Source organism: Peromyscus maniculatus, chromosome 4 (assembly GCF_049852395.1).
Source record: "Peromyscus maniculatus bairdii isolate BWxNUB_F1_BW_parent chromosome 4, HU_Pman_BW_mat_3.1, whole genome shotgun sequence".
Classification (NCBI taxonomy): domain Eukaryota; kingdom Metazoa; phylum Chordata; class Mammalia; order Rodentia; family Cricetidae; genus Peromyscus; species Peromyscus maniculatus.
The window spans coordinates 34875874-34947962 of record NC_134855.1 but is presented as its reverse complement, the minus strand read 5'-3'; the positions used below and the strand labels follow the sequence as shown (position 1 = coordinate 34947962).

Genomic DNA, 72089 nt, shown 5'->3' with positions numbered 1-72089 from the left:
AATCCCTCTCCTCTCTCATTGATTGGATTCCCGGAGCTCAGCCTGGTGCCTGGCCGTGGATCTCTGCATCTGCCTCCATCAGTCACTGGACAAAGGCTCTATGATGACGGTTAGGGTATTCACTAGACCAGTCACCAGAGTAGACCAGTCCAGGCACCTTCTAGACCACTGCTAGCACTCCCAGATGGGGTCATCCTTGTGGATTCCTGAGAGCCTCCCCAGCACCCTGCCTCTTCCTATTTCCATGATGTCCTCATCTGTCATGGTATCTTTCTCCCTGCTCTCCCACTCTGTCCCTGTTCCAGCTCGACCCTCTCATTTCCCTATGTTCTCATCCCCCACTCCTCGCCTTCCACCCCGCCTCCCATTCAGCTCAAGTAGATCTCATCCACTTCTCCTTTGCTGGGCCATTCATGTGTCCCTCCTAGGGTCTTTTCCTGTTAGCTAGCCTCTCTGGAGCTGTGGGTTCAGCATAACATTTTATTGATTCTTTAGGAATTTCACATCATACACCCTGATCACATTCATTTCCCAATCCTTCCATATCTGCCCCTCTCCTATGACATCCCTCCCAAAAAGTAAAAATAAAAATAAGAAAAAAACTCCCAAGTCCAATTTGTGTTATCTACATACTTAACGAATGTGGTCAAACTCTCAGTGGCCTGTCCCTTTAATAGAACTGAGTCCTTCCCCTCCCACATCACCACCAGAAGCTACACTTCAGCATCACCATCATATCATAATTTTTAAGAGTTCTCTTCAATGGCTTCCTGTCTAAGTTGTTACTTTTTTTAGAGGGGGTTGGGGTGGGAGTAGGAGTTGCCACAGAAGCCTTCCATACCCCCACTACCCCCAGCCAACTGTGGGGCTGGAGTCATTGATCTGAGTTATATATAAAGGATGACTCCTTTTCCTGATTGTATCTTGCAATTGAATAAATAGTGAAGTTAATTCTGAAGCATCAGGGATAAATTCTGCCATCTCAATATGTAATACCACTCTTTCATCATACTGAGAGTCAGTTACTATGTTGAGAGGTTCTGAAAAATCCATTAATAACAACAGAATAGCATACAATTCTGATTTTTGAACTGAATTATAAGGACTTTGAACTACTTTACTTAATTTTTCTGATTTGTAACCTGCCTTTCCTTGTTTGTTGGCATCTGTACAAACTCCAGATATGGGTTTTTTGCCGTACAATTTGAGGCAAGATCCAATCAGCTCTCTTTATAAGATCAATTCTATCGCTTTTGGGATATTTGCTGTTAATTTCTCCCAAAAAATTACTGCAAGCTCTTTGCCAAGGTTCACTTTCTGTCCATAATTTTTCAATATCCTCCTTAGTTAAAGGTATGACAATTTCTGCTGGGTCTATTCCTGTAATTGACGAAGTCTCAATTTTCCTTTCCAAATCAAGTCAGAGGTTTTTTCCACATAAGTTTTTAACTTTTTATTTGGTTTATTTGGTAAAAATATCCATTCCAATATAATATCTTCCCTCTGTATTAATATTCCAGTAGGAGAACGCCTAGAAGGTAAAATAACTAAAATGCAATCCAGCTTTGGATCAATATGATCCATGTGTCCTTCATGTACTTTCTTTTCTACCAAGGCCAATTCTTTCTCAGCTTTAGGTGATATAGCTAGAGTTTTCCTGCCTTGCCCACAGTCAGGACAAATCTTTGTCACCCGCCAGTCCCACAGCCGCTCAGACCCAACCAAGTAAACATAGAGACTTATATTGCTTACAAACTGTATGGCCGTGGCAGGCTTCTTGCTAACTGTTCTTTTATCTTAAATTAATCCATTTCTATAAATCTATACCTTGCCACGTGGCTGGTGGCTTACCGGCATCTTCACATGCTGCTGGTCATGGCGGCGGCTGCAGTGTCTCCCCTCTCAGCCTTCCGCTTCCCAGAATTCTCCTCTCTCCTTGTCCCACCTACTTCCTGCCTGGTTACTGGCCATCAGTGTTTTATTTATTGACCAATCAGAGCAATTTGACATACAGACCGTCCCACAGCAAGGTGATAATTCTCTTGGACTATTTAAGTCCTTGTCACCTTCTAAGGTTTTGAACAAATTATTCAGTTCATCATTTTTTACCCCAACAATAGTTCGTAGATGAGAAATGTCTCCAAATAATCTTTGTAAGTCATTAAGTAGCCTCTTTGCTCTTCACAGTCAGCAGGAGCATGGATCACGGGCCTCTACACAGTTTCTGGTGACAACAGAGACCATGAACAAGGCCCCTGCTGCAGTAGAACCATAAACCTAGCTACCTGCAGCAGCACAGTCCACGAACATCAACATTGTTTCACACTTCAGCACAGACCCCAGACATCTTCATGGTCTTTGGTGGTAACAAGACCCACAGATATCAACACAGATCGTGGCTGCAGCAGGACAATTGACTCAGTTGGGGCCCTCGGTGGCAGCAGAGACCTGGACATCACCATGGCCTCAGCTGGTAGCACAGGACACTCACATCAATCTGGCTCAAGGACATCAACACGGTTTCATGCTTACAGCACAGATTATGGACATCCACATGGCCCTCAGTAGCAACACAGGTCACAGAAATCAACATAGACCCTGGCGTCGGCAGGGCCCTGGGCCCAGACATGTCCCTAGGCCCTAACACACTTGTAAAGTAGAAAGATGAGATGTTTTAAGGAACTGTAATAGACAGAATCATGGCTCCCAAAAGATGTCCATAGACAAGTATTTATAATTTCTGAATATGCTGCTTTACATGGTACAGGGGACCTAAGGAGTGAAGATAGGATAAGAAATCTGCTGTCTTAAAACTTGGAAATTATTTGAGATTTCCAGTGGGTCCAGTGTAATCCTTAGGATCTTTCTATGTGGTTCAGAGAAACAGTAAAAGAGCCAGAAGATTGGCGTTGTGAGGAAAATTTTAACTTGCTATTCCCGCCTTTGAAGATGGAGGAAGAAGGTCATAGGTCAAGTCACATGGGTAGCCCCTAGCAACTGAAAGGATCAAGGGATGGACTCTTCTAAGAGACTGCATAAGGACCAGATCCCTCCCAAAACATTAATTGTAGCTCAGTGGGACCGAACTGGAGTTCTAGTACATACTTCAAGGACATCTTTTTACAAGACACATGTGAAAAAGTATATTAGTAGTATTGAGCTCAAAGTAGGCAAGTATGGAAGATGTAGTCAGTATGGCTGCTACTATGCACTCATTAAATTGCAATCTCCTTTCCTAGTGTCTCCCTGTAATTCTCAGGGATAGTTTTGCCCATGCACTGTCACTATGTACTGCTGTATTGGGCAATCAGGCCACAGCTTACAAACAATTTCAGACAGCATTTAACAGATTTCTGCATCAGATGTGGGTAAAACAGAATTTCACAGCTTAGAGTGAAAACCAGAGAAAGCAGAAGTGAAAGGTGAAATGGGAGAAAATTCAAGCAGAGCAAAGGATACCTATGGGAAGAAGACCAAAAACAAACAAACAACAACAACAACAACAACAACAAAAAACTCATCATACCACAAAGTGGTTATTTCATTCGGCACTGTTTATTTGATGCATAAGACAGGTTTGTAAGTAGGCACTCAGTTATCCCTATCTTTACCATGAGGCCATTGAGACAATTGGTGTAACCAAGTTACACAAGAATTAATGGCAGAGTTGATAGACACTAATTGTTTACTGATGGAGGGGAAGTTGTATTCTTCAGTGGTGTAGTCAGGGTTAAGTTGTCCTTGTCCAGGTAAATAACACTTACCCATGATCATTCAAGCAAGGCTAATTAAATGCTGTGCTCTCTCTCTCTAAGTCATGAATGTAGGCAAGGGAGTTGGAAAAAGACAGGGCATGTCAGGAGGGAGAGGGGAATAAATGAGGACAGTGGGGGGAAATGTTTATGGCACCACTGTACTATTGGCGTATGTTGCAGACAGATCACTGTGTGGCTTGCAGGATTCGTGGCTGGGTGAGAATGATGATTACTTTTTTCCTCCGGTAGGATGTATGGCACCATTCAGCATTATGAATACTGACCAGTAGGAGTGATGCTTCCAGTTAAATTGCAGCTAGATATCTTCATGTTCCTATGGCATAAGTATGCTGTATCTTCAGCAATATGATCTTACTGTCACGTTGTGGAGGGTAATCCATAGCATTGGTAATAGCCCAAGATCTTTGAGGGAGGGTCTACATGACCTCACTGGCCAACAACTAAAAAGCTATTTTTGGTACTGGGGGTTTTATTTAGGAGCATATGATATGATACCCAGTTGGGGTATTGTCCTCCCATTATATGGTAACTCCATTTATGTATGTATATATTTTAGAAAGCTCCTATAGTAGTAATTTTCCACATGGCTTTTTTAAAAACAGCTTTTAAAATATCCTTCCCATATTCTTTCCTCCACCCTATCCTCTCATCCCCTATCCCTTTATCCCTCCCTTTTTAAATTTTGCTTTTATCCCTGTATAACATTATATCATATTTTCCCTTCCTTGGGAGATCCTCTCCTCCCTCTGTCCCTTCTGATTATCTTATCTCTGTGGCCATTTTGAATGAAACACATATCTAAAACATAAAAGCTAGCATGCACATGTAAAAGAAACGATGCAATGTCTCTCTTTGGGCCTGGGTTACCTCACTCAGGATGACTGTTTCCTAGCTCCATGCATTTACCTACACACTAAGTGGTTCTCTTGTTGTGCACTGACAAAGACCAGAGTTCATATTCCTGAATTCACACAACCAGCTGCGACTCCTGTGCACTTCTGTGGCGTCGGCTCCCGTGGGAGTGGAGATAGGAGGATTGTTGTGCTTTGCTGCTCTTCAGCCTAGCCAAGGAAATGTCAGTCCTAGATTCAGAAAGAGGACCCTGCATCAGTGCAGGCAGAGAGTGATAAGGGGCACTCTCCTCTGGCCTTTGCAAATGTCCACAGGTGTATGCACTGGTATGTATACACGTACATTCATATAGACACACTCAGACAGACAGAAAGCCACACACACACACACACACACATACACCTGTCTTTTACACAGTATATTTATTTTCACTTGGTGTCATTCCTAAAGCGTTTATATTTTCTCCTGTGCTATATACTTTAAGAAATCATGTATAATCTTTCATCTGTCCATGTCTGCTCTACTGGTTTCCATTTCTTTGCCCACTTTTCTTTTTAGTGAAGCAACTTTGTTATGAGTGACTTCAGGTCTTGAGTGAATTTCTCATAGTTCTTGACACATGTGTTTAATAGCTCCCTTAAAGAATTTTTCTAGTAAACTCAGAATCTGAAGCTGCACAAGGATGGTTTGTACTGAAAAGTCGGTTTCCTACATTAGTCCTGGTCTATTTGTCTCTAGTGCTTTCCATTACTTTTAAAGTTTAAAGCTAAACACTCAGGGTAGCATAGCACGAGAATTCTTGAACTCAGACTTCTCTCCCCTTGATCTGGAGGACTTGCACTGGCTTTCTTTTTATTATTTTTTTTTTTTCAAGGCATGATTTCTCTGTGTAGCCCTGGCTGTCCTGGAACTCACTCTGTAGAGCAGGCTGGCCTTGAACTCATAGAGATCCACCTGTCTCTGCCTCCCAAGTGCTGGGATTAAAGGTGTGAGTCACTACCTCATGACTATTTGTATTCTTTTCACATTGGAGCTATTTTTATTCTTTTAACATTGGCTTTGTTTCCTTTCCTGGGCTACTCTTGTTAAGTCTTTATTTAGTACACGGATGCTGAACTCTGAGCTCAATTAAATTTGTGGTTAGGTAGTTATTTGTCAGTGATTTTCTTGGATGCCTTAGGATAAATAATCCTCTGTTCTGACTGACAGTCCCTTGCCTGCTTTAGGTTTGGCCTCTCATTCCATACCGTCACCAATCAACACAAGCTAGAGACCACAACTGTAGATGGCTAATCTTCGCTAGGCTGTGGCATCCACATAAAATATCAAGTGCTGGTATTACCTGACACTTTGCTTTCAGATGTGGTTAAAGATTACCAGAATGTGAGCAAAGCTGATGTCCTCCCTAGCGGGATGGACCTCATCCAATCAGTTGAAGACTGTGACGGGAGGGGAGGAGACTGAGATTTTCTTAATGGAACAAATTTTCCTACAGATTGAAGTGGAAGTTGCCACATCAGCTCTGCTTCATGTGCTTACCTTGCACAATTAGCATGCAAAACTATAATTTAAAAGCCACCACAATTGTGTGAGACTCTCCATGTTTACAGTCCATTCTAAATAATCTCTATGTATTCGTGCTATTGACCTTGTTTCACTGGAAAACCCTAAACAACACAGTGATCTTCTCATACTCTTTTGGAGTCTGCATAACTGCACACATGTAGATGTGTACACCATTGTGACCTTGTCCATTTCTGGAATATTTTGTAGACTTTCAAAGACACCCATGGACTGCTCACTCTCCAGATCTTCCTGAATGTGTTGGCCAAGTTCTTCTTTCCCCACCCTCTATCAGAGCTTAGGCAACTGTTGGCCACTGGCTCTTTTGAGCACACGCCCTGGGAACTGATGTCTTTTCAGAGGTCACTTTAGGTAATGCCATGATTTGTGAATGAGGATTTTCTATGGACCTTAGACAATGCGCTTGTGACTCTTCTTGGATGAGTGAGTGCTGCATTTGTTCTGCCTTCTCTAATGGCTTGAAAGACTTCTGATTTACATATCAGAAGTTGTGGTTGTGAGGCTTAATATTTTCCTGAAAAGACATTCTCTAGGCTATTGGGTTTTTGTGGAGGAAAAAAAAGTTGCTGATGTTCTCACCGCCATTCAGGCAATCCTGCCTCTATTTTTCCTTTGATAAGATTTTATTCTATTTTTAAAAAATTACTGAGTGTGAAAGTCTTTTTTTTTTTAAATTAAAGTTTTATTTTTATTTTATCTATATGAGTGTTTTGATTGCATGTGTGTCTGTGTATCATGTCATTCAGTGCCCATTGAGACCAGAAGAAAGAGCCTGATCTCCTGGAATAGGGGTAAAATGGTTAGGAGTGTCCATGTGGGTGCTGAGAACCCAACCCAAGTCTGCTAGAAAAGCAACTGGTACTCCTAACCACTGAGTCATCTCTCTAGCCCAAAGCAAAATTCTTAATTACACACGTGTATGTGTCTTCATTTTTAGAATGATTGGTGCCATCCTGAAAAGGCCCTTGCAGGTTAAGTCTCTGCCCGGTGTGATGTCTGTCAAAGGAAAGGTGTGAAATGCTGACTTTCATATTTTATTTAATTTAGTTCTTTGCTCCTTGAATACTCTAAAATGAACAAATTATTTTTTGAAATAAATTTAAAAAATTTTCCAAAAATAATAAAGTAAAATAAAAACAAACTTGCTAAATTACCTGTTTTAAATGGTTAAAAAGGAATATGTTTTTTCTGTCTCCTTGCTTTTCTTTCACATGTATATTTTCCTAAATTTAATTTTTTTTAAAGATTTATTTATTTATTATGTATACAGAAGAGGGCACCAGATCTCATTACAGATGGTTGTGAGCCACCATGTGGTTGCTGGGAATTGAACTCAGGACCTCTGGAAGAGCAGTCGGTGCTCTTAACCTCTGAGCCATCTCTCCAGCCCCATGAATTTAAATTTTATCAGTGTTTTATTTTGAAAAATAAGATAGTAGAATATATAATGGAGTTTAGTCTTATACCAGTTTCTTAGAAGAACGTTAAGTAAAAGATATCATTTCAGATAACATTTTTTGAATGCCTATTATTTACCTCATAATATAAAGGCCATTTATTTACATGTGATTTATGTAAAAATAAAGTAATTTGATATAGGGTACAGATAAAATTAAGGAAAATAGTTATTTAAAATTTATTATACTTTAGAAAAAGTAATAAAACACTTTTAGCACTTTTAAGACCCTAGGGTTTGAGGTTATTTTAAGATAATTTGTTCTTTATTTAATTATTATTTTTATATTTGCAGATCTATATATTAAGAATAACAGAAGTCTGAGAAAAGATAAATCTTTCCAGAATAGATGTATCTTCCTCCCTCCCTCCCTCCCTCCCTCCCTCCCTTTCTATCTTTTTTTTGAGACAGGCTTTCTCTGTGTAGATGTGTCTGGTTTGGGACTCAGTTCAGCCTACCTCTACCCACTCACTGACTGCTGAGATTTAAGGTGTGTACCTCCATGCCTGGCCAAAGGGGGATTCTAGAGCCAGTTCCTATAACTACAGATGTGAACAACATAGAGCTGGAAGTTTTAGCTTATCAACTTTGGTTTAATCTATGTAAGAAAAATGAAGAAATAAATAAAAATACTAGCTAAATCTGATCACGAGTTTTAATGATTTGGAATAGTAACTTATTTGTATAAAATTATAGACAATTTTATTCTACATTCTAAATAAGTAAAATAAATTGAAGTGTCTTTTTCTTATATATCTATTATGTTTTGCATATTTGTTGTGATTTACACAAGCTCTCATATAGGAAATTAGAAGATTTTGGAGTCTCTTTGAAGATGGATTCTGGCTAGACCTGAACTATACATTCTAGGAAGCTTGTGTAACTATTTTGAACTTTGATTTCTACAAAATGGCTGTAAAAATATCTCCTGATATCAATATGATGAAGACTAAATAAGATAGAATATGTAAATATTTAAAAATTAGAACTAACCAATACATATTTTCTCTTTAGAAGTAATAATTTAAATATCATAAATGATAATACTTTGATCACTTATTCATCATACTCAAAATTTGTCTGTATTTCCTATCCCATATCTATTAGCAACATCTAAGCTCCACAATACAACATGCAAAGCCCTGATACCATCTTTTATGTTATCAATACTCTATTTGTTGGGTAGGCCATGATAGAAACAGTCCATGGATTTTTTTGCCTGAGATATAAAACATTTATTTTGTTGTAGTTCTGGAGGCTGAAAATTTCATTTTTACCAAGTTGGCAGGGCTGGTTCTTGGTAAGCTTTTTTTTGGTTTGTAGATGGTCACATTTCAAGGCATTCCACATGGTCTTCCCTATGTGTATGTTGGGGGAATGAACCACATATTTCATCCTTTTTTTTTGATAAGGACAAGTGTCCTATGATGTAGGATTTACCCTTACAGGCTCACCTAACTTTACTTCCCTTTTGAAAGGTCCTATTTCCATACATAATCACTGTGGAGATTTATGTTTTAACATATAAGTTTAGGGACCTAATGCAATGTGTAAGATGTTCATATAAGGATTAGGCTCAATGGACAGTGATAGAAAACCACAAGAATGAGTAGAAATGTCTGTCTGTCTCTCATGAATGTAGGAACTTGTAGGATAGTCCTATTCGCCCCGGAGTCAGGACTCAGTCTTCTTTCTGTTGTCTCTATTCTCAATACAGAGGGACTAGGGAAGAACAATTCCAGCCAGATGGGCCAGCTCTCAGTGATAAGCATGATGGAAAAGAGAGGAAGTGTGTTTTTCTTGTCAAGATTTATTTTATGTTTAATTGTGTGTCCCCTTCTGGGTATGCACATCTATGTGCAGGTATAGCTGGAAGACAAAGGCATCGGAACCCCTGGAGCTGGAGTTACAGACTGTTGTGAGTCTCCTGATATGGGTGCTGGGAACTGAAGCTGGGTCCTCAGCAAGGGCAGTGCCAGCTTTTAGCGGTCGAGCCATCTTCAATTCCATTTGTCAAAAGCCACTTCATGAAACTTCCCATACTACTTTCAGCAATGAGCCATCGCCCCAAACATCTAGGTACATCATTATTGACAGCAGAGATTCTTTTACTGAGACCGTTGCCCTGGTACTTGTCCCTGGTAACAGGCAGCTTCAGCCCGGTTGCTTCTGTGTGTGTGCCCTCATACTGTTTTCTTTTTCTTTTCTTTTCTTTCTTTCTTTCTTTCTTTTTTTTTTTTTCAAGACAGGGTAGCTTTGCGCCTTTCCTGGAACTCACTTGGTAGTCCAGGCTGGCCTCGAACTCACAGAGATCCGCCTGGCTCTGCCTCCCGAGTGCTGGGATTAAAGGCGTGCGCCACCATCGCCCGGCCGTACTGTTTTCTTTACGTACGCAAAGCTTTAGCAAACCAGGATGTCTCCCATTTCTTCCATAGTGATGGTTTACCATGTTGATTATTGATTCTGTTATTTTTCTTTTTGGGAATGTATACTTTCACTGAAGGTGGAGTGATAGAACGTGCTCATAAACCCTTCAGAAGAGATAGAAAAACATTTCGGTTTTCTACAGAAATGGACTAGACCTCATTCTAAGAATAATCCCTGTCTGCTCCAAGCTGTCAGCTGGATGCCTGTGTTGTTATCGTTCTGCTGAGTCATTTGTATGCAGTGGATCACTGTTGGTCATGGTAATTGTAAAGTAAAAAGAACTCGCATTTCCAAAGGATGTTTTATGTGTGATTATAATTCTGTAATGCAAATTGTATCTACCCTGTTTGTTCAGATGCACATGCAGCAGCATGAACTAGAGAGGTAGTCTTACACAGCTTCTACAAACAGAAGCTTTTCACAGCGAGAACAGTTATTTGCTTTAGTCATGGGAGTCCTTAATATTTACCTTATATATTAAATATTACTAGGTATTGCTTGCCCTTTTCATCATTATTATTTTATCATTACTCCTAAGAAAATTATTTTTAAAGTTTGAAAAATTCCCTTGTTGTCATCGTTTTTTGTTTGTTTTGGAGACAGCATCTCACTGTGTGTCGGTGGTTGTTCTGGAACTTGGTATGTAGACCAGGCTGGCCTCATACTCACAGAACTCTTCCTGCCTCTGCTTCCTGAGTTTAAGTGCTTAGGTTAAAGGTATTGACCACCACACCTGGTAGTTGTCATTTGCGAATTTTTTTAAGTACATTTTCTGGACAAAGCGATAGACATTTTAAAAAGTCTTCCAGTTTTATTTTAAAACTAGCATTTATTTATTCATTCACTCACACATTCATTCATTATTTATTTATCTATTTAATTCTCTGTGTCCTTGGAGACATGTGTGCATCACAGCATGTTTCTGAGGGATAGAGGACAACTGTCTGAGTTGGTTCTTCCATTCCACTCTGTGGGTTGCAGGAACTGAACTCAAGTCATCAGGCTTGGCAGCGAATGTCCTTTCTGCAGAGACATCTCTCTGGGCCATGCTTTCAATTTAATTAAAAATCTTTCACAAAATGAATGAAAATTTTATTATTAGAAAGATAATCCTTCCTAGAATAGAGACCTTTGCCAGTTACACATGGCATCATTTCTATATCTTATTCAACTTTGTAGTGTCCAATTAAATAAACATTTCATGTGTATTTATGTGTGAGCACACACACACACACACACACACACACACACACACACACACACACACACACACAGTGTTTAGATGTAAACTTAAAAACCTCAGGTCTGAAAGGTATTATAAAAAAAAAAAGTCGTAGAAGGAAAGTAGATATTTATTCAACAAAGGACCAAAATTTAAAATACTTGCCAAACTCCTATAAATCAATGAGTAAAAGACTAAAAATGCAATAGAAAATGGCAACAATCTGACTATAAGCTATGCCATAAAAGATGTTTTCCTACTGCCATCCTTACTACTCAGCTTTCAGGAAATAAATCACATTATACCCAACAGGGTACTTAAACTTGAAAACAAACTAATACCTGATCACAGGCATTACTAGGTCATAGAATACTTAGACTGGATACACTGAAGGCAAGGATGTGAAGAGGTCTGGCTATTTTGGAAAACTCTAGGTTGGTGTTTAGGGAAGCTGAATGTCTGACACAAATAGTTCCTGTGTTAGGCAAATGGCCCAAATGCATGTGCAGACTTGCTTATCAAAGACAAATATAGAGTGTTCATTACAACAGTACTCAAAATGACACAATGAATAAGACCACCAAGGGTGCCTATTAACCATTGAATGGGTGCATGAATTATGACATATTAACAGTACATAGTATTGAGGGTGGGTGACCCTACAACTACAGGCAACATGGTGAGTAAATATCATAAATACAACATTGTATAAAAGAAGTCACACACAGAAGATAGTGTGAGTTCCATTTATAAGAAGTTTAAAAATCCTAGAAAATAACCAATGACTGGGTCTTGAAGTCAATGATGATGACCTTGTAAAACAGGGATTTGTGATAGTTAATATTTTCTTTGTTTATTTGGGTTAAAGTTAATAGTTGAACACCCAGGAGACTGGAGAGATGGCTCAGTATTGACGAGTACGTGTTGTTCTTGCAGAGGAATAGCTTTCGATTCCAGTCATCCATATGTGGGTTTATAAGCACCTGTAACTCCAGATCCAGGGGATGTGACACTCTCTTCTAACTTCCTTGGGCGTCATTCTTACATGTGATGCACATACATACATGTAGGCAAAACACTCACATAAAATAAAATGAATACATGTAATTAAAACACTAAAAATATGTGACTACAAACTATGTACAATGTAAAATAGATTTCTGATTGTTTATTATCTGCTGTGGGATGTCTTCCTGTACGCTTTGAATGTGTTTTGCTCTTATTGGATGATAAAGAAGCTGTTTTGGCCTATGGCAAGAAAGCCTACAGCCAGGTGGGAACTCCAAGAGAGATACAGAAAGAAGAGGGCCGAGTAGGGGGAGACGTGACCCAGCCACCAATGAAGATATGAAAGTATGGGTAAGCCACAAAGCCACGTGGCAAGACATAGATTAATAGGAATGTTGGGTGGGACCTGGAAACTTCTGCCTATATCCACGACATGATCAAAGAACATAATCAGGTTTAGGTTGGCCAGATTGATTCTTCATCAGAAATCAGTAATGAGCCATGTGCAGAGAACCTCTCTAGCACATCACTCCTTTACACCACTCATTGTGGACAGGAGTCTTTATGTGACTCATGAATGAGAGTAGTTGAGAATTGTTTGGCCATAGTCTTGCTAAGATTTCCCAATCTGTGTTCGTATTAAGTAGGCAGAAGCACTAATTGTGCTCACAATGAAATACTGAGCCCAAGAATTTCTAGCCTATCTTATTACACTATTCTTCATCCGTATTGTTCTCTATATATGTCTCTTTCTCTTGCTCTCTTGTTTTATCTACTGCAAGAAAACATTTCTGTTCACTTAATGGATTTCAGACCTTTTTTAAAAAATTCAGAGCCATCTGATATTTATCTTGATTTGGATGTCATTCAGAGTGTTTGCAATGAAAGAGATTTTCTATATGCCTCTCTAATACCCACTATCCGTCACTGCCACTCGGCTGGGTGCCCTTGGTTTTGTCTTCCTTTTGATGAAATGTTTCATGAAAATAATATGAGATGCATAAATGTGCATTTTAAAAAATTAATTTGGACTATTAGGTAGGGCTGTTAGATGGACATAGCAGGTTTATGTGCCTAAATAGAAGTAATAGCCTGGTGTCATTTTTGAACACGATGATTTTTATGAAATGATTAAAAAAGCGATACAGGTGGTAATTAAAGAAACCCATTTGTGATCTACATATTCATGTGAAACAAAACTCCAGAATCAAACTACTATCCAGATGGGGTCTTCAAAGCCTGACTTTGCTTCAGTGCATCTAGAGCACTCAAATATTCATGAAAACTTTTAAAATTGTTTTTAAACTGATTGCCAAAGAGACAGAGAGTACAAGGGCAAATTTGCCTTTTTGTTATTGGTGTGCCTGAAGTGACATCTTATTGGTGAGTATAGTGTGCATCTTACCCTGTTCCCAGTGTTTGTTGTTATCTATTTATACTGCTCCAGTGTAATAAAATGCTAACTTTCCTGAGCATAAACAAAGAGAAAGGTATCTACATCCAGATGACTACCCTCTCCTTTACTTCTTGGTGCTTACTTGATGCTCCCATGAGAAGTTGGACTTGTTTATTCCATCAATGTCAGTCATTTTAGAATGTACTTATGCTAGCTATATCAGAAAAATTGGCTGTGAAGAACTTCCTGCTCCTTAATAGATATGCTTTATTTAATATAAATATTGTACAACATTGGCATTAACCAAAACACTAAATTGTGTCCCCATTAGTGTATATATTTATTATGTTTTTATTAACTACAAATAATTTAAGAACAGCTATTATTATTATTATTATTATTATTGTTGTTGTTGTTAATGTGCATGTGTTCGTGTGCATGTGCATGTTTATAATAGGTTTGTGAATGAATACTCATAACTACTGCCATCTGATATTTGACAAAGAAGCAGAAATGCACACATTGGAGAAAAGGCAACATCTTCAACAAATGGTAGCAGGCAAACTGCATGTCAACATGTAGAAGAATGAATGAGACCCATATTTATCATCCTGCACAAAAATGGTCCCAAGTGGATAAAAGAACTCAATTTTAAATTTGAAATGCTAAAACTACTAGCCTAGACAGTACTGCACAAGATGTAGATGTAGAAAAGGACTTTCTGAATAGGACTCCATTTGCCCAGAAATTAAGGGCAACAATTGACTACTGGGACCTCATAAGACTAAAAAGCTTCTACATGGCTAAGGAAACATCCAATTGAGGGAAGAAGAAACACACAAAATGGGAAAGAATCTTTGCCAGCCACACATCTGACAGAGGACCAATATCCAGACTATTCAAAGAACTGAAAATTAAAAAAAGTCAAGGAAACAAATGACCCAATGAAAAATGGACCAGTGATCTAAACAGAGAGTTGCCACTAGAAGAAAGAAATATGGCTAAGAAATACCTCAAAAAATATTTGTCATTCAGCAATTGGGGGAATGAAAATTAAAACAACTTTGAGATTTCATCTTTACCCTGGAAAGAGTGGCTAAGATCAATGAAACAACTGTCAACAAATGCTGATAAGGTTATGGAGAAAGGGGAACCCTCATTCACTCTTGGTAGGAATGCAAACTGATGAAGCCATTCTGAAAATTAGTATAGAGGATCCTCAGAATACTAAAGACAAAATTATCATTTGACCTAGATATTCCACTCCTTGGCACATACCCAAAACAGTTGATATTCTACCCCATAGATGCTTGCTCAGCCATTTTCATTGCTGCCTTATGCACAACAGCTAAGAAATGGAAACAACCTAGGTGTCCTTCAGCAGATGAATGGATTATGAAAATGTGGTACATATACACAGTAAAACATTGTTCAGCTGTAAAAAAAAAATGAAATCATGAAAATTACAGACAAATTGATGTAGCTAGATAAGATTATATTGAGTGAGATAACACATATTCATAAAGATAAAGGTCATATGTTCTCTCTCATTTTAGATTCCTAGGTCCAAATCTTCTGATGTGCGTATACAACACAGAATAATGGCATAAACCAGGAAAGTATAAAGGGACCATGAGGGAGAAGACTTGAGAGGGGAACAGCAGGATACAAGTGATATTAAGTAGGAAGTGGAAAAATGGGGAGGCATCTGTAACTGGGGAGGAGGGAGGGAGGTCAATCCAGAAGGAAGAAAGAGGAGGGGCAAGTAACACCAAGGTTTGATAAAGCCTCAAGGAATGTAAGATATTTACATAAAACCATGCAGAATACATATAAGTGTACACATTTATCTATCTCCTATCTATCTATCTATCTATCTATCTATCTATCTATCTATCTATCTATCTATCATCTATCATCTATTCATGTATATATCTATGTATGTATCTATGCTTCATCTATGTATCTATGTGTGTATGTATGTATGTATATATGTATGTATGTATGTATGTATCCATCTATCTATCTTTATTACTGCCACTTTGCTAGACCAATTTTTTTTTCATTTTTCTTTATTAGGAAATTTTCTACTCACTCTACATACCACCCACAGACCCCATCTCCTCCCTCTTCCCACCCCCAGCCCTCTCTCTCAAGCCACCTCACATCCCCACATCCCCCAAATCAAAGTCTCCCATGAGGAGTCAGCAGAGCCCAGCACACTGAGCCTAGGCAGGTCCAAACCCCTTTCCACTGCACCAAGGCTGAGCAAGGCGTCACACCACAGGCACTGGATTCCTAAAAGCCTGCCTATGCACCAGGGACAGATCCTGATCCCCCTGCCTGAGTGGCCCCCAAACAGTTCAAGCCAAACAACAGTCTTCTGTATCCAGAGGGCTTAGTCCAGTCCCATGGGGGCTCCACAGCCACTAGTCTACAGTTCATGGGCTTCCACTAGCCAGCACAAATTTTTACTACATTCTAAATCTTACAATTACCCACAGATAAGAGTGGATATAAGGTACCACCCTCCTCAAAGAAGCTTCTCTTTATAGAAAAATGGAGATCATAACAGAAAATCACTACTGGATACACTGTAGAGATCGACAGGCTCTGAAGAGCCCAGATCCAGTGCACACATCTACGCTACAGCTCGTGAATCTATGATTCATAGAACATCATGGAAGAAGGGGCAAAAAGGTTGTAAAAGGCAGAATATCAGGAAGTCTTCTGTAAGACAGTCCCTCAGAGGAATGGCTGCAGAAACAAAATCTAAAAAATGTTAATGTCAATAGATATGCTAACCTAGAAGGAAAACAAAATCTCCTGGGGGTCCCATTCTCAGACAAGGAACTGTAGGCAAATAATGACCCCTGAGAGAGGGAGACAGCCTATTGCCCAATACAAAGTGGTCAGCCCTGAAACCATAGCTACACAACAGAAATGGACTCAACAGGCTGTGTTTATATATTTATGCATATATACACACACATATGTATATGGCAATAATATTTGAGGAAGAAGAGACTATCAACTTGAGTGAATGGAGGGAATAGAAGGAGTTGGAAGGAAGGGACTAAGAAGGGGATGGAAAGGGGGAAAAGTATGAGGGAAAGTGGTATAATTATATTTTAATTAAAATGTACAAAATAAAAATTTAATTTTATTAATTATTACTATTTGCATATGTATGTATGAGTGTGTGTCCATATGAGTTTTTGGGTGCATGTATTCCCTGGTGTGTAGCTCAAATCCTAATTGGTCTTATTATTAAAAACCCAGAGTTAGATATCAGGGTGAAAGCTGAAAGATCAGAGAAGCAGAGCAGCCAGCCACCAGTTCTTACCTCTACAAAATCCTCAGCCTGAAAGAGAGTGAGCTCCTGTCTCCTCCTGCCTTGGATTCCTTTCTCTGATAGCCTGTCTCCACCTCCCCAGTTCTGGGATTAAAGGTGTGAGATGCCAAGTGCTGGGATCAAAGGTGTGTGCCAATACTGCCTGGCTCTGTTACTCTTTTAGACTGGATCAATTTTGTGTAGCCCAGGGTGGCCTTAAACTCACAGAGATCCATCTGCCTCTGCCTCCTCAGTGCTGGGATTAAAGGAGTGTACCACCACTGCTTGGCCTCTAAGGCTGCCTAGTGGCTTAGCTCTGTACTCTGATTTTCAGGAAAGTTTTGTTAGATCACAAACAAAATATTACCACACTGGTGTATGTGTGGAGGTCAGAAGGCAATTTTATCTCATGAACAGGTTATCTCCTTCCACCCTGGGCTCTGAGGATGAATCTAAGTTTGCTAGGCTTGTGTGACATGCTCTTTTTCTTGCTGAATCATCATGATAATGCTAGAGGGTAAAATTAAAAACATTGAAATATGTGATCCAAATCTAAAGAATATATAAACGTATGGGAGGCATTGGCAACAGAGGGAAGTAGCATTAAAAAGACATAAACCCCAGGTGGCATTGGCACATGCCTTTAATCTTAGCACTTGGGAGGCAGAGCCAGGCAGATCTCTGTGAGTTAGAGGCCAGCCTGGTCTACAGAGTGAGATCTAGGACAGGCACCAAAACTACATGGAAAAACCCTGTTTCCAAAAACCAAAAACAAACAAACTAAAAAGTCATAAACATCTAATGTCTAAAAATGGAAAACTTGTCAGACAGTGGTGGTGCATACCATTAGTCTCAGCACTCAGGGGGCAGAGGCAGGTAGATCTATGTGAGTTAAAGGATAGCCTGGCTTACAAAGTGAGCTCAGGACAGTCAGGTGTATTCAGGGAAACCCTGTCTAGAAAAACAAACAAACAAACAACCCCCCCCCCATCACACACGAAGAAATTTGTGGGACAAATCCCACAAAAGAAATAACATGTATGGGAGAAAAGGGATATTCTGCAGATAAATAAGCCTAAAGATACACGGAGTCATTGTGAAACTTGCCTGGATGCTCATAAACCAGTGAAAACAAAAACATCACAGTGTTTTAAAGTCAATTGTAGATAGCTGAACTCAGAAATTTGATGACACTAAGGAGGTAATGTACTTTTAGGGGTTAAGTGCTTCTTTGACAGATGCAGAGACCCACAGTCAGATATCATGGAGAGAGAGAGTCTAAATTAGAGATCTTCATCAAATCCCTCCCCTCAGAGATAAGGGAATCCCACAGAAAAGGAGGCAGAAAGATTGTAAGAACCAGAAAGGATGGAGGACACCAAGACACATCTTAATCAATTAAGCAAAACATGTAAGAGTTCACAGAGACTGAAGCAGCAGGCACAGGGCCTACTTGGGTTTACACCAGGTCTACTTCATAAATATTATAGTTATGAGCTTAGTATGTTTATGGGACTCACGACTGTGAGATCCAGTGAGGAGTCTCTGACTCTTGTGCCTGCTCTTGGAACTTTTTTCCTTTTGTTGGGTTTCCCTGTCCAACTTGGATATGATAATTTTTTGCTTCATCTTATATTTTATTTTGTCACGTTTGGTTGCTATCTCTTCGAAGCAACTAAGAGAGACAGAAAGGGAGTGGATCTGGAGGGGAGGGGAGGTGGGGAGGAATGGGAGAAGAAGGAGGGAAAATTATAATCAGGATATACTGTATGAGAAATGAATCTATTTCCTTTATTTTTCTTTATTTCAATAAGAGAAAACATAAAGTAGAAAATTCCTTTCCTGTTTATGAGATAAGCTGAGGTGATTGGAGAGGATTCTCGGCAAAGCATATGACAAAAACAGCAGGAAAAAGAAGCAAAGGATCTCACAAGAGCAAAAAGGTAGTGATTTGTTCAGTATGGGCAGTGGTTCAAAGATGTTCATTGATAGCAACATTTACTTTTCAACATGTTCAAATTCAAAAGTGATGACACACATTTAAAAAAATGTACTCCCCGCTTTTTACACAGGCTCCCCTCTCTTTGTCACGACTCCTTATTGGTGGTCTCCCTTTGCTTGGACAAAACTTCTCCAACTTCATCCTTTGATTAAAAATGAAATAAAACAAACAAATAAACAAGAACAACAAAAAACAAAACGGAGGGAGAGGGAGAGGGAGGGAGGGAGAGAGAGAGGGAGGGAGGGAGAGAGAGAGAGAGAGAAAGAGAGAGAGACCCACTCATGGAGGCCTTTGCTTATTTTTGTATTTGTCCAGACTGTGCACAGGAGCCTTGGCATTGAAACTCAAGCAACCAATCAAGGTGTTTGCTAGACAAAAGGCCATCTACTTTAGAGAGAGGTTATGCTTAGTGTTCAGAGCATAAATGACTTCAGTCAATTCTATTTTTCCCCTTTCTGTTGCAAATACCCAACTCTGAAATGTCACAAGGAGATTTTTGCTCTTCTCTTCTCATGCTACCTGATAGTACCAAAAACAAAAAGACATAGTGTGGTTGTTTAACTAGATTGTCTTCCATTTATGTTTGACTACAAACAGCTTCCTAGGATTGAGCTGTGACTGACAACTGTTAGGAATTGGTGTCTTCTACCACCTACTAGCAGCAAAAACCAGAAGCAGAAAAATGGAATGATCAGATAGTTTTAATGAAATGAAAATTAATCACTGAAATTTCAAGTTTAAAGTCATTTGGATACAATTAAAATTTTGTGTAACTAAACTATAGAATTATAAAATGAATATTGTTTTTACTTTCCAAATGACATTTAAATTTGGCATATACCTATTATACATCTGTAACTCTTAATGGCTGAGTGGGATAAACTTTAGTTTCTTGCATGTGTATATATGTACACATCTCACATGTCTATCTGTCTATGCATGCATTTGTTTAGAAAAGCCTTTTTCTATCTCACCCAGGTAGCTACAATTTTATACATCCCCTTTCTCAATTTTCATAAGAATAACTGCTATAAGCAAATATTATCTAGTGGTCAGTTATGCAGTGAACATATTTTCTATTTTGTGTGCAGTAAACCAATTTGATGATTTTGGTGCTGAATATTAATGTCATAGCTTGTTTTAATGTGTTTAATTATCCTTTGAAAAATACAGCCTTAATGAGTTACTTTAGTTTTTAATTCTGTTTAACAAACAAACAAACTGACTTCCAGTCTGGACAAGAGGTAAGTGCCTGGGCTCAGCCTAGATCCCACCCGTGGGCACCAGCCACTCCAGAGAAGACCTGCCCAACTTGGCCCCAGGTTCTGGCCATCGGGCAGGATCCCTTCTACCCCCAGCAGGAAGGCTCCCCTTCTCCAAGACCCCTGGCCGACCCTGCTCCTATGCTCATTTGCCTGAGACCCCAGCTACTTCCTGAGACTTAGAGACCGGCCCCCAGCTCCCATCCTGCCCCAGTCTTCCCATCTGGACAAGAGAGCTCCCATCTGGACCAGAGAGAGAGACTTCCTGAATCTGTCAGCTCTGTCTGGACCACGTGCGTTGATAAGACCAAGAACAAATCACAAGGAGATAGGTAGACGTCAAGGAAGAAGTACATACAACAAAATGAAGAGCAATACAACATCACCAGAACCTAACCCTCCTCCAACATCTAGACCTGAACATCAAAAATTAGAAGAAGCAGAAGAAAACAGCCTTATGAATAACATCATGAAGAAGATAGAGGCTTATATAGAAGGAATCACAAATGAAATTGAGGAAAAGACAAACAAAAAATGGGAAGAACGCTATAAAAAACTAGAGGAAAGGACAAACAAAGCAGAAGAAAACAATAAGGTCCTGGAAGAAAACAATAAAGGCCTGAAAGAAAATCATGAAAAAGCAATGAAACAGATGAAGGAAGCAGTCCAATACCTGAAAAGGGAAATAGAAAAAATGAAGAAGACACAAACAGATGGAATGCTGGAAATAGAAAATCTGAGTAAATGATTGGGAACTTCAGATGCAAGTATAACCAACAGAATGCAAGAGATGGAAGAAAGGATCTCTGGCATTGAAGATATGGTAGAAGAAATAGATTCATCAGTCAAAGAAAACACTAAAGCCAACAAAGTCATGAACCAAAATGTCCAAGAAATTTGGGACACCATGGAAAGATCAAACCTACGAATAATAGGGATGGAGGAAGGAGAAGAATACCAACTCAAAGGCACAGAAACTATATTCAACAAGATCATAGAAGAAAACTTTCCCAACTTAAAGAAGGCAATGCAAGCCGGGCGGTGGTGGCGCACGCCTTTAATCCCAGCACTCGGGAGGCAGAGGCAGGCGGATCTCCGTGAGTTCGAGGCCAGCCTGGTCTACCAAGTGAGTTCCAGGAAAGGCGCAAAGCTACACAGAGAAACCCTGTCTCGAAAAAACCAAAAAAAAAAAAAAAAAAAAAAAAAAAACCAAAAAAAGAAGGCAATGCCTATGAAGATATAAGAAGCCTACAGAACATCAAACAGACTAGACCCCCCAAAAAGTCCCCTCACCATATAATAATTAAACAACTAAACATACAAAATAAAGAAAGAATATTAAGAGCAGCAAAGGAAAAAGGCCAAGTGACTTATAAAGGCAAACCCATCAAAATAACACCTGATTTCTCAATGGAGACTTTGAAAGCCAGAAGGACCTAGACAGATGTAATGCAGACACTAAGAGACCATGGATGCCAACCTAGACTAATATACCCAGCAAAACTTTCAACCATCATAGACAGAGTGAACAAGACATTCCAAGACAAAGCCAGATTTAAATTTAAATACTTATCCACAAACCCAGCCTACAGAAAGCAATAGAAGGAAAATTCCAACCTAAGGAACTCAGATACACCCTCAAAAACACAGGCAATAGATAAAGCCACAGCAGTAAACCCCAAAGAAGAGAAGTACACACACACTACCACCAAAAAATAACAGGAATGAACAATCACTGATCATTAATATCCCTTAATATTAATGGACTTAATTCACCTATAAAAAGACATAGGCTTACAGAATGGATACAAAAGCAGGACCCATTTTTCTGCTGCATACAAGAAACACACCTCAAATTAAAAGATAGACACTACCTAAGAATAAAAGGCTGGGAAAAGACTTTTCAATCAAACGGTCTTAAGAAACAAGCAGGTGTAGCCATCCTAATATCCAGCAAAATAGACTTCAAACTAAAATCAATCAAAAGAGATCAAGAAGGGCATTACATACTCATCACAGGAAAGATCCACCAAGATGAAATTTCAATTCTGAACATTTACGCCCCAAACACAAGGGCACCCACATATGTAAAAGAAACATTACTAAAGCTTAAACCACATATAAAACCCCACACATTAATAGTGGGAGACTTCAACATCCTACTTTCATCACTGGACAGATCTCCCAAATCGAAACTTAACAGAGAAATAAAGAACTTAACTGATGTTATGACTCAAATGGACTTAATAGATATCTACAGAACATTCCATCCTAACAAAAAAGAATATACCTTCTTCTCAGCACCACATGGAACCTTCTCTAAAATCGACTGCATACTTGGCCACAAAGCAAATCTCAACAGATACAAAACAATTGGAATAACCTTCTGTGTTCTATCAGATCACCATGGTTTAAAGTTAGATTTCAACAACAACAAAAACTACAGAAAACCTACAATTGTAGATGTAACCAACCGTCTTATTAAATAAGAAACACAGAACCAATGTAAAAGAGAAAGCCAAGAGGTCAGAGCTCAGAGCTAAAATCTCACCCTTCCTCCTGTGGTGGTCCCAGCTTCCCGAAAGAGAGCTATTTCCCTGTGTGTAAGTCGTTTCATAGTCATTCTGCCTTCTCATTGGTTGTAAACCCAAACACGTGACTGCCTCGTCACTGTCTGTATGTACAGCCCCCCAGGTCTTAAAGGTATATGTCTCCAATGCTGGCTGTATTCCTGAACACACAGAGATCTATGGGATTAAAGGCGTGCGCCACCACCGCCACACTCTGTCTATGGCTCTAATAGCTTTGACCCCCGAGCAACTTTATTTATTAACATACAATCAAAATCACATTTCAGTACAATTAGAATACCACCACATACAATCTCATGGAAACTGAATAATGCTCATCTGAATCACCAATGGGTTAAGGAAGAAATAAAGAAAGAAATTAAAGACTTCCTAGAGATCAACGAAAATGAAGACACCACATACCCAAACTTATGGGACACTATGAAAGCAGTGCTAAGAGGGAAATTCATAGCACTAAATGCCCACATAAAGAGGTTGGAGAAATCTCACACTAGTGACTTAACAGCACACCTGAAAGCTCTAGAACAAGAAGAAGCAAAGCCTCCCAGGAAGAATAGACACCAGGAAATTATCAAAGTGAGAGCTGAAATCAATAAAATAGAAACAAAGGGAACAATACAAAAAATTAATGAAACAAAGAGTAGGTTCTTTGAGAAAATCAACAAGATAGACAAGCCTTTATCCAAACTAACCAAAAGACAAAGAGAGAGCATCCAAATCAACAAAATCAGAAATGAAAAGGGGGACATAACAGACATTGAGGAAATCTAGAGAATCATCAGGTCATACTTCAAAAACCTCTACTCCACAAAACTGGAAAATCTAAAAGAAATGGATAATTTTCTGGATAGGTACCACATACCTAAGTTAAATCAAGACCAGATAAACTATTTAAATAGTCCAATAACCCCTAAGGAAATAGAAACAGTCATTAAAATTCTCCCAACCAAAAAAAGCCCAGGACCAGATGGTTTCAGCACAGAATTCTACCAGATCTTCAAAGAAGAGTTAATACCAATACTCTCTAAATTGTTCCACACAATAGAAACAGAAGGAACATTACCAAACTCCTTCTATGAGGCTACAATTACCCTGATTCCTAAACCAAACAAGGATACAACAAAGAAAGAGAACTACAGACCGATCTCTCTCATGAACATTGATGCAAAAATACTCAATAAAATACTGGCAAACAGACTCCAAGAACACATCAAAACAATTATCCACCATGATCAAGGAGGCTTCATCCCAGGGATGCAAGGGTGGTTCAACATATGAAAGTCCGTCAATGTAATACACCATATAAAAAAACTCAAAGAAAAAAAAAACACATGATCATCTCCCTAGATGCAGAAAAGGCATTTGACAAAATCCAATACCCCTTCATGATAAAGGTCTTGGAACGATCAGGAATACAGGGAACATACCTAAACATAACAAAGGCAATTTACAGCAAGCCAACAGCCAACATCAAATTAAATGGAGAGAAACTTAAAGCAATTCCACTAAAATCAGGAACGAGGCAAGGCTGTCCGCTCTCTCCATACTTATTCAATATAGTACTTGAAGTTCTAGCCAGAGCAATAAGACAACATAAGGAGATTAAGGGGATACAAATTGGAAAGGAAGAAGTCAAGCTTTCCCTAGTTGCAGATAACATGACAGTATACTTGAGTGACCCCAAAGATTCAACCAAGGAACTGATACAGCTTATAAACACCTTCAGCAACATAGCAGGATACAAGATCAACTCAAAAAAATCAGTAGCCCTCCTATATACAATTGACAAAGAGGCTGAGAAGGAAATCAAAGATATATCACCCTTTACAATAGCCACAAAGGACATAAAATACCTTGGGGTAACACTAACCAAGCAAGTGAAGGACCTATATGACAAGAACTTTAAGTCCCTGAAAAAAGAAATTGAAGAAGATGTCAGAAAATGGAAAGATCTCCCATGCTCATGGATAGGCAAGACTAACATAGTAAAAATGGCAATTTTACCAAAAGCAATCTACAAGTTCAATGCAATCCCTATCAAAATACCAACACACTTCTTCACAGACCTAGAAAGAATAATACTCAACTTCATATGGAAAAACAAAAAACCCAGGATAGCCAAAAGAATCCTGTATGATAAAACAACCTCTGGAGGCATCATAATCCCTGACTTCAAGCTCTACTATAGAGCTACAGTAATAAAAACAGCTTGGTACTGGCATAAAAACCGACATGTGGACCAATGGAATTGAACTGAAGACCTTGACATTAATCCGCACACCTAAGAACACATAATTTTTGACAAAGAAGCCAAAAGTGTACAATGGAAAAAAGAAAGCATCTTCAACAAATGGTGCTGGCATAACTGGATAACAATGTATAGAAGGCTGCAAATAGATACATATCTGTCACCATGCACAAAACTTAAGTCTAAGTGGATCAAAGACCTCAACATAAATCCAGCAACTCTGAACCTGCTAGAAGAGAAATTAGGAAGTAGTCTTGAACGAATTGGCATAGGAGATCACTTCCTAAATATAACACCAGTAGCACAGACACTGAGAGAAACAATCACTGGGACCTCTTGAAAGTGAGGAGCTTTTGTAGAACAAAGGATATGGTCAACAAGGCAAAGGACAGCCTACATAATAGGAAAAGTTCTTCACCATCCCCACATCTGAGGATATCTGAGAGGAGTTTCGGTGAGTGTCCGGTGATGATGGTGTGTCAGAAGCCAGAGGCCTTGAACCAGACCAACAACTCATTGCAATGAACATTTGTAAATAAAGCTGAGTGGACAAAAGAGTATTCTGCATGACACACTGCAGCTCCTAATGCCACCAAGACAAATGAAGAGGCTTTGGGGAGGCAGAGAAGATGGAGGAGTGAAGTGGTTTTATTTTTTATTTATTTATTTTTTTAAATTAATATTAAAAAAAATTTCTTTAGGGGGGGACACTACGGGGATGAGGGGCAGATATGGAGGGACTGGGAAATGAGCAGGATTGGGGTGCATGATGTAAAATTCCCAAAGAATCAATAAAAAGTTATGTTAAAAAAAGATAACAACAACAACAACCAAACCATGGAGTCTGTTTTGTGTTGGCCAGCTGTTCCGGGGTGGGGCATGGGGTCTGCCCTGGAATGGAGTTGCAGTGATACTCCAATGGAGAAAACTAATTCCCCGCCCCCCCCCAACGGAGTTATCAGTTACAGAGTTTCTTGTTTAGGGGTGGGGCTTTGTGTTCCCTTCCCTCCTCTGTGGTGGGATTTTGTCTGGCTTGAACATGTGTGTTTTTTCTTCTTTGTCTTTTGTTTGTTTGTTTGGTTTTATTTCTCTTTTTTTTTGAGAGAGAGAAAGAGAGAAGATGAGGTTGGGTAGGTAGGGTGGTGGTAGTTGGTGGAGGGGAAAGAATATGATCAATGTTTATTGTATGGAATGTACCTTTTTTCACTTTTTATTGATTCGTTGTGGATTTCACATCATGCATCCCAATCCTATTCATCTCTCATCCCTTTGTACCTGTCCTTTCTCTGCCCTTGCAACTTCCCCCACAAAAAAGGGCCACACTTAGGGCCAGCTCACCCCTGTCCACACCACTGGGGCCCACTCTACTGTCTTGCCCAGGTGAAGTGCAGGGCCCACTCTCTTGCTCTCATGCTACAGCTGGTGATGGGCAGGGCCAGCTCTCTTGCTCTCATGCCTCTGTGGCCAGCTCTTCCAAGCTGCATCTTCCCCTCACCCACACCACTACATGGCAGATGAAGGAGGGTGGGTACAGCTCTCCCACTCTTACACCCTGAGGGTTGACTTACCTGTCCTCACACCAACAGGATCAGCTCTACTGTGCTGCCCAGGTGAGGTGCAGGGCCTGCTCTTTCAAGTGCTGCAGCTTGAGAGGGGCAGGACCAGCTCTCCTATCTGCTGCAGGTGTCAAGGAGGAACTGGGGGAAGATGAATTGTATTTTTTAAAAATTTAAAAAAAATTCCATTTTTGTTTAACATGAAAGTATACTGATATGATGTTTCTTTCTTGGTAATGCACTATAATCCCTTTCCATTAGTATAGTATAACTTCCTAATATTAGACCTTTAGAGGCACATACTTAAGGGGTACACATAGAGAAAAGAAAGTATTTGCTTGAGTGAAATTGTCTAAGAATAATGCCACACTTCATATGATGTTACTGTTAGTGTCGTGGATTTATCATGGTGTTGTTTAATTTATCATGGCATGCATGTTTTAAACAATATTCTAATAATTGCAGAATTGATTTATTTCTCATCTATGTATGTATGTATGCATGCATTCATGTATGTATGTATGTATCATCTATCTACCATTTCTATCTATCATCTATCTGTATCTCTCATCTAAGGTCTTTCAGTCTATCTATCTATCTATCTATCTATCTATCTATCTATCTATCTATCTATCTATCTATTTATCTATCTATGTCTCATCTGTCATCTATCTATTCCTCCCAGTACTGAGGACTGAACTTAGAATCTCATATATACTAGTCAAGTACTCTACCACTGAGCTAGATCTTTAGTGGGACTGGTTCTCTTAAATGCTTCAAGGAAGAGTTGTAGGAAGTAAAACTGGATCCATGACTTTGCAAGTGTTGCCTCTCTTAGTCTTCTAGATGTTTGTACCTCAAATTATATTTTAAAAATACTTATTTTGGAAGAACAGTAAAAGTAAGGGTCAAAGTCACTCTTTCTTATTTGGTTTTCCTTGTTTTGGAACTCTCCTGTGGAAGCACCTGCAAAAAAAAAAAAAAAAGGTTTGAAGATGATTTCTACAGCACCTAGCCAATAATGTGAAATGAAATAACTATGCAGAACATTTTCCCAACTCAGTAATGTAATTTTTCTGTAATAGATCATCTTAGTTTATTTTTATTTACTTATTTATTTTTTGCTTTTTTGGGACAGGGTTTCTCTCTGTAGTTTTGGTGCCTGTCCTGGATCTCACACTGTAGCCCAGGATGGTCTTGAACTCATAGAGATCTGCCTGGCTTTGCCTCTTGCATGCTGGGATTAAAGGCATGCGCTACCACCACCCAGCTTCTTAGTTTATTTTTATAAATTATTATTTTAAACGAATATATTAATAGATCATAGTACATAATTTCACACACACACACACACACACACACACACACACACACACACACACACAGAGGAACATAGTGGGTAAATCAGGGAAATTAGCTTGTCTACCTGTGATGATTAACTTTCTTGTCAGTTTGCCTGGATTTAGAACCACCTAGGAAATACACCTCTCAGTATGTCTAAGGAAGTATTTATAGAGAAGTTTAGCTGAAATCAAAAGCCCCACCTTGAATGTAGATAGTTTTATGTTTTATGGTTGGCATCTTGGTCTGAATAAAAAGGATAAAATGAGAAAGCAGGTGGAGAATTGGCTCATCTGTTCTTCCTGATTATGGATATTACATGACCAACCTTCTTAAGCTCTTGTAGTCATGATTTCCAAGGTACTACAGACTAGACCCTTCAACTGTGAGTCAAAGAAACCCTCCACTCCTTAAATTGCTTTTGTCTAGTATTATGCCATCTCCTTAAAAATGTACATCTTTGTATATTTTTAGAAAAATGTTTTCTAGTAAAAACATTTTTCTTCCCTAGTAAAACCCAACTCCAGTGTCTTGGCCAATTTTTTTGAATCATGAGACATTCTGCAGTCACACTGGACAAGCGAGTTTATGTTGTCTTTATTTAATCTCCTGATGTGCCGTTGCATTCTAAATAATTTCAGGTGACTGGAGAAATTATAGGTGGATAAAATAAAGCGAAAGATTCAAGGAAATAAAAGCCCAATACACCCAGAATATCAAATTTAAGACAAACAAAAGGAATATTTCCACTTTCAAGTTTTTCTCCCTCTTTTTCATCATCATTAGTTGTTTTTGACAGTTTTGTTTTCTTTAACCTAAATAATAAATGTTTCTTTCTTTTAAAATAAATATGTGCATGTATGTGTGTCTGTAAGTGTGTCAGTGCATGTGAGTGTGGTGCTTGTGGAAGTCAGAAGAGGGTGCTAATCCTTTGGAATTTACAGACACCTCTGGATTTACAGACAGCTGTTAGTCAACACACGTGGGTGTTGGGAACATAACTAGGGTTCTCTGGAAGAGCAGAAAGTGTTCTTAACTTTGGACCTAGTTCTCCAGCTCCTAAATTATCTTAAGTCTATTAATTTCCTAGTGGTAATTAGCCTGGGGTAGTGAGAAAAACTTTGCTAATCAGCTTTATAGAGATTTTAAAGTTTTGAGAAGTTAGTATCTTCAAAGTATTTGTCACAGACAAACAAAACAACTAATTTAGGTTGGGCACTGCCTTTTATCTATCTGATTCTTAGATCTTTTATAGGAAATCTGATGGTCGGGTGTGGTCGCACACACCTTTGAATTCCAGCACTCAGCAGAGTTCCAGGCTAGTCAGAGCTACATAGTGAGACCCTGCCTCCAACTAAACAACCAAGCAGCCAAGCAACAAAAAAGCCAAATCAACCAAACCAACCACTTCTCCCCAAAACACCTAGACTAAACCAAACAAAAAAAATCAATACCTATAGATTCTGAATGCAAGGGTGAGAAACTGCCTGAAAACAAGAAAAGTATAGAGTGAATAAAGGTTGCTCAGGGTGGGGCCAATGGAGGTGTATTCAAAAAGGTTAAGCATGTATGTGGTCTCTTACTTTGCCTTAGAGAGAATCCTTCTTCCTCTCTGTCCAGAAGGTAGTCACACTAGCTTCAGCATTGAGAAAGTCATTCATCATCCTGGTAAGAGGGATGATCAAATTGAATGAGAAAACATTAGCAGATGTCAGCATGAGCTGACAAAAATTTTAAAATTGCCACAATCAGGATGATTCAAAGAATGATTATAAACAGGCCTCATATAAATGAAATGAAAATAATCAAAGATCTCCATCTCCCTGTTTCTTCTCATACTGCCATGGTATCATTTTACTCACTGGATTTAAAATTAAAAGGCATTATGCATTAAATTACATTACAGATTTAGTAGGTTTTTTCTGGAGGGACCCCAGGCCTAGTTTCAAATTGTTTCTCTTCTTTTAATTTTTATTAGTGTATATTCATTATACAAAAAATGTGTGGTGTTGGGATTTTCATAGATGTATGCCATGTGCTATAATCATATTCACTCCCCATGATTCTCCATTCTTTGCTCCCCATGGTTGCTCTTTTCTTCTGGAATAGTTCCCTTTCTACTTTCTTATTACACATACATAACATATCCTCTGTGTGTGAGATAGAACATAGAGGATTGCCTGAGTCTGGCTTATTTCACTTAACATCATGCTCTCTGGTTGCATTCATTTCCCTGAAAATGCCATCATCTCCTTCTTTGTCTTGGAGTAACAGCATTGCATTGTGCAGACATGCTACCAAGATTGACACTCCTCACTGATGGTCGGAGACCTGCCTGTCATGGGGTTTATCGGCAGAGACCAACTATGTTATCCAATGAATTAAAAGGCAAATTTTAAGTCATGAGTCTTTCCATATAGAGGTTCAATAGCAACATGGTTAGATAACATGTTAAATAGAAAATATCTTGGGATCCAGAATTTTGGAGTAGGGCCTCCTTTAAAATGAGTAAAGGAACCCTTTTATATGACAAATGTATAGAAAGCATAGATATGGTGATATTTTATTTGTACTGAAATGTGATTTTATTTGTATGTTAGTAAATAAAGTTGCCTGGGGGTCAGAGCTAATAGCAAGCCATAGCAGAAGTCTGGCAGTGGTAGCACACGCCCTTAATCCCGATCACATGACAGGCAGATCTCTGTGTGTTCAAGGATACCACCAGCATGGAGACACATGCCTTCAATCTCAGTACCAACCATAGAAGACCTGGAGGTCTGTACAGACAGACAGTGACGAGGAGGTCATGTGGTTGGGTTTACAACCAATGAGAAGGCAGAATAGAAAGTCAATAAAAAGCACAAACACACAGGAAGTAGGTCTCTTGCGGAGAGGTAGGACAGCAGTGGCAGTGAAGGGTAAGAAAGGGTTTTTAATCTCAACTCTTAGCTACTGCTCTGACCTCTTGGCTTTTAACTCTATATTTGGCTCTGTGTTTCTTATTTAACAAGACAGTTACATCTACACATAGAGAAACACACGCACATACCTATAAGGCTTATTATTATTATTTTTGATACTACATTGCTAAAAAAAAAACAATTTTGTTTTAAGTAAAATATGCCATGACAGAGAACAGCCATCATTTTGTTCTTTCTTTTTCTTTCTTATCGTTTTCTCTTACCTCCTCCCTCCCCTTGTTCTTCTTTCTTCTTTTCTTTCAAGGAAAAAGAAGTGACACCATTTTCTTTTTTTTTTTTTCTTTTTTGGAGTTAACTTTCTTTTTTTTCTTTTTATTATTGTTATTATTATTTTATTTTACAATAATATTCAGTTCTACATTACAGCCACAGATTCCCTTGTTCTCCCCCTTCCTGCTCTCCTCCCCTTCCCCCCAGCCCACCTCCCATTCCCATCTCCTCCAGAGCAAGGCCTCCCCCAAGGACTGAGATCGACCTGTTAGACTCAGTCCAGGCAGGTCCAGTCCCCTCCTCCCAGACTGAGCCAAGCGTCCCTGCATAAGCCCCAGGTTTCAAACAGCTAACTCATGCAATGAGCACAGGACCTGGTACCACTGCCTAGAGGCCTCCCAAACAGATCAAGCCAATCAACTGTCTCACCTATTCAGGGGACCTGATTCAGTTGGGGGCCCCTCAGCCTTTGGTTCATGGTTCATAGTTCATGTGTTTCCATTCGTTTGGCTATTTGTCCCTGTGCTTTATCCAACCTTGGTTTCATCAATTCTCGCTCATATAAACCCTCCTCTTTCTCGATAATTAGACTCCCGGCGCTCCACCCGGGGCCTAGCTGTGGATGTCTGCATCCAGATTCCTCAGTCCTTGGATGGGCTGAGTTCTGGCACAACTATTAGGGTGTTTGGCCATCCCATCACCAGGTACCAGGTGACACCATTTTCTTAATGTTTCCTTAGATCCTGGGACCAGCTTGTTGGTGTGTTGGTGTGTGTGTGTGTGTGTGTGTGTGTGTGTGTGTGTGTGTGTGTAGTGTATATGTGTGTGGAGTGTGTATGTATGTGTGTGTGGTATGTGGGTGTGTGTGGGTGTGTGTGGTGTATGTGTGTTTGGTGTGTGTGTGTGTGTGTGTGTGTGTGTAGTGTATATGTGTGTAGAGTGTGTTTGTATGTGTGTGTGGTATGTGGGTGTGTGTGGTGTATGTGTGTTTGGTGTGTGTGTGTATGTGTGCAGCTCCACAAGTGCCTTTTTTTGTCCAGAATCAGGACTGTGGGCCCACGATATAGTACACCATTATATTGAAATTCACTGACTTTATAAGTGTTATTTTAAGTTTTACTCATTGTTATTCTTTTTTTTTTTTAATAAAACACCTAGTGGAGGGTCAAGGAGGTGGCTCAAGAGGGTAAAGGCACTTATCACCAAGCCTGATGATCTGAGTTCAATTCCTGGGATCCACAAGGTGAAAGGAGAGAACTGACTCCCACAAGTTGCCTTCTGCTTTCCATACACATTGTGGCATACACCCACCCATGTACAAAATAATTAAATAAATGAAATAAATTACCTAAATTAATTTTGTTACAGTTTTTGTCCTGATTATATCATGACCTCCCTCCTGACTTTTTTGCTTGAATTTTACAGTGATAGAATGAAAAGCAATAACGAAGAAAGTTGTAGAACAGAAAATACCATCACTTCTGTGGCCTTAGAGTCATTTACCAAAACACACTTTCTTAGAGTATAAGATTACTATGAAACTTACTAAGTGAATTCCACTAGAACATAAACAATCTTTTTGTCTTGCATATCTAAGAAACCCAAATATGTAATTAGTCAGATCCATGTAGTTTCAAAATGGGAGCATTTCAAACCGAATAGAAGAAAGGCGTTTTCATGAATAATGGGTGTGTACAATTTTGGTTTCTTTCAGCATCAAGCCAACCATGGAGAAGCAGTCCCAGGGTATACCTTGGCCTTTACACTAGTTAACTCCTTGGATACCAGTGTTTTCTTGGCTTTGGGTCAAATTTGAGATTAAGAAAGGGAACAGGTTTTTCAGTAATTATTCAGGAAATCAGACATTATCATGTGAAGTTTGGTGTTGTTTGGAACTGAGTTATTTAGAGATGAATTATCTGTGTTATTTCTTTGCATATTGTCTTTATTGTCTTGAAATGTTCTCAGGCTCTCAAAGGCCACAATGTTGAGATAATGATTGACAAGACACCCAAGCTTTTAAAAATGTATTTTGTATGTAGATTTTTAGATAGGTAATAATTTTCATATGTTTTGAACTGGTTGACACAATTCACAATTAAAAAAAATCACTAAGACAGGCTGGGGAGATGGCTCAGTTTTTAAGAGTACTGGCTGCTCTCTCAGAGGACCCAGGTTCAATTCTCAGCACCCACGTGGTAGCTTATAACTGTTTGAAACTTCAGTTCCAGGGGGTACAACATCCTCACACAAATATATATGCAGGCAAAACATCAATGCGATACAATAAAAATAAATCAATTATAAACAATTCACTAAGGCTACAGCAGATTTCAACATTGCTGCCCAACCTCATTAGCTTTTTATTGCCATAACAAAAACCTGAGGCAATACATTTATAAAGAGAAAAGTTGTATTTCAGCTCACAGTATTTGAGGATTCAGTCCATGGTTGTTGACCTTATTGTTTGCAGGACTTGGGAGGCAGCAAGTCCTGCAAGTCCTCGTGGAAAGAAGGTGACATAGTGAATGTCTTGCACATGAAAAGTGAAGAGGCATGCAGTCCCTTTAAGGACAAGCATATTATAAACCGAAGGTGTGCTTGGTCATACCTCTTAAAAGTTCTATTGCCTCCCTGTAGTGCCAAACTGGGAACAGATGAGCCTTTGAGAGACTTTTCACATCCAAACTATGACAATGACTTTTTTTTTTTAAGTTCAGGTACTATGAGACAAGACCACTGTAAGAGTCCCTGTTGGTGACTATGACAAGTTATACTATCAGTGTGTCTACCAGGAAGATGTTTCTGGAAAATTGCATAGGTGAGATAGGAATTTTAAAAGGAAAATAATGATGATATTATAACGGCTTGTTAAATAATGGAATGGAATGGATGAAAAAAGGCTCAATTCCCGTTCTATGTAGAAATTTCTCTGCGTGCTGTATTATGCATGTGGAAGTACAGATTTGGTTTTGCTTGCTGATACAGAGTGACAGTCAAGAAGGTCACTAGTAGGGATTTTTCTTTCCTCATGCCAACCTACTCATAACAATTTCTCCTCACCCAAACTCCACCTAGTAAGATGTTGTTTTATGGTTATGATTTATGAATTTGATGTGAGTGTTCCACCATTAGGTGAAGTGGAAAACAGATGATTTTGTGACTCAGTAAAGAATAATTCATCTGTTGATGGTGCCTTTTCTGTTTAGAGTCTTGAATTTCAAATGTTGAAATAACTTGTGTAGAATTTCCATCCTATTGCTGTGACTGTGCTTACACCCATTGCTAATTGTACACACACACACACACACACACACACTCACACACACACACACACACACACTGCTGAGTTCTCAGATGCTTAGCTGTGGCTCTGCTCCCTATGTCACTTGATTATAGAGGGAGATCCTCTTTCTCCTTCTGTACTTTCTTGGGGTACTGTTAGGACTTTTTCTTATGCTTCCAAATGCTGAGGAAGCTTGCTTCTTCTCCTTGGGAAAAGTTCCCTGAGTTAGAAGTAGAGGTAGACATGTGACTAGCAGCATGTCAGCTGGAGTGTGCAGTATGCATCCTCTTGTTTTTCTTGTACACAACTTGGTGTTCACTTGGTCTTCCTAAATGAAACCATAACACACATCTGGTTTCTTTAACCACACTGATGTACAGTGAATGACAGGGTAAAGGTGTAGAAACACTTGAAGCAACAACAACAAAAAAGAAAGAAAGGAAGGAAGGAAGGAAGGAAGGAAGGGAAAAAGTGAAAAGAAGAGGAGAAAAGGTTTGGCTAGAGATGCTTTGTTTGTAATTCTGTCAGTTTTCCAGTGATGAATACAAAATTAAGTAAAATGATTGTGTATCTCTTATTTGGAATGAACAAATGTAAAAGAGCCGAAGAAAGCAAGGGATGAAGGTGATGAAACGTTGTGTCACTCTTCTGTAAGTTAAGAGCATTTGCTCAAAGAAAGAAGGCCTATTCTGTGAGCAGCATTGGCTTAATAAATATCTAAGGGAATGTAGTGCCTTCTTTGGTAAGCATATTCCTTAACCCTCCTCAGAATCCTTAAGTTTTCATTGACAGCAGAATTACACAGAAGGGACCATAACTGCCCAGCTTCATTTGGGATTTGTGCAGTGGGTCTGTTTCTGTGCCCCCCCCATTTGCAAATAACGTGGAGAGAGGTGAGATATTGATAGAGGAGACATGAGTTTTCAACCAATAAAATGCTCTTCTCATTTGTTCCACTCGGGATTGTAGTTGACAAAAAAAAAAAAAAAAAAGGAAATCTTTAAACCCAACAGGATAGGATCAGAGGAATATCTATTCAATGCCAATTTTCAAGAGGATTTTACAAACCTTGGTTAAAAGCATAGGTAGCTCATCCTTTTCAGGAGACCATGTTTAATGACTAAGTGGCTACGGAGGTCAGCAGGGATTGCATTGCTAAGTCTGGACTGGCCCCCACTCAAGACAGTAGACTGAGAGCTTTGGGGAAGTACCACTACGCCAGTGCTTTCTTGCTCTCCACCTTACAGACTGTCATGGAGCTGCTAGGCCTGGAGAGTCTTCCTGCTCTTGCTCTCTAGGCTTCCTTTGCATGCATTCTCTCACAGACAAAATGCTTTATTTTACAATTTTAAGTGTGCAGGCTGATGTTATATTGTCCACAGTAAAAAAAAAATGTGTGAAATTTTTATGTAGGCAATTTGCTCATTTAGTTTCACAATTAGCCATAATTAAATGTACTTTGTCTGGGTTATAATTAATATTTTATGACATAGAATAAAGAGAGTTTAAATATCTAATTTAAAAGATGGATTCAATATTTGAATCCATTTGGAAAGCAGAAGCCTTACTTAATTGTTTGTAGATAACTATTTCTTTCTAATTTAAGAAATTATATTAAACGATGTAAGACTCACCCAGGCTAATAGCAATTTATCTGGAGGAATTTGTGGCAATTGGTTATAAATACATATTTAACTAACAAGATAATCACACAGATTACTGTGTTGCTAAAGCCTATTTCTTTTAATCATCATCAAACTAATAATACAGTATTTAGAGTTTTAAAATTCTTTGTTGCAGTTTTGAAAACAAGTTTTTGCTGGCAATCATGCAACCACAACCAAAGGTTTTTTGTTTTTGTTTTTTAAACTGGCCTCATCTAGATTCAATGAGTAAAGCCACAGTAATTTTGTTTGGGAAGTGTGTGTGTGTGTGTGTGTGTGTGTGTGTGTGTGTGTGTTAAAGAGTGTGAGGGAGTATGTGTGTTGGGGGGAACCAATTTCTATTAGCTGCTTTTATGAATAGCACATCATTCTAGGAAATAGAACTAATAGTAAAAACACTACACAAAGCATAGTATGCTAAAGGAGGAAGAAATGGATTTCCTGCTTATGAATAAGTGTTTCAGTAACATAAAATTATTGAGTAGTTAAGAGAGATAGTTTCTTATTCATATCATTGGACTAAGCAGGCTTATAGTCATAGTGTAGGGTCACCTCTGACCTTGAAACTGCCACCTCTTCTGGTCATAACTGTATAAGCCATATATGCTAGGCACACTTGGAAATATAAATAGAAGGCTGTCATCAGACCATTTCTCCTCTGGGCTAAGGGATCCCCCTCCACAAGTTTACTGAATGAATGGGAGCATTCAGGGAGCTTGTTCCTTCTAATGGGTGACTCATTCTAACTGAGAACATCTGTACGCTTTGAGTTGGTGACCAAGACTTGCTTAGGGTCATGAAGCCATCATTTAATGAAATAGTTAGTTCAGCCTCAATACACTAGAGATTTTCTGTAAGCACTCTATTAGGCAAAGGACCTGGAAGATTTTTAGTCATTCCCTTTTAACAGAGCAGCCTAAAACAAATACAATCGACATATTTACTTATTCCCACCCGAGCGACAGTACTCAAGAACCAACTTCTTTAAAGCCATGCACAACACGGCAGTGAGTTCTGTTTCAGCCTTGAATCAGAGAAGACTTCTAGCAGAGCAGGACTAAGGTCTGGGATGTGTGGTGTCCATAGCAGAGCCCTGCAGGAACCATAAGGTTAAAGTAACTTCACAGGCCGTGGGGTTGGGAACTAATGAGTGAACAAATAACTCCCTGAAAACAGTTACAGGGTTATTGAGGAAGAGTAGAACCCAGCTGGCCTCTGCTTTATGCAGGCCAGACAAGAGGGGATGGAGGGAGGTTACAGTAAGAATTGACAAAGGGAGTCCTTAAGAGCTGGTGCCTTATGAAAGGGGTTCCTGTCCTTGTCTTCTCATGTACCCATACATATTCAGCTGTTCATTTCAGTGGATGGAGACCAAGCTGTCAGGCCTTCAGGCCCTTCACAGTTTTATAGAAGATTGAAAGCTGATTGAATTGAGCTGTAGCACTTCCTGAACAAGAAATCTCGATAAACGAGTCTACTTTTCCAGACAAGTTCTAAGAGTCCTTTCAAAACCACCAGGATATGCATAGTTTCATTGCAAAGAGAGTCTTAAAAACTTGACTTTGGCCTGCTGAGAGCCCAGCACTTTCCAGCCATACACAGACAGCTGGTGTTTGTAGTTAGGGGGATCTACCCATTTACTGATTTTCTTTTAAAACATTCACTGAGTGGGTATGTAAGGAGTTTGGCCAATTTCAATGAGGAAAAAGGAGTCACAAAGTTACTTGCTAATATGTCATGAATGTATATTTTAATACATTTAAATTTTCTGTGCATACAGCTGAAAATTTGGTCTCAGTTACTATAGAACAGACAAGAAAGAAACAGATAAGCAACTGGGATTGTATCAAACAGAATTTTATATCCTGATTTGAGAACAGAGTTTTAAGAAATTTCTGATTTCATCAGTGATGTCAAAAAAATTTTTAGTTGGTAGATTGAACTTTCTGTCACACTAGAACTTAATCTGTTTTCAGTTCTCTATTACAATGGATTGTCAGTCTTTACAATAGAACCTTAGAAGGAACTAAACCAAAAGGCAGGACCATTTTTAATGCTTTTAGCACATAGACTGACATTCTGAAATTCTATCACATGTATACTTGAAGGCCTTTTTTGTTTGTTTTAGTGCTGAGGATTGAACTGAAGGCCTTCATGTTCTAGATAAGTACTCTGCTACTTAGCGTCATGCCCAGCCCCTCAGGGGATAAAATTCTATTTTATATTTTACTTTTGTGTATGTGTGGGTGTAGGTGACCATAGGGGTTTGAAGAATGTATTAGAGTCTTTGGAGCTGGAGTTACTGGTGGTTGTGAGCCTTTTGATGTGGGTTCTCGGAACTGAACACAGGTCCTCTGCAAGATCAGTAAGCATTCTTAACCAGTAAGCCTTTCCTTCAGCTCCTTGACTGCCTTTGTTTCATTCTTCACTGGCATTGGCAATGAATGGAGCTTTGCAGTTTGGAAAAATATTAAGTACTTTGTATATTGAACAAGAGAGATTAAATTATTTATAAGTAGATGTGTTACTATGGGAATACAAAAGCTACTTCTGGAAATTTTAAGTGAAAGATGTCATTTGAAAATTCTTTTTATGTCACACATACATCTCATCTCACTAGTACAACAAATACACACTAGACATTTAGTAATTTTGTCTATCTGCCAGGCTATGGACTCTGTGATGGGATTTCTGTTGTGTTTGTCTCTGGATTCTCCTGCTTTGTTTACTGTACCAGCTTTTTTATGTTTTACCAGGATTTAGTTTTCTTCACTTTCACCATTTAAATGTTAATTCACAAGTTAATTTGACTGGGTCAGCAGGTGTCCAGATGTGTGGGAAGGTGTTTTGGTATGGGAAATAACATTAAGTTCACACAGCAAATGAAGCAGGTAACTCTCAGCACATACTGTTCAAATCATTAGACTGGGGAGATCTATAGAATAAGGACAGTAGGTTCCTACTACTACAGGTGGGTTGTTACCTGTTAGGTAAACACCAGTGACCTTGCGAGGCTTCCAGCCTAAGGATTTACCTTGAAGAGTTGGGGAATTTGTTATATTCTCTTGAAGCATCATCCTAATTAGTCTTAACAATAAAAACCTGGATTCAGCTATCAAGGGTGAGAGCTGAAAGGTCAGAGAAGCAGAGCAGTAGCCACTGCAAACTCCTTACCTCCACCAATCATCAGACCAAATAGGCAGCTGAGATCCTGTCTCCACCCGCCTTATGATTCCCGTCTCCACCTCCCTGGTGCTTGGATTAATGGCGTGCACCACCACCACTGCCTGGATCTGTTTCTCTTTGAGACTGGATTGATCTTGTGTAGCCCAGGATGGCCTTGAACTCCTGATCTTTCGGCTTCCTCCTTCCAAGTAATGGGATTAAAGGTGTGTGCCACCACTGCCTGGCCTCTATGGTTAATTAGTGGCTAGCTCCGCCCTCTTATTGTCAGGCAAGCTTTATTTGTCAGAACACAAAGAATCGCACAACATTCTATCTCATGCCCTAGATCCTGCTGAATCTCTTTTGCTGCTAACCAGTCTGGACTTGACTCCCCACCATAAACTGACTGATCTTCCTCAAGTCCAATAGTTCTACTTTCCAAAGTGAGTTTAGAGAGCTTCCCTTGCATAGGACCTTAAAGTCCCCTTCACAGTATTCTTTCATCATTTGCTCCTTTCTTTCCTCCTCAGTTGTAGTTTTTTTTTTTTTTTTTTATACACGTCTCGCATTTGCTACACTGTTATGTACTGCTTACTTTCCTGGAGCTTTCTCTTTGATCACTCCTGTGTCCCGGCCACCTTGCATGGCCTTTCCAGCTTCTCAGTCATCCTCACCTCTTTCCTTTTTGCTCATTCTTTTTCACTCTAACTCTTAGAGTAGATATAATGTCTTCTGGGAGTTTCTTCAGATCCTTCAAATCTAATTAATGTTCCTCAGCTTTCTTCCTCATATTGCATTGCTACACCTTTAACTGCCTCTTCCTTATTTGACCTACTGTAAGGGTCCATGAAAGCAAAGATATATCTCTTCACTTGGGGACACAGCTTCTATTATGTGCCTGGTGTAGTCTACACTCTTAATAGACACAATGAATAAGTAAATGGAAATAATTGATGAGATTGTTCTATTTTCCTTGATAAACTTAGGAAGTCTTTCGGGAGAGCCATGCTGTGGACATTGTTCAGTATATTAGACACATTTGATTCAGAAGTCATCCCTGCGCTTCATCTCATGGAGGATCACTCAGACTTAGAGAGACCATGCATATTTCCCTTACCCATGACTACTTTCTGAGAGTCATGATTTACATCAGTGGTTCTCAGCTGGAGCCACGTTTGCCTCTCAGAAGTCTTTACCAAAAGTAGAGAAGCTTTGTTTGCTATAGATGCAGGGTGCAGGTGGGGTTATGAAGCCGCTGTAGTATTTAGAACCCAGGGATGTTACTACTGCACAGGAGGGTGCCACAACAACGATCCAAAATGCTGTGGGGGGATGTTGGGAAAACTCACTCTCTGTATATTCAGACACGATGCACAGAATAAATTGTTCTAGGTGGTTGTCATATTGCAGCCTCCCGAGACCAGTGGATTTTACAGGATCTTGCATATTACTTGACCACAGTAGAAAAAACAACAACAACAAAAAAAGGCAAATCAAGCAGCCAAATGTTACACTGTATTACTGCACAGGAGCTGTTTGGTACTGCATCTTAACTCATTAACATTTAAAAATTGTTATGCGGCAGAAAAATAATTATGTCCTTTAACTGTTGAAACAGAATCCATTTTTCCAAGCATACTTTTTTTAGGGGCAGAGTGCTGAAACACCAACTGTTTTACAAGTACAGTAATCACACTGCTGTTGAGTTTATTGTGTTTTGTTAAGACACACTTTATAGTGTGGAAAATGCATTTTAAAGTCATTTTTTTTTCTAGACCCAGTTATGGAAAGAATTTTATTTTTTAAAGTGAAAATTTTAGCTGCATAGTGACCCTCTCTGGAATATGAAAGTGTGGTGCAGGTGGTCTCTGGGGAGTTCACTATCCAAGTGTTTGTCATTCCTATAGATTGAGCCTTCACGAAGAGATGAAACAGTTACAGAAGCAAACTGGGAAAGGCAGAAAAGTTAAGGGGTCCCAAAGACCTGAATCCCTTAAGAAGAGTGGTAAAATCTGTTCACAATGAGTAGTTTGGTTATGGGTTTCATTTTCTATTCCCATTACCTGGTAAGACCTTAGTTCTTGGCCTGGCTTCATGGTTACCTTATCTGGAGTTTTGAGGGACTTTCCAATCACTGTAACAACTACAATATTTTTTTCTGATGAATAAGTAGTGTTCATAAGAATCCATAAGATGTTAAAAAGGACCAACTTAGAAAACGTTTAAGAGAATTTGTCTTCTGAAGCAAATACGTCTTACTGTAAATGAGGCTTTGAATTGTGTGTCTCTAGAAGATGGAGACTATTTAGAAGGAAGCTGTGATGAAGTGGGCTCTGTTGCACCTCCCCAGTTCACAGGCTTGGTGTGAGACACCTGGGACCTAGGATCTGTTTTGTCATTTTATTCTGTCTCTTTATGAGGTCCTTGAAAACTCACAGTCCCTACACCAACAGGTAACATCTATAATCAAAGCTGTGCTTTGCTGAAGATAAATTGTGATTCTGTTGTCTCACACAACCCAGTCTTCACTTGTCTTTCCCAGGCTTGAAAATGACCCAGTATGAATTAATATGTATCATTTGTAGGTGGGATTCATTGTAGTCTAGGTAAATGCAAGAAAAGTCTATAGAGAGGACTGTGCAGCTGTTCTCTGTGTTCTGCCAACCTAACCTGAACTTGATCATCCTGTTGGCCTTGGCCTCTTTATATGGTCCTGAATGGGTTAATCTGGCTGCCTTCCAGCTTCCTGCTGGCAAGGGTACTGCCCTCTCCCCTCCTCTGTGTGTGTGTGTGTGCGACAGTGGGGGTGGGCAACAGTGGCTCCAGAAGTTTACTTTGGAAACATATAAATTTGCTTTCTCCTATGACATAATTGAGCAATAGCCGGACACAGTACTAATCCTTGATTTCCCTTCCTTTAGAAGTTGCCAGTGGTGTCTCACTATGTTCTGATGTAGTTTGTAGCCTCACGTTCACTAGATTCCTCACTGTGGGTGTGGGGCAAGGCGCAGCAGACTGCTGTGTTATTAATATAATATTTTCCTACCTTCGACATTTCTGTGTTCTTGAGAGAGGATTATGTGACTTAAGTTTGTATAGTCACAATTCAACAAGGGCTCCTAGACTCATAAAGAGGTAAACTCTGATCATCAGAATAATAAAAGGTGGTAAACTTATTTTTTAAAAAAATATCTCAACTATGGAAAGCCCCTAAACTAAGCAAATAGATTTTGAAATGGATGTATTCCACTATGAGTTATATTCATTTTAGAATGGAGATACTTATTCAGTACTATACACAGGGATATAGTTCTTTATATTAGTTCTTGATTATAAATGTTGGGTTTATAATATTTGATCTATGCAGAAATTGGAAAATATAAATACTAAATGGCGATGCTTATGTATTGCTATATTCTCTTCAATAACTTATTACGATGATTTCTTCTGAGGATATGAAAACGTCAATACCATCTCACTCAGTAGTCTGACATAAAAGGCAGAGTTAAGTGTAGGTCACTAGTATGAGAAATTGGATGCATTTTTTCTTTTCAATTTCAATACTATTCGAAGTCTTCTTTTGTTTATAAGAGCCACAGTTTTATGACTCATGAAAAGCATAAGAATACGTTTGTACTTAGAAGTGACTTTTGCTTAGGATATATGGAGCTCTAGAGAGGAGACAGTACAACTTTTGCAGGGGCAGGTGTGGGAGCACTCAGGAACACAGGTGAGCTCAGGTTAGTGCTGCCTCCGACGAACTAACAGTCTTAAGGCTCCACAGTATCCTGGTTGTTCTACTGGGCAGAGTGCCAACTTGGTTAAACAAACATAATGGGAGCCACACCAAATTATAGACTTGAGTTCATGACGTGGCCTTTTGACGTTCAATTTACATCAATAAAAGTAGTACATCAACTAAGTGAATATAATCACATTTTAGAAATAGTAGTACTCCTTTTCCTCTCTGGTTGGGGTTTGAATTAATTTAAAAATTTAGCTTCCCCCCTGAAGAATTAGTATCGCCAAACTACACCTGTCTAAGGAAAGTGCTTTCGAAATAATCTCATTGTCAGTGTTTTAATTTCAAGAGTTTCAGAAGTGTTTAGTGAGTGTTCCCTACACATGTATTTACTCCAGACAAATGTGGTCACATGTGGACATTGCTTTGCTATGTCTAACAAAATAGATGGAGTGAAAAAAAATACACTATGAAACATCTCAATAAAGTAGCATGTTAAGTGTGCTATTTGAGGGAACAGTCCTTCAGATGGCAATTCAAGATATGTGACAAAGCAAGAGCTTCATTGCCATGACAAAGCAGGATTTCTACTTACATCGGAGGAATGTGTGGGCTTTCAATAGTACAGGAAAATGAGTTTCTAGGTTTAAAGTGGCTGAGTGCATGGTGTGTGTGGTCTGTTTGGAGGACACTGCTGAAGGGAATCCAAGGGTTCTGAGAATATTTTGCAGCTACTTCAGCCAAAGTAGGTTGGACTCTTGACTGCAGAAAATCTTGAACAACAAGCCATGGAGTTTAGCATCTTAATTTTTATTTTATTCTGAGTTTTGTTTTCTCCCCTCTGAAGATCTTTCAGATATCCTCTGCCCAGTTGAATGCTTCCCATAACCTTGTGCATTTTGCCCTCTCCTTGTGGATTAGAGTGTGTGTTTAGAGAAAGTTTACAACTCACCAAATGAAATGAAGTTAGGACTCCATGTCAGTAAGAAACAATGAAATTATTTTTCCCCTAATCTAAACCAGGCTGATAACATATCCTTCCCAGGAATGAGCTCACTAACTACAGGCACACCGTTCTCCAGAAATCATTGTCTAAACATACCACTCCATTCACCCAGATCTCGTATGTGCACAGTACTGTTCCCATGTTTGCTTTGTCCCACAGTTAACTGTGCATCGCACCTGCCGTCAATCACCACTCATATGTGTATCTCTTCATTGCCATTTAAAGGTCTTCAGAAAGTGACTTACATGTTTTACTTCTCCTCCTCCTCCTCCTCCTCCTTCTTCTTCTTAAATCACAGGTGAAAATCTCCCTTTAGAAATAAAGAAGGATATTAACTCTATTTTTTTTAAAGACATGCCTCCTAATTTAAAACAGTAAGACAAAATTATGGTTTGTTCCAATTTATAATTTCATTTCTTTAAGAGTTCATCTTCACCGTGTGGTGGTGGCACATGCCTTTAATACCAGCACTCAGGAGACAGACCCAGGTGGATCTCTGTGAGTTCGAGGCCCGCCTTGTCTACAGAGTGAGATCCAGGACAGGCACCAAAACTACACAGAGAAACTCTGTCTCAAAAAAAAAAAAAAAAAAAAAAAAGACAAACAAACAAAAAACAGTTCATCCTCAGGAAGGGACAATCAGTATTTTTAAGAAAAGGGACCTCATGATCTTATTGACTACCTTCGAAAGGTAGGAAAAAAAGATGGGTATGGCGGTGCATTCTTGTAATCTTAGCACTTGGGAGACTGAGGCAAGAGGATCATGACTTTGTAGGCAGTATGGGCTACAGAGGGTGTTCTAGGTTAGTCTCACCTATGTAGTGAGATGCTGCCTTAAACAATGAGTAAAAATAACAGAAAACAAAAACAAGAATGTAGATCCTATGGATTATAATTTGGCAAGGATAAGGTAAATTCAAAACAAACTTTTAGAATGACTCATTTAACTGTAGCTTGGTGAGGATTTAGAAGTTGAGCACTTGACCATTAGTTGACATGCTAGAAACAGCAACAGCTGTTCCCTGATTTCATCGCCTACTTTCCATTTTCAGACTGTTTTCTTCAATTCACTTATTCTCTCTCTCTCTCTCTCTCTCTCTCTCTCTCTCTCTCTCTCTCTCTCTCTCTGTATGTATGTATGTGCGTTTGGGAGCATGTGCACATGCATATGGAAGTTGAAGATCAACATCAGGTGTCTTCCTTAATACAGTTCCACTTCATTTTTAGAGACATAGTCTCTTGCTAAACAGGAATCCCATTAACTTGGCTACCTTGTCTGGCTAGTGAGTTCTGAGATCCCCTTATCTCCACCTCCCTGGTGGGGATATAGATGCACACTACCACATCTGGCTTTTAATATGCATGCTGGGGATCCAAATTCAGGTCTTCATGCTTACCCAGCCAATATTTTACTGACTGAGCCAGCTCCCTTGAGACATACTCAACTCTGTACTAGGAATAGCACCAAGAATAAAAATTACATTCCCAGAGAGTTGTATAGATCCTGTCCCAGTGGAGGTTATGACTCCCTGTGAAAAATGTACCTAAACAAAACTGCAGCCATCCAATAAAAGCACTCTGCAGAAGTAAACACACAAAGACAAAAGCAGGGAAGTTAAGATGCTCCTACAAGGCACTACAAGGAAAAGGCATGAGTAAAGGACACATGGAGAGATCTACATGTGCAGATGCTCAAGCTAATTTGTACATTGAAAATTGTATGTTATTTGGTCTCCTGTTATAGTGGGATGGTTTGTGGTAGCACACAAAGTCAACATTTCTTAGGTTCAACAACAGTAGAAATTTCTTTCTGGCTCTATTCATTATTGGGCAGTATTCAGTAGGCAGGCGTGCCCTGCTTTTTGTAGTCATTCAGGAACCTGGACTTACTCTGTCATCCCCTTCAGTAGATGTTCTCAGCCTTGCCGTGACTGACATAGTCTGCTGTGGGATATTGAGTTGTGCATCGTGGACTGTTTTTCAGAATTACTGAACTGTCTTCCCCAGGTGCCAGCAATATCTCCCAGTTGTGGCAATCAATACCATCATTTTTAATGCTGTATTTTCTCAGGGGAGTGATAGCTACTGGTTTGGAGCCTTATTGCCATCTGCATTAGCAAAAGTATATGAATGAAACCTCAGGTTCAGGAGTAGCAGGTACATCTCCTCTCATTGCTCTGGAGTGATGGAACTCAGGAGGCTGTATATACCTTTAAGAGAGCCAGGAAATGTAGTCCAGTCTCGTACTCAGTTATAATCTTGTTATTATAGGAGGGGAAAACCCCCTAGATTTTGGTGGAGCACCAGTGGCCTCGGATACACGGTTCAAGCAAGGAAAGTCTTCAAGTATGCTCAAGCTCAGGACTCGGTGGATTCTGCTAGCTTGCTGTGCTTGGCAGAACAGCCTTGCCTTTGGACCATTCTCTGCTCACATTTGTTTCTGACTGTGGATGGACAGAATCTCCATAGGCCAAAGGCTTGTTTAAGGTCTCCATAATCCTGAGGAAAATTTCAAAAGAGTATAATTCGGCCCTCTCACACGGACTGAAAATTGACTTTGAATATGTCTGGCTTTAACTACTGCATTTTTAAAGGTATGTGGAGAAACCAGTACTAGCCTGGAGGAAAACAACAAAAATCATTAGAGGGAAAGGAAACAGGCCCTCCAAAGGAGATTAAAAGATCTTTGGATATTTAGCTGGTAAACATTTCTTGTTATATAAAGGAGCTCATTTTTTTTAAGATGAAGATGTAAAATTATTCCTCATGGAAAACTAAAGTATAATACTCATATAACTATTAGAGTGGGCAAATTTTTATTTCAGTCTGAGTGAAGAATTTAAAGTTCATGGCAGGAAAATACTGGAGGGGACAGGGAGACAAGGAGAGGGGAGGGTAAGGACAGGGGAAAAAGAAAGGGAGAGAGAGACACAGAGAGGGGAGGGGAGGAGAGATCCTTCTTGATAGTGTAAAAAGGTGAGAGCTGGCCTGAGGCATCACTCTCTAGTGACCATGTCTCCTTTCTTAGACCATGGCATGTGAGGAGATGAAACTGAGTTGAACTAATATCTCCATCCGTCCAGAAGGTTCATTTGAGGAAAATAGGAGTTGGATTACACTGACCGTTCTAAGGGGGTTGATTGATTGTTTCCTGATTCAATTACTTGGGGGCTTGAAATTCATTCAACAAATCCCTACTCAGAATTTTTGTTAGTGAAATTTTTCCTTGTGGATGTTTTTCTCAGGTTGGCTATGGGGCACACTCTAAATGCTTGTTTTTTTTTTTGTTTTTTTTTTTTAATGTAGGAAAGATAATTGCCTAAATTAAGTTGCTTGTCCAATTCTAGAGAAAGGTCTCATCTTACGCTTGCTTATAAAATCACATGCCAGAACTTTGAAATCCAGTTCTACTCCACTTAGCAGGTTCTCCTGAGCCTGGAAGCCTGCTCCTCAGACCTGTTCTTTCACCTGGAACTAAGATTCTTATTAAGAAACGGACTGACCCACCATTGGAAAACATCCCTCTCCAGGGCGTAACTTGGCACTTAAAGACCTGTGCAGAGCAACAGGATGTGACAATTTAGGACATGAAAACAATGGTATATATTGTCTTTCAATAGAGTTTGACATGATAGAAGCAGTGTGAAGGCCAAATGTAATTTTCCAAGGCCACCTGTTCTTTAAGCACTGAACAATGATTTTTCCTAAACACTGATAGTAGCGGTAATTAAAGCAAGCAAGGGGGACTCAAGGTTTTCTTTATCTGAAAACATAGTAATGGGTAGCCACTTTACTTCTTTAAAAGTTTGGCAGAAGCATGGGCACACGTGAGACAGGCTAAAGTTGAAGACTGTAAGCTCAGTGGGCTAGCTTGTTATTTAGGATATTAACTCTCCAGTGACTGTGGCAGCATCTGGCTTTTAAGTGGAGAGAGGCAAGTAAGTCATGGGGGAAAGCTACCACATGAATGGTAGGAGTCCATAGAAGTTTGAAGGCGTCCTGGTAACAGATTCATTGCTAGTTCCTGTGTCCTACTCTGAATGCTCTCAATGTCTTTCATGCACCAGAAGCACAGATACTGCTCAGGGCTTTCCCCAGCTCCCTTTCCTCCATAGATACTTTAGATATTCCATCTCAAGCTCCACTACTTTGAATTGTCAAGCATTCTGTTTTCTCTTTTCTACTTATTCTGAGGAATAACTGTTTTCCCTCTCCTTATTTAGGTCTTCATTCAGTGTCATATGAAGTATACCTGCCAGTAAGCTATTGGTGAAATTATTAAGGCCACTTCACATAGTTAAAAGGGAGGTTTGTTTTGTGGGGTAACTTACAAGTGAAGGGATAGGTTGCAGGGTCTGGTGTGGCGCAGTCCGGCGGTGTTCTCTGGAGAACTCTGCTCCGTCTACCTTCAGTGACCAGGGTCCAGGAACCAAGAGAGCCAGCGCATCCCGATCTTAGGTCTTCAGGGTCTTCTCTCGCCAGCCTTGTAGGTGTGACAGTTACCGAAGCCTCAATGGGGGGTTGGAACTTCCAGATCAAAGCTGAAATGGCTACCCACTACAGTAAGCTTGTATTTTTAACTTGTATTTCCTTTTTCTTTTTGGTTTTTCGAGACAGGGTTTCTCTGTGTAGCTTTGCGCCTTTCCTGGAACTTACTTGGTAGTCCAGGCTGGCCTCGAACTCACAGAGATCCGCCGGGCTCTGCCTCCCGAGTGCTGGGATTAAAGGCGTGCGCCACCACCACCCGACTTGTATTTTCAACACTTTTCTTTCCCCAGCCTCTGGGATGCAAGGTGGAAAATCACCCAGACTCTGCAAGCACATTGTTTTCCAAATTCCTTTGCTTCCTTTCTAACTCCCATCTTAATGTTTTCATGTCCATTGCTTCACCCCTCAGTTTGCTGCGTGGAAGTTTTAGGTGGTGCCACATTCAGCTCCCACTGCTTTGCCCAACTGTTCTTTTCCCATTCTTTAATGTTCCCTGAGTGGTTTATGTTTTGGTTCAGTCATTTCTTCTCATGACTATCTTTTCATACTGGCAACATCCGGCCCACGTGCCTGGTTAAAGAATGGCGATGGTCTTCTTGCCACGTGCAGCATCTTCCGCTGACTAACTCCTACAGCAAACCTCTAAGTGCAGACTGCTTCAGACTGCAGCGCGACCTCTCCCTCACATCTCTTCCGGTTCTCGGTTCTCGACTTCCGGCTCTTCTAGCCACCCACTTGCTGAGCTCTCTGTGGCTTGCATCCACCACTCTCCCACCGTCCTTCTCTCTAACTCTCTTGGCGAATGCTTCACTAAAGTTGTTACCATTTTACTAGATTTCTCTACGGCCTTTCTGCTATGTATAGTTCTCTTTCTTAATTATTTTTCAGTCTGCTACCAAATAAGATTTCTACATTTTTGTCCCCCTGCCCTGACAAATTTCAATACACCTTCCCTATAAATTGGGTAGAAAAAAAAATTCCCTTAACTTGGAACTGAAGTCACTCTTCTTTGCTGCAGTAGGAGAGACCCTTACCTTCTTATGTGTCTTTAGGAGACTGACTTAACTACATGAAATCAGGAAAAGGAAATTTGGATTGACTGAGACATTTATTATCCTTTGACTCTTCTGGCTGCAACACTGCCTTTCATGAAACACTTTCTTTTTGTAGCCCACTAGGTTCCCTAGTGGCTGTACCCAGCAGGACTGCATAAGAGGCTGATTGGACCATGGGTCTAGGTACCAGGTGTTTGTAAGGGTCTACACTTGACTGTAACTAGCAAGGGGGAGGTCTTTTGCTCCACCCCTTGGCATTGTTATAAATAGACCTTTGGAAAAAAGTTCTGGGCCTGTTTGGATAGGATCCTTCCTACCTGAGTCTATCCTGTATTTTCTCTCTGTTTCTCTCCCCTCTATTTCTAAGTCTCTTATTCCTCATTCCTCAAGAGTTCCTGGGGTAAACAAACGTGGGGGTTGGTCTTCCAAACTCTCTAAACTCATTGGTCATGGAGTTTCATTTGGAATTGATGCTAATTTGGTAAATATCCTCAGGTTTATTGCTTTCTTACTGTTTGCCTTCAACCATTATTCTATCTTATTGAAGCAACAATTATTAAAATTCTTTTAAAAGTAGAAACCAAAGCATATTCTAATATAAATATAAAGCACAGCATATTTAAATATAAAACAGAGCCTTCCTGCCTCTTGCTGCCTCTATTTGAAATGAAAACTGAAGCAGAGATAATCGCTCTCTTTCTAGTAGAATTAACAATGATAAAAGCCATCCATGATACTTATATTACCTTCAGACAATTTCCCCATGGATAGTCTGAGTTATGATTTTAGTTACCGCTTTATTTGCATTTAGAAACCCATTAATCCAAAAACTAGATGATGCTTGGGTGTGTACGCAGCTTTCAGCACACTGTTTTGAAATGGGTGCTTACAGACACAGAAAGACAGCAATCGCTGTTGCTTCACCAGCGCTTATGTGCTCTCAATTACCAAATTTTCTAACCAGACAAACCCAGAAATATAACTAGCAGTTCTGCTTTGACTCAAATTACATTAAACATTCAGTTCTCTATGCTTTTTGGTAGATGGGTTGAAGTTACTGCTTCAAGTTGTCACTCTTTGAAAATGTACTTGTCCTAGGTTGCTGATGTCTTGGTTAGGAGTTCATATCCTGGGAGAGGCTTACAATGGAAGCTGAAGTGTATCTGATTCAGCCCTGAGGCAGAAAAACTGGATGAAGCAGTTTCTCCCCCTTCCCCTTTCCAGACCGTGTGATTTGTACAACAACTTTGGCTTTGCAAACAGGGAAGTGTCAGAGTCAAATCAGCCTTCCTCCAAAGGTGCTGTGTGCCTGTTTCTCAGCTCAGTGATACTCAGGTCCAGGACCATTTTATTTCAAGTGGAATACACACACCAAGCAAACATGCTCAAGGTCAAGTAGATGTGTTCTTTCAATTCTACTGCAAGAACCATTTGCTTCGTTCAGAAACTCACTCATGCTTCAAAACAGTAAACTCTATGGGAAAAAATGTTCAGAGAATCATTTAGAAAAACTATATGACATTATATAATCAATCAGTATCTATGAGATAATAGAATACGGCAGGGGAGGGTGCTGCCCTGGTTTACCTTCCCGAGACACGGTTTGCAATGTACTCACTGGATGGCCAAGTTTCTAAGGCACAAGGAAGTGAGCAACTGAAGCAAGTGACTGTATAATTCAAGCAGCGTTTCCTGCCTCTTTTCAATGAACTCAGTATTTCCAGCAGCACCAAGCATGGCTTCTTCATGGGTCAAACAGGTCTAAGACATTTGGAGTATGTCTTTGTTTTGTATTTTCTGTTGGTAGACTGAGTGAAAGGTAAACCGATGCACTTTTTTTTTTTGTGTGTGGCATTTTGTGGGAAACAGTATTCTTATCACTGACTTTGCTTTTGCAGTTTGGTCTAGCTTATTTCTAAGTAAACAAGACTTGGCAAATGGGTAGAAGTGACCTGATGTGCTCACACGACCATTTGGAAAGCGTGACTCTCCATTACGGATGGATAGATTTCACACAGGCTCACCCAAGCAGGTGTCTCTGATTGCTCCTTTACCTCTCTCCTCAGTGCTTAATCTTGTCCCATTGTTTCCCTCTAGGTTGTGCCCACTTCATAGCTCTCACCTTCTCACCCCCCTCACCCATTTTATGTAAATTGTGTGTGCATAATGGAATGAAATGGTTTCCATGGAGCTGAGCAAATATAGGTCATATTATCAGGAACTCTCTCTTGAAGTACACAGGTGAATTTGCATATAATTTTGATTATTCAGTTTTATGAGTAGGGCTGAAACCGTGAACAAAGTTGAGCTTCTGGAGCAGTAAACTTTCATTTTTCTTCATAAAGTATGGCTGTATATGATGCAGTAAAAACTCAAACTATATGAAAACACTGAAATTTAGTAGACATATAAAATGGATAGGAAACTTAAGTTTTTAAGGAAATAGATTGTATTATTTATTCACTGGGCAATTTCATAGTTCACTTCTCTGTGAACCAGCTTTTAAATTTCTAAGTGTTCTTATTTTATAAACTTTGCATGCACTTAAGGGGCTCTCTTATACACCTTTTAATGTTAGTTAACCTAATAAATGATTCATTCATTCATTCACTCACTAAACAATCTTTGTTAGTGGGCTTTGTCTGTTTGTATGTCTGTGCGCCACATGTGTCCCTGGACCCCAGTGTGGCCAGAAGAGTGCGTGGGATCCCTGGGACTACAGTTACAGATAATGGGTTCAGGGAATCAAACTGGGGTCATCTGGCTCTTAACTGATCTGAACCTGCAGGAAGAAGGGTCCCAAATGGCAAGGTGTTGAGTGTGAGGACAGGAGATGAAAAATTAAAGAGATCAAGAAATAAAGAAGACAAAAGCAATAGCTGGGACCAGGAGGTCCTGCACATGCTGAAGACTTATGAGAGGAAAGTTTATGAAGAAGAAGTACAACATCATACACGCGATTTGCAGGGGGTGACAGCCAAGGTTAGCAGAGAGCTAAGTCAGACAATTTTGACAAAGAGAACATGGGGTATCTCAGATAACCACAGTCCAAGGGGAAGAGTGTAGTCCCTCGAAACTGTAACTTCGACTCCTATGAGGTACTGGATCCAGGCCCGGCCATGTCCACTCCCGGACAAGGGCATAGGGCATAGGACTAAAGTTCCCTTTGTCCTTCCATCTAGGCCTCTGAGAAAATCTTGGGTTTGTTTGGCTCCTCACACATCACCAGACATGCTCTGGATAGTTGAGTCATTTCTCTCCAGCCCCTAAGACCTCATTTATAAGGGTACTATTGGTGAAATTATTAAGGCCACTCCACATAATTAAAAGGGAGGTTTATTCAGTGGCATAACTTACAAATGAAGGGATAGGTAGGTTGCAGGGTCTGGGGAAGACATAGCACAGTCCGGTGGTGTTCTCTGGAGAACTCTGCTCGGTCTACCTCCAGCATCCAGGGTCCAGGAACCAAGAGAGCTGGCGCATCCTGATCTTGGGTCTTCAGGGTCCTCTCTTGTCCCTGCCTTGAAGGCGTGACAGTTACTGAAGCCTCAATGGGGGTTGGAACTTCCAGATCAAAGCTGGAATGGCTACCCACTACATCTCCCCCTTTTGTCTAAATAAGAAGGTTCCAACCTAATACAAGACTATATACCAAGGAATGGTTATCAAATATTGTCCAGGAATAATGAGGGATAATGACCTAGATAAGATGGAACTACAACCAATGCGAATAATATCAAGCAAGAAACACATACTAAAATCCAGAGAAGTCTAGAGCGTAGGTAAATGGCATGTTACAAAGATCATTCCAAAAGATGTCCTATCTTAAAGAACCTGAATCTAATACTTAATATGTTCTAAGATCATATATATATATATGATCTTATATATATAAGTTGTAACTATAACTGCTAGTCTTCAATCCCATCAAAGACCTGAGAAGGAATATAATGGTACCTGAGAAATGGTAGATGGATGCAAGCAACCATGTCTTACTTTCTTATTAGGAGTAATATGAAAAAATGTGACAATAAAATTCTCACATCTTGGCTTTTACTTCTTGGAGAATATGCATGAACACAGATGCTTATCAATGGTAGTTGTTTTAAAGAATGCATTTATCACTGATTATGTGTAAAATGCTTTATGGAGATCAGTGCATGATGCGAAACCAAATTAAAAAGATTTTTATTATTTCAAAGAAGTGACAGAATTATGCTGATATCATAAGGCTGAAAGATTGAATATTGAAAACTTTTACCCCCTAAAAGAGAGTCACCATAAAAAATTAATGGCAGACAAAATAAAATTAAAGGACACCTTTTAAAACAATGTCATCTAGAAATGTGGCACCTGTAAATTTTCAGTCTCTCATGTAATTGTCTCTAGCATAATTTTCCAAGCAAAATGAATGAGAAGAAACAACACAACAGGAGATTTACAAGATGGTCTCAGTTTGGTCTATGGTGTTGCTCTGGATTTTTCCATCATAGTGCTGTATGAATTAAGAACAGGATGGCAGTGCAAAGAGAAAAAGGTTTTGCTCTAACAGATTTCTCTAATTTATTATAACATTGGATTTCTGATTAGATCTTCATTTTTTTGCACACGTGAAATATTTTATTATCATTTATTAGCTGCCAAAATGCATATCCATATCACCTAAAGGGCAAAAACTCTGGACCAAGACTGAGACTTCTAGAGTCAGTCATACAGGGTGTGAGTCTCCATGGAATTTACTGCAGCCCCAGGCTACCTCCCATCCATCCTTAGAGAACAGCTTGATCTGATTTTTCTTCATCTTTCTCCCCATTTCTGACGTCCTCCCCAACAATGAAATCCAGTAGGTACAGGTAGTTTTAGAATAGTATTCAAGGCAAAAGAGACTTGAATTCAAGTCTTGCTTTTGCCATTCTTCCTACACATTCTTAGGCTGATGGGTAAACTTGTGTTTGTAGCCAGTTTTCAAGCCATGTTCATCTCAGAACCGGGAGATAAACACAACCAGAAAAGCTGTCACAGAGTAGGCACTCCATCTGCGGCTGCCATCACATTTCCCACTGGAAAAAGGATATCCAAGTGAGGCATTATTCTTTCTAGACCCAGCTTCTCTTTGTAGAAAAAGCAATTGCTTCGTAGTTTTTATTTTTACATTTGTTTGTTTGTTTATTTATTATATGTGTATGTATGCATGTGCCATGGCATGTGTGTGGAGGTCAGAAGAAAACCTTCAAGGAAGTCAGTTCTCTGCTTCCACCATGTGGCTTCAGATATGGCCACAAGTATCCTTACCTGCTGAGCCAGCTCACTGACTCCAACCATAGCTTCCTCAACTGTAGATCTTCATGGTCATGAGCCATCAATGACCAAAATTTAATTCAAATCAAATGCAATGAATCTGAGGCAATTCTGGCAGTGGGTGCCAGTGTTGCCTCTCACAGTATGACTGCAGCCTTGACCCTGAACATGTATACTCTTTCCTGTTGCCCACGCTAGAGCAATGGATCCTGCCTGAAAAACTTCAGCTCACATTTTGACTATTGAATGTTGTGAATTAGTGTCTCTTACTGTTTTCTGCTCTTGTAGAAAATAATGACTTAACTATAGAAAACAGGCTTTCATATTTCCTAATTTCATTCTTAGCACAGAAGTATCAAATTGGTATATCTTTGCATTGCGTTATCTTAGAATGGTTTTAATTTTTATTTTTTCCTTTTATTGTAAATAGCTTTTTTTTTTTCACACAATATATCCTGATTACAAATCCCCCTCCATCTCAGTTTCTCCGAATCTACCCTCCTATCTGTATCCACCCCTTTTTGTCTCTCGTTAGAAAACAGGAAGGTGCCGGGTGGGCGGTGGTGGTGCACGCCCTTAATCTCAGCACTCGGGAGGCAGAGCCAGGTGGATCTCTGTGAGTCTGAGACCAGACTGGTCTACAGAGTGAGATCCAGGACAGGTTCCAAAGCTACACAGAGAAATCCTGTCTCAAAAAACAAAACAAAATAAACACAAACAAACAAACAAACAAACAAACAAACAAACAAAAAAGAAAACAGGCAGGCTTCTAAGGAATAACAATAAGATAAAATATGACAAAACAAAAAACTAATACATCAGAATAGGGAAGAACAAGTGGAAAAGAACTGAAGAAAAGGCACATGACACAGGTAGAGATGCACAGACCTACTTGTTTGCACATTCAGGAATCCTGTGAAAGTACTAAACTGGTATCGATAACAAATAAAGAGAGAGAAAAAAAGCATATATATAAAATAAAAATACAAAATAAGATAAAATTTAAAAAAGCCCTGACATGATATTATGAGATAAAGAACTTCCAAACATGCAATTTGAGTTAATTTTCTGTTGGCCAACTACTTCTGGGTAAGCAGTCTACCCTTAAGTCAGTTTATTTTGGGAACTAGAGAGATGGTTCAGTGGTTAAGAGCACTGCTGCTCTTCCAGAGGACCCAGATTCAATTCCTAACACCCACATGGCAGCTCACAACTGTCGGTAACTTCTGCTCCAGGGGTTCTGATACCCTCAATACAGACATACATGCAGACAAAACACCAATGTACATAAAATAAAAATAAGTAAATTATGTAGAAAAGATAGTTCGTTTCCCCAGTTAGACTTCCATGGAGAAAACTAAAGTTTCATTTGCAAGTGGTTATCAATTGGAGATAGTGTCCACTTCTGTGAGTTCATGTCTGCAGTGATACTTTTGATTTAGAGGGCTTTGTTTTCTTGGTGTCTCTATCTCCTCTGGGTCTTACCTTCTTTCAGCTTCCTTTTCCTCAGGGTTTTCTGATGCCTGAGAGAAGAGATTTGATGGAGATATCTCATTAAGGGATGAGTGTTCCAAAGTCTGTCACTCTCTACATAATGGCTGGCTGTAGGTTTCTGTATTTATTCCCATCTGCTGCAGGAGGAAGCTTCTCTGATGATGGCTGAGCAAGGTACTGATCTATGGGTAGAGAAGAATGTCATAAGGAGTCACTTTATTGCTAAGTTTTTTTTTCCCGGTTTATTTATTTTAGAACAGTGGTCTTTGGTTTTGTTACATGCCCCTGGGCTATCTAGTTTCAGGTTCTTTGTCACCCAAGCAGTGCTGGGTATAGATTCCATTTCCTAGAGTGGGCCTTAAGTCACATCAGATATTGTTGGTTACTCCTACAGTTCTGAGCCACCATTGCAAAAGCATGTCTTGCAGGCAGGACACCATTGTAGATCAGAGTGTTTGTGGCTGGGTTGGTGCTTATGTTTCTCCTTTGGTAGTATGTAGAGTGTGTTCCTGTACCAAAGACACATAGGGTGAAGGCTCTATATAGGTGGCATCTTGGCTTCTCTACGTTAATGAGTTATGCATGTGTTGTCTTCATCAATGGGCCCTTCCTATCAGTTTGTGAAGAGCAACCTATATTCTTGGAAACAGCCTGGGTTTTTTGGGGGGTGGGGTGGTCCCATGGTATACTTTAGCTAAAAGCTTAGTAAGATGAAACTCAATCCCAGTACTGAAAGCTTCATTTGGTGATGGGAGATGTCCAGTTAAGGCTGTCTCCCTATTATTAGATGATTTAATTTAATTCCCTTAATATATGTGTGCATTTTACAAAGCTTCTGCTGTATTAAGTTTTTATACGACTCCTCAAATGACCCTTAATTTTAGCTTTTTCTCCTGGTATTTCATCCCTCATCTCCCTCTTCCCTCCTCCTCCCTACGTGATCCTCCCATTCCAATCCTCATCCCATGATCCATCATTTACAATCCTATTTCTATTTCCTAGGGAGACCTATCTGTCCTACCCTAGTCCCTTAGTCTACCTAACCTCTGTGGCTGTATAGATTGTAGCCTGGTTATTACTGACTTAACAGCTAATAACCACATATAAATGAACACATACCATATTTGTCTTTCTGCGTCTGGGATATTTAAGTAAGGATGAGTTTTTCTAGTTCTATTAATTTACCTGCAAATTTTATGATTTCATTTTTAAAAAAAATGGCTGAATAATATTTTATTGTGTAAATGTACTACATTATCTTTATCCATTCATCTATTCAGGGATATATAGGTTGTTTTCAACTTCTGACTATTATAAATAGAATAGTTATTAGTGAGCATGGTTGAACAAGTGTCTCTGTGGTAGGATGAAGTATCCTTTGGGTGTATGCCCAAAAATGGTATAGCTGGATCTTGAGGTAGATGGATTCCTATCTTCTCAAAGAACCTCCACACCGATTCCATAGCTTCTGTATGAGTTTGCACTTCCATCAGCAGTGGAAGAGTGTTCCCCTTATTCCACATCCTCACCAGCATGAGCTGTCACTTGTGTTACTGACCTGAGCCATTCTGACAGGTGTCAGATGGAATTTCAAAGTAGTTTTGATTTACATTTCCTTGATGGCTAAAGATGTTGAACATATCTTTAAGTGTTTTTCAGTCATTTGAGATTCCTCTATTAAGAATTCTCTGTTTAGCCGGGCGGTGGTGGCGCACGCCTTTAATCCCAGCACTCGGGAGGCAGAGGCAGGTGAATCTCTGTGAGTTCGAGGCCAGCCTGGGCTACCAAGTGAGTTCCAGGAAAGGCGCAAAGCTACACAGAGAAACCCTGTCTGGAAAAACCAAAAAAAAAAAAAAAAAAAAGAATTCTCTGTTTAGATCTGTTCCCCACTTTTAATTGGATTAATTAGTTTTTTGATATTTAGTCTCTTGAGTTCTTTATATATTTTGGATATTAGTCTTCTATCAGAAGTGGAGCTGGTAAAAAGCTTTTCCAATTCTGTAGGTTAAAGCTTTGTCAGATTGATGGGTCTTTGCCTTACAGAAGTTTGTAAGTTTCATGAGGTCATATTTTTTAGCGATTTTAGTGCCCGTGCTAATGATGTTCTCAGGAAGTTGTCTCCTGTGACAATGAGTTCAAGGCTGTTCCCCACTTTCCCTTCTGTCAGGTTCAGTGTGTCTGGTTTATGTTGAAGTCTTTGATGCACTTGGACTTTGGTTTGGTGCAGAGTGATAAATATGGATCTATTTGCATTCTTCTACATGCAGACATCCAGTTTGACAAGCACAAATTGTTGAAGATGCTGTCTTTTTTCTATTGCGTATTTATGGCTTCTTTATTAAGACAAAAAACAAACAAACAAAAAAAAACCCCATGTCCATGGTGTGTGGATTTCTTTCTGGGTCTTTAATTTGATTCCATCAATCAACATGTCTGTTTTTATGCCAATATCCTGAGATTTTTTTATTATTATTATAGCTTGGTAGTACAACTTGAATCAGGAATGGTAATATCTGCAGCAGTTCTTTTATTTGTGTAGGATTGTTTTAGCTATCCTGAGTTTTTTGATTTTCCATATGAAGTTGAGAATTGTCCGTTCAAGGTATGTGAAAAATTGTGTTGGAATTCTGATGGAGAATGCACTGAATCTGCATTGCTTTTGGTTGGATGGACATTTTTACTATGTAATCCTACTGACCCCTGTGGTGGTAATCTAATTGTACTGAAATATTATTTTGATTGTATGTTAATAAATAAAGTGTGTTCAGGGTCAGAGCTATTAGAGCCATAGCAAGAGTGTGGCGGTGGTGGCACACGCCTTTAATCCCATAAGATCTCTGTGTGTTCAGGGATATAGTCAGCATTGGAGACATATGCCTTTAAGACCTAGGGGGCTGTACATTCAGACAGTGACGAGGCAGTCATGTGTTTGGGTTTACAACCAATGAGAAGGCAGAACAACATACTTTAAAAATACGAACCGACAGGAAGTAGGTCTCTTTTCGCGAAGCTGGGACAGCAGGAGGAAGGGTGAGATTTTAGCTCTGAGCTCTGACTTCTCGGCTTTCTCTTTTACATTGTTTCTGTGTTTCTTATTTAATAAGACGGTTGGTAACATCAACAGACCCCTGACCAGGGAAGAACTTTACTTCTGATCGCTTCTTCCATTTCTTTTTTCAAAGATTTGAAGTTTCTATCATACAGGTCTTTCACTTGCTTAGTTAGAGTGACTCCAAGATATTTTACATTATTTGAGTTTATTGTGAAATGAATTTCCCTAATTTCTTTCTCAGCTGTTTTATCATTTGTATATAGGAGGCTACTGAATTTTTTGAGTTACTCTTATCCAGCCACTTTGCTGAAAATGTTTATCAGCTGTAGGAGTTCCCTGATAGAATTTTTGGGGTTACTTATGTATACTGTGTATCATCTGGAAATAACCATACTTTCCAATTTGTATCCCCTTGATCTCCTTCAGTTGTCTTATTGCTATTGCTAAAATGTTAAGAACTTTATTAAATAGATATGGAGAGCGTAGACAACCTTGTCTTGTTCCTGATATTAGCAGAATTGCTTTAAGTTTCTCTCCATTTAATTTGATGTTGGCTATAGGCTTGCTGTAAACTGCTTTTCTTCTGTTTAGGTATGCCTGTGTATCCCTAACTTTTCAAGGACTTTTATCACGAAGGGGTGTTGAATATTGTCAAAGGCCTTTTCTTCATCTAATGAGATGATCATGTAGTTTTTTTCTTTCACTTTGTTTATATGGTGGATTACATTTACTGATTTTCATATATCGAACCACCCCTGCATCTCTTGGTTGAAGCCTACTTGATTATATTTTGATATTTTGTTGATAATCTTGAATTTAGTTTGAAAGTATTTTATTGAGTAATTTTTACGTGTATGCTCACAAGAGAAATTGGTCTGTAATTAATTCTCTTTGTTGAGATTAGAGATTATATGTGGTTTTGATATCAGGGTAACTGTGGCCTTATAAAATGAATTTGCCAATGCTCCTTCTGTTTCTATTTTGTGGAATAATTTGAGGAGTATTGGTGTTAACTGTTCTTTGAAAGTCTGGTAGAATTCTGAGCTAAATCTGTCTGACCTGGGGTTTTTTTTGTTTGTTTGTTTGTTTTTTTGTTGGAGGGTTTTAATGTCTGCTTTTATTTCTCTTTGGGTTATGGGTCTGATGACTATGGTGCTAGGAAGCAGGTGTAATTCTAATAGGTCTGCCTTTATATACTACTTGGTTCTTTCCCCTTGCAGCTTTTAATGTTCTTTCTTTGCTCTGTATGTTTAGTGTTTTGGTTATTATGTGGCTAGGGATTTTTCTTTTCTCATCCAATATATTTGGTATTCTATATGCTTCTTGTATCTTGATAGGCATCTCCTTGCTTAGATTAGGAAAATTTTCATCTATGATTTTGTTGCAAATATTTTCTGGGCCTTTGAGCTGGGATTTTTTATCCCCCTTTATTCCTATTATTCTAAGGTAGTCTTTTTATGGCATCCCAGATTTCCTGAATGTTTTGTGTCAGGAATGTTTTAGATTTAACATTTTCTTTGACTGATGAATCCATTTCTTCTATTATATCTCTAATGCCTGAGGCTCTTTCTTCCATCTCTTGTATTCTGTTGGTGAGGCTTGCTTTTGTAGTTCTTGTTCAAATTCCTAAACTTTTCATTTCCAGATTTCTCCCAATTTGTATTTTCTTTATTGTTTCTATTTTTCATGTTTAGGTTTTGAACATTTTTATTCATTTTCTTCAACTGTTTGTTTTTTCTTGGCTTTCTTTAAGGGATTTTATTCATTTCCTCCCATTGTTTGCTTGTGTTTACCTGCATTTCTTTAAGAGACTTGCTCATTTCCTCTTTAAGGACCTCTATCATTTTTATGTAGTTGGTTTTAAGGTCTTTTTCTTGTGCTTCTTCTGCACTGGAACATCAGGGCCTCTGTGGTAGGATAGCTGGGACATTGTCCTGGCTGTTAATGAGCCTGTACTCACTCTGGCATTTAGACATATGAGTTTCGGGTGATTATAGGTCTAGGTGATGTTTCTGGGTTTGTATTTTTTTGGGGGTGAGTGTTTTGTTACTTGCTTTCTTTTTCCTTTCTGGATTTTCAGAGAATGTGATGGATGTGTGTTGCCTGTTTTACTGGCCTACTTGGCCGGTGGGTTCACAGGGATTGTCTGCAAGTGTTGGGGTGTGGGATGGAAGGGGGGAGAGGTCATGAGGATATGACTGTGGGACCCACAGGAGATGTAGGCAGGGGTGAGGGAGACCACAGCTGGCAAGAGAGGAGATAGAGGGATTGAATCTAGGCAAACAGAGAAAGTGGAGAAGGTCTGTGGACAGCCCACCTGGTTTTCTGGCAGTTGAGCAGGGGGTGTCTGCTTGAGTTGGGGGCTGTGATATAATGATGAGTGGGGTATGGAGGTTAGGAGGGGATGGTCTGTGGGATTTAAAGATGTGAGTATGGGGAAGGAGGGCTGCAGCTGATGTTCTGTTGCAATACTAGGAGCAAGCCTGAGGGATTGGGTCTGGGGGAACAGAGAGAACTGAGAAAGTCTACAGCATGGTTTTGGCATTATCATCATCATCATCATCATCATCATCATCATCATCATCATCATCATTTATAACTCTGTAGTACAATTTGACTTCAGGGATGTTGATAACCTCAGTAGTTCTTTTATTATTCAGGACTATTTTAGCTACTCTAGGTTTTTGTATGATTCCATATGTAGCTGAAATCGTTCTTTCAAAATGTGTGAAGAATTGTGTTGATGTTTTTATGGGAGTTTCATTGAATCTGTAGATGGCTTTTGGTAGGATGGCTACTTTTACTTTGTTAATCCTACTGGTCCATGTGTATGGGAGATTGTAATGGCTATTCTCGGTTGTCAACTTGACTACATCTGGAATTAAATAAAACTCAAATGACTGGGCACATCTGTGAGAGATTTTTCTTATTTAAATGATTTGAAGTGGAAAGATGCACCTCTAATCTATGTCTTTGAGATGGTAAACTAAATCTTTAATCCAGAGCTTTTAAGGTGGGATGATCTACCTTTAATCTGGGCTATATTTTCTGCTGGCAGTCTATATGGAGGACATGGAAGAAGGAAGCTCTCTCTTTGCTTGCTTGCTCTTGATCTCACTAGCAAGTCCATTCCTCCAATGGCATAAGAGCCCACTCCTTTGGAATTCCATCATATAATGAAGACCAGCTTAGATATATAGCCTCATGGAATGAACAATTACTGGACTTTTGGACCTTTTATTTATAGGAAGCCATTATTGGATTAACTGGACTACAGCCTGTTATTAATTCCAAGAAATCCCCTCTCTATACATGTATGGAGATTCATTTTATAAGTTCTGTTACTCTAGAGAACCATGACTAACTCAGAGATCTTTCCATCTTCTGATATCTTCAATTTCTTTTTTCACTGTCCTAAGGTTTTTATCATAAAAATCTTTCACTTGCTTGGTTAGAGTTACTCAAGATATTTTATACTATTTGGGCTGTTGTAAAAGGTGTTGCTTCCCTGATTTCTTTCTCAGTACATTGGTCATTTGTATATAGGAAGGCTACTGATTTTTGTGAGTTAATTTTGTACCCAGCTACTTGGGTGTAAGTGCTTATCAGCAGTAGGAGTTCTGCAGTGCAGAGTTTTTTTGGGGGGGATCACTTATGTACATAGATACTATCATATCATCAGCAAATAAAGATATTTTGACTTCTTTCCTTCTAATTTATATCCCTTGATCTTCTACAGTTGTATTCTTGCTCTAGTTAAAGCTTCAAATACTATATTAAATAGATACAGAGAGTAGACAGGCTTATCTTCCTCCTAATTTAATGGGATTGCTTTGAGTTTCTCTCAGTTTACATTGATGTTGGCTTTGGGATTGATGTAAATTACCTTTGTTATGTTGATGTATGCTCCTTTTACCCCTAATCTCTAATCTCTCCAGGACTTTTATCACGAAGGGGTGTTGGATATTATCAAAGGCCTTTTCTACATCTAATGAAATGATCATGTGTTCTTTCTCTCTGTTTATATGGTGTATTACATTTATCAATTTATATGTGTTGTATCCTCCCTGCATATCTGGGATAAAGCCTTCTTGATCAAGGTGGATGATGTTTTTGATGTGTTCTTGTCTCAGTTTGCAAGTATTTCATTGAAACATTTTGCATCTATGTTAATAAGTGAAATTGACATATAATTTTTCTCTTTTTGGGTCTTTATGTGCTTTAGGTATCAGAGTAACTCTGGTCTTGTAAAACAAATTGGGCAATGTTTCTTCTGTTTATATTTCATGGAATAATTTGAGGAGTATTGGAATTAACTCTTCTTTGAAAGTCTGGTAAAATCTTGTGCTAGAACCACCTGACCATGGGCTTCCTTTTGGTGCAGAGACATTTAATGACTGCTTCTGTTTTACTCGGGGTTATAGATATGTCAAAATTGCTTATATTATCTTGATTTTACTTTGCTAAGTGGTGTGTATCAAGAATACACCTTCAATAAAGCGTGTGGATTTAAGATTAACTGAAAAAAATCAGTAGCCTTCCCATGTACAAATGGGAAATGGGTTAAGAAAGAAATCAGGGAAACAACACCCTTCAAAATAGCCACAACAATATAAAATACCTTGGGGGTAACTATAATGAGGCAAGTGAAAGACCTGTATGATAAAAACTTCAAGTCTTTGAAGAAGGAAATTGAAGAAGATATCAGAAGATAAAAAGACCTTCCTTGCTCATGGATCAGTAGGAATAACAGTATAAATGGCCATCCTACCAAAAGCAATCTACAGATTCAATGCAATACCCATCAAAATTCCAACACAATTCTTTACAGACCTTGAAAGAACAATACTCAACTTCATATGGAAAAACAAAAAATCCAATGCAATTGTATACAATAAAAGAACTTTGGGAGGAATCACCATCCTTGTTTTCAGGCTGTACCACAGAGCTGTAGTAATAAAACCACATGGTATTGGTATAAAAAACAGAAACATTAATCAATAAAATTGAATCTAAGATGCAGACATAAATCCACACATCTATGGACACTGGATTTTTAGTAAAGAAGCCAGAAATATAAGTGGAGAAAAGAAAGCATCTTCAACAAATGGTCTGGTCCAACTGGATGTCAGTAAGTAGAAAAATGCAAATAGATCCATTATCTATCACCCTGCACAAAACTCAAGTCCAAGTAGATCAAAGATCTCAACATAAAAGCAGATGCACTGCCGGGTGGTGGTGGCGCACGCCTTTAATTCCAGCAATTGGGAGGCAGAGGCAGGCGGATCTCTGTGAGTTTGAGGCCAGCCTGGACTATAAAGTGAGTTCTAGGAAAGGCGCAAAGCTACACAGAGAAACCCTGTCTCGAAAAACCAAAAAAAAAAAAACCAAAAAAAAAAAAAAAAAAAAAAAGCAGATGCACTGAACTTGATAGAAGAGAAAGTGGGAAATTGCCTTGAATGCATTTGCACAGGGGACAACTTCCTGAACAGAACACAAATAGCACAGGCACTATGATCAATATGATCAATAAATTAATGGGATTATTAATTTATTGAGACCTCATTAAACTGAAATTAATAATGGGACCTTATGAAACTTAAAAGCTTCTGTAAGGCAAAGGATACTGTCAATAGGAAAAAAAGTCAGCCACAGAATGGGAAAAGATTTTCACCAACACCACATCTGACAGAGGGCTAATATCCAAAATATGTAAATGACTCGAAGAAGAAGAAGAAGAAGAAGAAGAAGAAGAAGAAGAAGAAGAAGAAGAAGAAGAAGAAGAAGAAGAAACTCAAGAACCTAGACATCCAAAAACGAAATAATCCAATTAAAAAATGGGGTACAGATCTAAACAGAGAATTCTCAAGAAATTATCTGAGAAACACTTAAAGAAATGTTCAACAACCTTACCCATCAGGAAAATGTAAATCAAAACAACTCTGAGATTGTATCTTACACTTAATCAGAATGGCTAAGATTACAAACACAAATGATAGCTTATGCCAATGAGGATATCCAGCAAGGGAAACAGTCCTCCATTGTTGGTGGGAGTGCAAACTTGCACAGCCACTTTGGAAATCAGTAGAGTGGCTTCTTAGAAAACTGGGTATAAATGTACCTCAAGACTCAGCTATACCTGTCCTTGGCATACACCCAAAGGATTCTCCATCCTATCATAAGGACACTTCCTCAACTATGTTCATAGCAGCCTTATTTGTAATAGTTAAAAACTGGAAGAAGCAACCTATATGTCTCTCAACCAAAGAACAGACAAAGAAAATGTGGTACATTTACACAATAGAGTATTACTCAGCTGTTAAAAACAATGACATCATTAAATTTGCAGGCAAGTAGATGAAACTAGAAAAATCATTCTGAGTGAAGTAGCCCAGTCACAGAAAGACAAACATGGTATGTACTTACTTATAAATGGATATTATCTGTAAAGTAAAATATAATCTTGCTATGGTCCACAGACCCAGAGAGGCTAAGTAACAAGGAGGCATTAATGGGAGACAAAAGGATCTCCCTGGGAAGGGGTAATAGAATAGATTTCAAGGGTGGAAGAGGGGGAAGTTTGGGTTGACAACAGGAGGGACCAAGTTGAGGGAGAAAGGCTTGGAGAAATGACTGGAATTGGGGGCATTTCAGTGGTTAGGTTGAAACCTAGGTGCAATGGAAACTCCATGATATCTATGAGAGTAAGCCCAGCAAAGACTCCTAGTAATAGGGCACACAGAGCCTGATCTGCCCATCCTCTTTAACCAGGCAAGGCCTCAAGTGGAGAGATTGGGACACCAAACCAGCCACAAAACCTTCAACCTACAGTGTGTCCTGCCTGCAGAGTGTTCTTGGAACAGAGCCTACAAGAATCCTCGTTAAAGAGAGAGACTTCATCCAGCAGCTGATGGGAGCCGATGCAGAGCCTCACAGCCAAACACTAGGCAGAGCTTGGGGAGTCCTGTGGAGGAGTGGAAGGAAGGATTGGAGAAACCCGAGGGGACAGGGACACCATGAGAACATGGCCCACAGAACCAATTGACTGGGACTCACGGGGACTCATAGAGATCAGGGAATCTGTAGGGCTGTGATCTAGATGCTCTCTATATATGTACAGCTGAGTAGCTTGGTATTCTTGTGGAACTCCTAAAAGTGGGAGCAGGGGCTGTTTCTTACTCTCTTGCCTGTTTTTGGGACCCTTTTCCTCCAACTGGGTTGCCTTGTCTAGCCTTGATATGATGGTATGTGCCTGGTATTATTGTAGCATATTATGCTGTGTTTGGTTGATGTCCCTGGGAGGTCTACTCTTTTCTGAGAAGAGGTTGGATCTTGGGGAGAGTGGTGGTGAGGGCAGAGATTGATGGGAGGGGAGGGAGAGTAAACTGTGCTTGGGATGTAATATATGTGAGAAGAATACAAAAATAATAAAAAAAGACAAAATTCATAAAACCACTCCTGTAAAAAATTACCCAATTCTTTTTGACTTTCCAGTTTGGTGAAGTACAGATTTTTAAAGTATGCCCTTATGGCTGTGATTGGGATGTAGTGTGTGAGAGAAGAATCAATCATTATATATATATATATATATATATATATATATATATATATATATATATATATACTGAAAAAAAAGTTTGGCCTTAAGATTTTCTTGTTGTCTGTTATGTCCCCTTTTTTATCTCTAATTTTGTTAATGTGGATATTCTCTGCATGCCTTTTAACTCATTTGTATAAGGGTTTGTCAATCTTACTGATTTTCTCAAAGAACCAACTTCGTTTCATTGGTTATTTTTATGTTTGTTTATTTATTTATTCTTCCCATTTTATTGATTTCATCCCTGAGTTTGATTATTTTTTGCCATCTAGTCTTTTTGTGTGTTGCTTCTATTTCTTTTAGCACTTTCAGGTGTGCTGTTAAATTACTAGTATAAGATCTTTCCAATTATTTTATGTGGCACTTAGTGCCATGAACTTGCTTCTTAGAACTACCTTCATCGTGTCCCATGAGTTTGGGTACATTGTGTAATCATTTTCACTCAATTCTAGAAAGTCTTTTATGTTAACTTTAATCTCAGCACCTCAGAAAGCAGAGTCAGGCACACCTCTGTGAGTTTGAAGCCAGACTAGTCTATAGGGTGAATTCCAGGATAGTCAAGGCTACACAAAGAAATCCTGTCTCAAAACACAAAAACAAAAAACAAAATGAAACAAAATGAAAAGAAGAAGAAGAAAAAGAAGAGGAAGGAGGAGGAGGAGGAGGAGGAGAAGGAAAGTCTTTAATATCTTTCTTAATTCCTATCTTGACCCACCTTTTAGTAAATAGTCCTTTGCTCAATTTCCACGAGTTTATAATCTTTCTGTTGTTGTTATCTAGTTTTTTTTTTTTGGTTTTTTGAGACAGGGTTTCTCTGTGTAGCTTTGCGCCTTTCCTGGGACTCACTTGGTAGCCCAGGCTGGCCATCTAGTTTTAATCTGTGGTGTCAGATAGAATGCAGGATGTTATTTTAATTCTTTTGTATCTGTTGAGACTTGCTTTGTGTCCAAGTATGTGATCAATTTTGGAGAAAGTTTCATGACAGGCTGAGAAGAAGTCATGTTCTTTTGTTTTTGGATGAAATGTTCTGTAGATATCTGTTAGGTTTATTTGGTTTATAATGGAAGCTAGCTTCCACATTTCTATATTTTGTTTTTGTCTAGATGACCTATTGGCAAGAGTGGGGACTTTCTTTTCTAGTTCAGTCTATTTGTTTTTCTGTATGCTTCTTATACCTCAATAGACATCTTCTTTAGGTTAGAGAATTTTTCTTCTATGATTTTGCTGAAAATATTTTCTGTATCTTTTACCTGTGTTTTTTCTCCTTCCTCTATTCTTATTATCCTTTGATTTGGTCTTTTCATAGTGTCCCATGTTTTATTGATGTTTTGTGCCAGGATTGTTTAAGAATCAACATTTTCTTTGACTGAGCTACCCATTTCTTCTTTTAAAAAACTAACTAACTAACTAATTAATTTATCTATTTTACATCCCAACCACAGTTTTTCTTCTATCATCTTCTCCCAGTCTCTCCCTCCACTTCCACTCTGCATCCCCTATCCATTCTGCCTCCATTTCTATTTAGAAAAGGTAAGGCATCCAATGGATATCAACAAAATGTGGCATATCAAGTTGTAGTAAGACCAAGCACCTTGCTTTGTATTAAGGCTGGGAAAGGCAACTCAGTATGAGGAATAGGGTCCCAAAATCCAGCAAAAGAGTCAGAGACAGCTCCTGCTTCCACTGTTAGGAGTCCTACAAGAAGACTAAGCTATACAACTGTCACATATAGGCAGAGGGCCTAGGTCAGCCCCATGCTGGCTCCCTGGTTGTAGGTTCAGTCTTGGTGAGCTCCTATGAGCCTGGGTTAGTTGATTCTGAGTTTCCTCATCATGTACTTAACCCCTCTGGATCCTGTAATCCTTCCTCCCTCTCTTCAGCAGGATTTGCTGAGCTTAGACTAATGTTTGACTGTGGGTCTCTGTTGTAGAATATTATTTTAAGCTGTATTACTTTTGTTTATGTTGACTCAATGAAGCTGTGTTACTGTGCCTGTGTAAAATATCTGATGGTCTAATAAAGAACTGAATGGCTAATAACAAGGCAGGAGAAAGGACAGGTGGGGCTGGCAGGCAGAGATAATATATAGGAGAACTCTGAGATGGAAGAAGAAGTAGCCAGCGAAGGAGGCGGACTCCAGGGGCCAGCCACCCAGCTACACAGCCAGCCATGGAGTAAAAGTAAGATTACAGAAGTAAGAAAAGCCCAGAGGCAAAAGGTAGATGGGATGATTAAAGTTAAGAAAAGCTGGCAAGAAACAAGCCAAATTAAGGCTGGGTAATCATAATTAAGAATAAGCCTGTGTGTGTGTGATTTATTTGGGAGCTGGGTGGCTCCCCCCGCCCCGCCGAAAGAGCAAAAACAATCCACAACAGGTCTCTGTATCTGTTTCCACCAGTTTCTGGATGAAGTCTCTCTGATAACTTTTGGACTAGGCAGCAGGTGTAATTCCATTAGGCCTGCCTTTATATGCTATTTGGTCCTTCTCCCTTGCAACTTTTAATGTTCTTTCTTTGCTCTGTATGTTTAGTGGACATAATTCATTAGTTTTTACACTCTGATGGTGATGTAAAAGGGGGTCATTTGTTATTATAATTTTATGAATTAGTGTTCTAGAACCACAAATTTGAACGGCCTTTTAAAGCTCAGGAACAGGTCTGCTGTATGCTGTGTTCCAGCCCCCATCTGACTCTACAGATATTTCCTGTAATTGAGGAAATGGCACCAACAAGTCCCAATATCTTGGACATTTCCTTTCATTGTAATTCCTTTGTGTATCAGAGGAGAACACCAGTAACTTGACAGTGTATTCACACTCCAAAGAGTGAATCAGTGAGAATTATCCTTTACAGTGTAAAATAGTTCAGTTATCTCAGTCTGAACAAGGATATTGTTAGCACCAAAGTTCAGATGTTGACTGTTCAGTAAACTCATATTTGAGAAAATTTATAATTTGCACAATTTCTCAAGGTAGTACTTTGCTCAAGACATTAGTTTGTGCTTTAGGAGTGTCCATTCCCGGACTTCATTTTCCCAGTGTACATCTCCTGACCGGACTCTAGCCACTCAAAGCTCTTGGCTGCCCACTGCCTCTCTCTAGCCTTACATCCTTACAAACTCAGTTTGTGCCTTCCTCCAGGGGGTTCTATATTCTAAGGTTTTCTTCCTCCCATAGTCTCCCCCAATTTCTACTGACCATTCTATTATCTAAAATGTATGAATTGACCCTAATCTCATAAAGCAATGCTTAGGACCCTGGGATTCTATTAAAAATCATTTATGTGACCCAGTATCCTGTTAAAAAATGTCAATAAAATTTCACTTTTCAATGAATGTACTAAGACAGAAATAACATCGCTGCTATTGGATAAACTCTAGTGCGAAATTAAGTCCTTTATTCAGTAAGCCTGGGGTGTCATTCTAGAACTTTTGACATTCTGTTTCCAAAGCCTTTCTGCATCCCTTAAATTTTCTAATATTCCTTTGTTCATATGCCCAATAAGCTCCAAGAGTTCTCTCATACAGATGAAGGCAGATGAGTGATAATTATATCCTTTCTCCCTTTTGTGTTTTCTTCCATAAATAGCCCTTAAACTTGTATCAGCTGCACTCACCTGAATTTGTGTGAGATAAAGTCTGTTTTAGCTCAGGACTGCATGCATCATTTGAAGTTGTTAAATTGTTCCTGGTGTTCTACATAGAATCAAAACTTCAGGAGATCTGCTACCCGAAGGGTGAGTATATCTTAATTGGAGAAATAAAGATGCCTAGCACTGTATCCACAGCCACAGATTTGACACTTCTTTCTGGACACCCACTGGTCAGCTTTTGGGATGTCACCAGGGATGTAAGTTCTCATGCCCAATTATGTTCAGAAATGCTGCATATTTGAACTGTCTATATGGTTGATCCTCAGGTCTCCTTGCCCTCAAATATTGATTGGATAAAAACATTCACAGTTTATTTTCCACAGTTTGGGGATTTTTTTTTTTACACAATTTTTACAAACTTTTGAAATCTAATTTAAATATCCTTCTATTTTAAAACTGTCAACTACAAATTACAATTAACTACATATTATTAGGTGCTAATATTTGTATCTTATGTTGGTGTGAGCCAAGTAAAAAGCAGAATGCTCATAGTATGCATAAACCTAACTAGGGAAGAAGATAAACCAGTGTCTCTTTGTAAAGACACTATGGTTTAATGTGATTCTTTAAAAACCTGGCTGTAGAATAGAATCACCTAGAGTGTTCTAAAATCAGGATGATCTCTTCTCACTCTAGTCAAATTAAATCTGAGTCTCAGGGGAACAGAAAGCAATGGGCCCAGGTATCAGTATTGAAACACCTCAGAATTCTAAGGGATAGTGAGAGCCAAGAATCACTACTTTATGTAATACTAGTTTATTCCTAACGACTTGTTTTTATGAGCACAGAGAGTGCCAAGTAGTTAGGGTTTCCTGTTAGTGGGCTATCTCTTGAGAACCTGTGTGAGACCCTCTGACATTAATCCCACAAAGCACTCCTCAGGGTCTGAGATGACCTGCAGAGTCTGCCAAAGAGCAGACTTGAACAGTAGATTAAGTAGTCTCTTCCTCAGGCAGAAGTCTATGATTGCCTAAAGGAAACTGTTCTCCGAGCTTCAGGTTCTCTGGGAATAGAGTAATATCATTTTGAACTTCAATGTGATTCAGAGTAGGAACATGGTGGCATAGGGACAATCAGGGGTCAGCTCTAACCTTTCGCTTATTCACCTGCAGACATTTCCTCCATACCTCCAGCATCCTAGATGCTCTTTTATTTCTCAAGTGCCCCCTTTGGTAGCCAAATATGACCAATGAGCATAAAGCTATGGTTTATCAACATCATAGTTTACATCAATGATATCATGAGTTTATATAACCCTACACCCAACAGCAACAACATGAATAAACTTAAATGCTGAAATCCAGTGTGACTGCAGAGTACATGCTTTTGTGAATAACAAAAATACA

The 72089-nt window shown here is 39.2% G+C and overlaps 1 long non-coding RNA gene across 1 annotated transcript; it reads right to left on the bottom strand.

Moving 5' to 3' along the window:
* Positions 1-18819: 18819 nt before the first annotated feature.
* On the bottom strand, positions 18820-49299 carry LOC121829042 (uncharacterized). The gene is made up of 6 exons (XR_006071817.2): positions 48441-49299; positions 44355-44419; positions 29639-29720; positions 29510-29542; positions 26727-27680; positions 18820-19199 (listed from the first exon to the last, which is right to left on the bottom strand). It is a non-coding gene; the product is annotated as an uncharacterized LOC121829042 (long non-coding RNA).
* Positions 49300-72089: the final 22790 nt, after the last annotated feature.